This window comes from Haliotis asinina, chromosome 2, assembly GCF_037392515.1.
Source record: "Haliotis asinina isolate JCU_RB_2024 chromosome 2, JCU_Hal_asi_v2, whole genome shotgun sequence".
Classification (NCBI taxonomy): domain Eukaryota; kingdom Metazoa; phylum Mollusca; class Gastropoda; order Lepetellida; family Haliotidae; genus Haliotis; species Haliotis asinina.
The window spans coordinates 77,570,670-77,633,053 of NC_090281.1; the positions used below are offsets into that span (position 1 = coordinate 77,570,670).

The 62,384-nt window shown below is 38.8% G+C and overlaps 1 protein-coding gene across 1 annotated transcript; it reads left to right on the forward strand.

Annotated features, from left to right (window-relative positions):
* Positions 1–28,913: 28,913 nt before the first annotated feature.
* Positions 28,914–59,646, forward strand: LOC137272888 (large neutral amino acids transporter small subunit 1-like). The gene is made up of 10 exons (XM_067805304.1): positions 28,914–29,383; positions 46,998–47,123; positions 54,693–54,792; positions 55,276–55,320; positions 55,835–55,958; positions 56,360–56,463; positions 57,315–57,411; positions 57,630–57,779; positions 58,688–58,865; positions 59,426–59,646. The coding sequence occupies exons 1-10, from the start codon at positions 28,939–28,941 to the stop codon at positions 59,500–59,502; spliced, it is 1,446 nt and encodes a 481-aa protein (XP_067661405.1). The 5' UTR covers positions 28,914–28,938; the 3' UTR covers positions 59,503–59,646.
* The last annotated feature ends 2,738 nt before the right edge of the window (positions 59,647–62,384 follow it).

Below are 62,384 nucleotides of genomic sequence, written 5' to 3' on the forward strand. Positions count from 1 at the left end.
ATTCTACAGTGATATTTTAGGACACGTGGTCTTGGTCGGGGTTTTCCAGGTTGAATTTAGATGTTATTGACTAATAGTAAGAAATACTTGATCGCCCAACCCAGCCTCAAGCTGAACACACATCCGCACCATTTGCCTATACCAATTGTTTTCTATATTGTGAATTGTTTTCTATATTGTGATGCTGTCGTGTCCATGCGTCTATAGGAGGTGATATTTTTTTTTATTTCTGCATCACACCTATTGTCACCTGGACGACAGATATAGGCGGCATATATTTTTACGGTGATGTTAAAGGTAACACTGTCTTCCACTCAGATTTAGATGAATTATTGACTCAAGTACACTCGACCAACGCAATGTTAAATTGCCTCCCTCGTTGTTTCAGTAGTCGCAAAAGTCATTGCTTCAGTTGTTGTTCCGCTCCATCTTGTGGAATTGCTTTGATATTGCTTGAGTCATTGCTTTATTGTCGATTCATCTATTGCCTTAATGTTGGTTAGGTAATTGCTTTGTCATCGATTCAGTCATTGTCTTGTCATCGTTACAGTCATTGCCTTGTCGTCGATTCAGTCATTCCTTTGTCATTGATTCAGTCATTCCCTAGCATCGATTCACTCATTGCCTTATCGTCAATTCAGTCATTCCTTGTCATCAAATTCAGTCATTGTCTTTCTCCAGTCATTGTTTCAATCCTTGATTGATTGAACTAATCTTCAGTCACTCAGTCACTGATGTCACGATTTTTCCAGTCATTGTTATCACTTCCTTCATCGCTCCAGTCATTAACTTTTCATCGGTTGAGTCGTCGCTTCATTCATTCATCCATTTTTAGTCATTGTTTAGTCATTATATAGTTACTGTTTCAGTTCATACTTCAGTGATTTCTTCAGTCACTGTATAGTGTCTTCTCGTCATCATGTTTTAAATTGCGTAAAACATACTCAGTTTCAGGAACGTGGGGGCAGAGTAGTGGCTAAAACGTTCACTCGTCTGAAGATCCGGGTTCGATTCCCCACGTGGGTTCAATATGTGAAGCTCATTTCTAGTGTCAGCCGCCGTGATATTGCTGTAATATTGCCAAGAGCGGCGTAAAACTACACTCTTTCACGCACTTTTAACTTTCCACATTTATTCAAAATATATTTTTTCCTGGGGATTTACTTAATTGCTATAACTTCCTGTAACAGTAATAAATGTGTCTTGTTATTTACACACCGAGCTGTTGTCAGTGTACCTAGTCACATGTCATGGCCACGTGGTATGTGTCTATATCATTGTGATACATGATATATGATTTATCAATAATCATTACAACTCTCAAGCAAAGAATAACATATTCAGTTGCCAAGCGATACGATTTTCCATCTGCATCTCTTGGAATGGTATGCACGTGTTCTTTGTAAGTTACATAACTGACCTAGCGGCGGCGACCTACATCGACTGCCGTGTTACATAAGCAAGGGTTGTACGTTTTTTAAATATGCATGCTCCCTCTGTATCAACGCATACACGTAGCACTGGTTGTCACGATCTGAAAACGTCTCAAGTTGACTCATCGTAACATTCATTTATCACGCCCTAAGACAGAATAAAAGGAAACCTTATTCAAAGCGTAGTTAATGTGCTGGTGAAGTAAGTAAAGGACGCCGATAGTTGAGTCGTGCATTGCTGTGTGTTCATCTTGAACGGCGTGCTATTAACGCTGGTTTTACAAAGCCATTAGGTGAACCGAAGTTAAAAGACAATAAATTATATTCTATGGCAACACCAATATTGTCGACAGATGGCACAACTAGGCTTTCTAAAGCTTTCACTTTGGTTTCTAAGCCCATAAATGCAAACATATTTTTAATTCAATTATTGCCAAATATATTTGTCTCATAGGCCTGTAGTGACGTGTATATGTTTCGGTTGACATTTGCAGATACGCTTTAAGTTATGCCTCGACATTTTAACTCTCGCGTTTTCAGTGAACTTTTAAAGATATGGCTGTAACCCAATTGCGTACATCACTGGGTTGTCTGAGCCAGACTCGATTACTTATAGATCGTAGCGTTTGACATGGATTGCATTGTTCTATATTACCTGCATGCATAAATTAATATGTTTGGCAAAGTCTACGTGATGTTACTTGACAACGTATTAGATTTTACTGGTATCTGGAGAAGTTGTTTTATTTGTTATAAAATTATGCAGTGGAAAGTATGAACTGCTAAATTCCAAAATATATTTAAAGCTTTCCTTGGTTAATTTTCGCATCAGTTTCATATTGTGCGTAATGTGACCTGACATTAAGTCTCCGATTGGGTACGGATCTGAAGTTCTTTTAGGCATATTAAATACCCTGAGTGTCCAAACACGTGGCACTTAGCAGTTGGCCTTGCACAGCACAGCACAGCACAGCACAGCACAGCACAGCACAGCACAGCACAGCACAGCACAGCACAGCAGTAGCATTGTTACTTGCCCTAGAAGCTTAGTTTTAATTGATAGTGTTGTTTAAATATACTCAAGTTATACATTACTGTTACTATGCTTACATAGAATTTCTTTTTTAAAAAAAACACTACAAATAATTAATTAGAAAATTATTTTTAACATAACATGTAACTGAAGTGTGTGCACTTGTGTATGCCTTTGCAATGGTGTGAAATTGGCAAATGTTTGCCAAACAGGTAGAAATTGTAAACTCCTATTCCATTCCATAAATGGGTAAGGTCTATTTTTCATCAATATACTGTTTTTCCTGAGTACATGTGAATGTTATGACTGTGTATTTGAGTAACGTGTCTATATTAAAATTCACTTAATGCAAACTGTAAAATGTTAATCTATTTGTTATATAGAATATTTTCCTAGAATGATATATTTGGATGTCTATTTGATATTTTGTCAAATGTTGCAGGACGCTTTCTTGTGGAATCTAATGTGGACTCCTGAACCGATTACCCTAGAAATAAAATGTCCTCACCTCTACCAACGACGTTGTTGTTTTGAAGAAGAGATGTGGTCACATATGTATTGAGTGAACCTCTGCCTAATGGACGAAATCAATAATTAACCAAAATACCCAAATCATCAAGTGCTGACAAGTACGACCCTTTATCATACAGAAGTATATCACTTACAAACTCAAGCTATCAACTGTATTGTTCTGTGTTGAAATCTACACTTTATAAGTATGTGGATAAAAACGACTTATTTGTAGATGGACAGAACCGTTTTAGGAAATGTAGATCGTTTGTAAAACACCTTTCAACACTTACTTCTATAGTGGAGTCAAGGAAGTCACTCAAGAAATTAATGTTTTTAGCTCTTAAAGATTTTGAAAAGGCGTACGACACCATCGACAGAGGTATACTTTGGATGAGATTATCACAAGCAGGTATATATCGCAGAATCTATGTTGTTTGTCACTCTCTGTATAAAAATGTGAAATCTTGCATAAGGGATTAACGGAAATTTCTCCCAATGCTTTGATGTACAACGTGGCCTAAGACAAGGTTGCCTGCTATTCCCTTTATTGTTTAACATGTATATAAATGACCTAATTGTCACACTGAAAGGACTCGAGGCCGATATTAATATAAATGAAGAGAGAGTGTGAGTTTTGCCCTATGCAGACGACATAGTGCTCCTAGCAGAGAGTGAAGAGGACTTAAACATAATGTTAGACTGTCTCTATAACTGCCGCATTGCATACAAGATGTCTGTGAACCAAGAAAAATTTAAAGTTAGCCATTGCAGAAATGTATCAACGGCAAGCGAAGATAAGCTCTCTTCCTTTGTGGAAGTTTTATTTTGTTTTCTGGCCTGATCTTCCAATGGACAAAGGCACAAGCAAGTAGAAATAAAAACAACTGGATTAAAGGACTTCAAAATAAATTAATGTCACTCAACCTGACGGACTTAAAAAGATGTTTCAAACGACTGTTACATAAAAGAGTGTGTCGCCAGGGTCAGAGAAGCGGTTTGCATCCAGCGTATACAAGCTTGGAAACAGACCCTATCTTGTGCACAGAGTAAAACTGGCAAGAGAAGTAATAAACTAAGTCATTATTGTACTTTCAAAACCGAGTACGCTGCTGAACCCTACACCCCTGAAAGAGTGCCCCGAGGCCACAGACAAGCGCTATCAATGTTTAGGAGCGGTGTAGCCATATTACACGTGGAGGCAGGCCGATATAACAACACACCCCTAGGAGAAAGCGTCTGTTTTAATTGTAAAGATGATGTAGAGGATGAAACACAAAAATGTTACAAAAAATATGTTATCAATGTGTTCCACTTTAAATGCTGGTTTTATAATATGTCTGAGGCTGATCACTCGGCTTTTATTATGTCAAACCAATATATTTTTACCAAAGTATGTCTGTCTGTCTGTACGTGTAGAAAACGGCTTTGTTAACCAACGAACCCAACAACCAACATGCCTGTAGAGGTAAGCGTGTGAGATCTACATCACTTTAGGCTTTCCTTCAATATGCAGGTGGGCTATGATTTGAATATTGTTTGGATCGGCATTAAACTCCACTCGCTTTAACAGTTTGTCCATTCGATACAATATCGAATCGTTATAACGTTCAGTCCCCGAGGTCTTATATACAACATGTAAATTCTTGACAATGTTTTCCTACTCAATATGTGTTTTAATTTTCTAAATAAACCAATAATTTTAGAGAGTTTTTCCCAATATTTCCGATGTGATAAGAGCAACTACCATAGAAGACAAAGTCAATCCCGGGTCTTCTGGGGTCGTAACAGAGCACAGCTGTGGTTAGACCAATTCTAAGCATTTTTCAAACCAAAAACGCAATATTTTCATAAGACTCTAGTTGATCTTCTGCCTCAAACAATGTGGAGGAACGTCTGGAATTTACATAAGACTACAGTTTATTACTCGCCCGTGGAAGATACTGCAGTGTAATATTTATACGGCATTGACGTCATAGGGCTTCAGAGTTAGGACTTCGTAATGATAATGCATCTGTCGCAGTGGAAATGGACCGTGCTTGGCCTAGGAAAACTGGGAGTCCTCACACTGTGCTCGTGAAAGATTTAGTGTCAAACTCGCGTTTGATCCCAAATCGTAAAGTCGTTAAATAAAAATGGTATTACTCTGAAGGTCGTTTAGTATCCTCTATTTATCTTACCCGTGAAGGTCCCGGGGTAGAATAGGCCTTCAGCAACCCATGCTTGTCGTAAGAGGCGACTAGCGGGATCGGGTGGTCAGACTCGCTGACTTGGTTGACACATGTCATCGGTTCCCAATTGCGCAGATCGATGCTCATGTTGTTGATCACTGGATTGTCTGGTCCAGACTCGATTATTTACAGACCGCCGCCATATAGCTGTAATATTGCTGAGTGCGGCGTAAAACTAAACTCACTCACACTATTTATCTGTCACTCCTCTGCCTCAAAAGACGTGAAAGAATACCCGATATTTACATAAGACTATAGTGTATCTGTCACTCCTCTGCCTCAAAAGAGCAAAAATAACATTCGCATTTTACATAACCCAAAAGTCTATCTGTCACTCCTCAGTCTCAAAATAGTGAGCGTGTGAGTATGGTTGAACGCCGTTTTTAGCAATATTCCCGCAGTGTCACGGTGGGGGACACCAGTAATGGGCTTCACACAAACGATTTAACCACCGCATCCTGGCTACTCAAAATAAGTGAAAGAACATCCGATATGTACATGAATCTAATTTATCTGTCACTTCTCTAACGCATCAGGAATTAAAGAACACCCAAAATGTCATAAACTGCAGTCATATGGAGAATAGGGTTTTCAAGACAGATACCTACAAACAATTCGTGTCTACAGTACTTTGAACTAACTGCACACTTGAAGTCTTTATACACAAGGGAATTTGGCATTTTGTATTTATCGGCGTCCTACCGTTGTGTGATTTAAAGTCAAGAGGGAGCAATTGCATAACTATAAGGAAAGGCTTTTTCTCTATTCGGATGATCACGACATTTCGATACAGATTTTTGTATCGTTGTCAAACTGGTGACACGTACAAGATACTGTATCGCTACGTCGCATTATCAGAATAAAAACGTTGTTAATCCATAAAGCTTGTCCTTGTACACTCCCCAACTTCTTAATAATGCCACTCAAAGTGGTTAGTTACATAACTGTTACATATTTTAAGCTATTACCCACGCGGTCAAGTATGGGTAGTTGCATACTAATCTTGTCACACGGGTGTAGAATCGCTTTGACCTGTGACTTGAAATGAGATCCTAACTATTTGATTAGATAACCGGTGACCTCTCAATTACGTCACGATGTGACGGAACTATCTTTCCATTCATAACGAACGCGAACTTATACTCATTTCGGTAATGTAGACAATTGTGAACGTTGCCATGTCGCTGTTTAATTTTGAGTTGAAATGAGTCAATATATCTGTCTAAAAACATAAAAGCAATGTCTCCACCAGCTGAGTGAAGCAACTGCAAACAAGGAGACGCGATGCTACGGATTAGTTTACTGTGGGAGGCTGTTCGAGGCGATAACAAATGACATGCATCGTGACGTAGTGACATTAGAATGTGACGTCATGCTAAACGTATACAACAGAAGAAGATTCTTTCGTAACGTCTTTCTGAAACCGGTTTCGGTTTGAAACCATAAAAATAACAAAAATATTTTGTCAGTTTATGCGTGTAAAACGTAGGTAATAAATAAAAATACCAGACTCGGTCTCATTACATATGAATTATCATGACGGGAAGGTGTCTCGGCAGGAGATATAGCCAGGGCATACAAAAAGTACCGGTTGGTCTCATATACATGTAGATATGTAATTTATAGATAGAGTTTACTAAACGACCTCCCGTGTAATACCAGTTTTATTAAACGAGTGAATGATTTGGTATCAATCTCGAGTGATTTGGTATCTTTCACGAGTTTAATGAAAATGGTATTTCACAGAAGCGAGTTTAGTATTCTGTTTGTAACTTTCAACACATATTGATAGAAACTGCGGCTACAGTGTGAGGATTCCCATGAAGTTTTCATTCCAGTCAAACAACTCTAGTACCACTGCGATGACTTAGCATAACATCACTACCACAGGCTAATTTGCATATCACGTGACCGGACTTTTCTCTTGTTTGCAAACAAATGCACACATTCATTAATATGCTGAGACTGGCATAAGGCAAGCGATTCAACGAGGTTTTCATAATGTTTTACACTGTTACGTAATGTTTTTCTACTACTGCATCAGTAAGGGTTGACTATACATATTTATATTTCAAGCCGACATAAAAAAACCATAGAGGATACTAAACGACCTTCAGTGTAATACCATTTTTATTAAACGAGTTAATGATTAATCAGATTAATTACTTAATCAGACGAGCGAAAGCAAGTTTGATGCTAAATCTTTAACGAGTTTAATAAAAATGGTATTTCAGGGAAGCGAGGTCAGTATTCTGTTTATTACTCGCTAACATAAATTAACAGAAACTGCGACGAAATTGTCTATGGTGTGAGGACTCTCAGCTTTCCGCGAGTCAAGCAAGGTCTAGTAAAACTGCGACAGCGACATTAGCGATGTGACGTCACAACTTTGAACCATTTTGACGTCATACGTCAAGCGGCATTGCACTAGTGTAATATTGCACCCAGATTGTATCACCTATTTCAGCACGGCTCCCTTGGGAGTTGCATTCGTCGCCTTACACGCGCATCCTGCATGTCGTTGGATAGCGGGACCCTGGTGGGTCACTGAGAATTTGTCCCGTAGAAATATTACACCGCAGTATCTTCAACAGGCGAGTAATAAACTGCAGTATCTTCCACGCGCGAGTAATAAGGTCAGTTATGTACTATTTTCAGTGCTTACTGACAAACAGCGTGCCGTCACACGAATATCCCTCCAGTACTGACCGCCAGGTGTTTGCGTAAAGTACTGGAATAACAGTCAAACACCAGTAACGTCAGGAAAATCATGAACACACTTCATTCTGACTGACGTTGTGAAGAACCTTGGGTACAAACACCAACACCTTGAAGTGGATTCTCTGTCTGATTGATCGCCAATGCAATGTATGTAATGTTGGCGTGATGTGTTTATTAACATGAGGCCTATAGTAGAATAGCTTAGCTTTAATCAGTGCCGTTACTGACATCATTGAACAGCCCAATGTAAGCTGGTTCTTTCAGTTATTAATCATATTGTGAAATAGGAACAATCAAAATAAACAACAGGTGGATCTCTGTACGAGGCGACTAATGGACCGGGTGGTCCCATTTGCGTAGATCGATGGTCATGTTGTTGATCAGTGGATTGTCTGGTTCAGACTCTGAGTACACGATGCCATTTAGAAAGTGGTCAAATGCAACATATGTCATATTTGGGATTTCACTTTCTCAGTAAAGTACAAATTCTAGTACTTTTTTGGTTGAGTCTAGAAGTCTGGAAGTCGCGGTGGCTGAGCGGGCTAGGCGGCTAGGCGGCTGACTTTGTGTGCTGGCGATTAGGTGCCTGACTCTGAGGGTGCGGGTTCGAATCCCGGATGGGACTCAACCAAAAAAGTACTAGAATTTGTACTTTACTGAGAAAGTGAAATCCCAAATATGACATATGTTGGTTCAGACTCGATAATATACAGACAGCGCTATGTAACAGAAAGCTCCAGCGTGCAACAAACAAAAGATGAGACACTATGTCGCATGACATGTAACAAAAGTATGGAGCATCATAAAATATTTCATATGTGCTTCCAATATCAACGAACAAACAGTCCATCTATAACATCAACGTTATGTTAATGTCGAGCGCGCTGTTGCATGAATAACATGAAATATGTCATCATGGCGAACCACATATCATCACATATCTGAAGTCCTTATGTAACCCTTTCATCAAACAGATGAAACAGCTACGTTATGAAATGTAACGATTACGTAACATCTAGGTCACAACACATGTACAACCACACGGAATCCCAGCAGTGAAGTATCCACACACGCACACACACTGTTGACACACACTCTCCCCCTACCCCGTCCGCGTTTAGTTCTCACTGTTTGGCATTGCTTTGTAGCGACAATCAACATATGGCTCAAATCATCTGATTCAGCCCTGCATAAAAATAATTCACTTACCTATTTTCACAAAGTTGTGTATCACAATATAACAGGTGTTTACTTATTTTACATAACAAGCATTGTCGCAAATAGCAGATCGCAGCATGCAGGGTGCGGATAAGCCTCAAGGCGTGGCATTTAGGCAAGCTTGCGACTCGATTTCAGGCAATATATACACATGGAAAATAGTATCGCAACACCTGTGAGCTTTAAACCACATACAGCCATTTGTATTCATAGCATATTAGTTATGCTTTATTGTATGGAGCAAGTTACTGGTATGTGGAATGCTGGCGTACTAGTGAGCACTGTTAAAAGAAACAGGTGACAGAGTGGCTTGCATATCTTCGTTTGTCAAGCAGAACGTCAGATATTGTCTGAAAAGGGATGGGTATAGATGCAGTTCATTATTCAAAGAGAACAAAGAAGTGAGAATTGCTTGGTGTCGCTGGGATTTGACGTGACTGTGAAGGGTTCTCTGGTGTGACTAGAGTCAATTCTTTAAAATTTGCTTACGACAGATGGCCGAGCTCTATATAACTTCATATACTCAAAGGAGTATGTTGGAGTGCATGTGCAATTGGGTGTAGCTTCATATGTGGTCAAAAGGATGTTTCTGTATTTGGCGGAGATTGCAACAAATACTGACTCGGTTGCTATATAAACTCCCGTTCAAAACAAAGTGCACACCCATATATTTGGTCACTATACATTTACTTCGTTCTAATTGATACCTATTTTCACGAAAAACATGTCTAAAGAAAACAACTAGCGGGATACATTCTCCGAAACGCAACCTCCACCATTTTGCGCACTTTGCACGAAATTTTACGTAAATCGTGTTTTTTTCACTCTTGCACGTGCAACCAACAAGAAACATGGGTATAAAAGACGTTGTCGTATTGTAACGGAGGCATACGATAAAAAGAACACTAAGAAAATGCCGAGACTAACGCGGGAACAGAGAGAGAGCCATCGGAATGTCGCAGATGGGAGCTTCTGACAGTCATATATTGCCAGGACGTTCGGCTGCACAAGACAGACCATCATCAGACTGTTTAGACGGGTTCAGCAGACAGGCCAGACAGCTGATCGACCGAGACGTGGCCGTCCGAGGGTGACCACACCGCAAGCAGACCGGCACATACGGGTTTTGCATCTTCGGAACCAGATGTTGACTGTGACGTCATCAGCTGCAAAAACATTGGGGCACCGCATCAGCAGGTTCACGGTGATGGGGAGACTTCGCGCAGCTGGCATCCGGCATATCGACCTTTCCGCCGGATGGCCTTGACCTTCCAGCATCGCAGGAACCGGTTACAGTGGACCAGGACGGTACGTCGCTGGCAACGTAGCATCTGGGCTCGTGTACTCTTCAGTGATGAAAGCAAGTTCAATCTGTTTCATTTGGGTGGCCGGTCGAAGGTCTACAGGCGTAGAGGAGAACGTTTGGCGCCAAACTGCATACAACAAGTTCATCCGTTTAGTGGAGGAGGTGTGATGGTTTGGTGAGCCATTTGCAACGACCAGAAGACTCGCCTAGTGACTATTCGACGAAATTTGACAGCGGAGAGATACAGGGATGAGGTGTTGCCGCCTGTGGTATTGCCCTTCGTACAACAGCACCAAGGAACGCACATGACAACGCGCGACCACACACCGCCAGGCTTACCACAGACTTTTTCAACCGCCAAAATGTCGATGTTTTGCCATGGCCATCTCGTTCACCTAACCTCAACCCCATCGAACAGTTATGGGATCACCCCGGGAGGCAACTTCGACGTCGACAACGGCAACCACACAACGTTCAACAACTGGAACAGGCTCTCCATGACGAATGGGCAAGAATTCCTGATTACGTCTTCCATGAGGAGACGTGTCCTGGTGTGTATTGATGCCAATGGGGGTTACACAAGATATTGAGTGTGTTACCTATTGTTAGGACTTCATGTCGTCTGTTTTGGTGAGAATGATCATGACTTTCTCATCATCAGTTTTGAAAAGTGTCGTTTTGACTCCATGCTTGTTTGGCTTAACATCACTGGAACAATTTCGGTTCTAAATGGTTTATTCTTATGTCATTATGTCTGTTTGAAATTGCGCTTCAATACACATTTTCAATTATGTATCAGCGTTGTGTTGTTTGGCTGCTATTTCACGTTTTCTTGCCTGTGTACTTTCTTTTGAACAGGGGTTTACATCGCACTATCGTGTATACACTATTGTCTGAATGGCGAGGAAACGTACCGATGAATTTCACTTTAAACAAATAAAAGTAAATGAAATATAGTGAAATCCTCACTATTTCACCTTGCCAATTTAAACTTTTATCCTAACTTGAATGAAATTCTGAAATTTAAATGTTCCTAATGAGAATTCGCAATCGTAATTTCACTTTATTCGATATATTTCTTTGTTTTAAGTGAAATTCACAGTTTCCACAGCAAACAGACTGTAATATTTATATAGCGAATGTCGATCTCATCTGCTCACAGGCGCTTTGTTTTTCCCTCGATCACTGAATGTCAATGTCAGCGACACATCGCATTTTTCAATCTCAAATTCCTGGGGATCAAACAACTCTTGCAGCCATTTAGGCGCATCACGTTGATGGGGCTTTCCAACGTCTTACGACATACCCATCACAACTGGATGGACTGGGGCACACAGTCACAGTACTTTGTCCAAGGTTACTACGTGGGTTCTTTAATGTGCACAGTTTTGTGTACTGTACACAAGGGGTTGTGACAACACTGAAAGTTGACTCCAAGGTTTTTACACCCGGTCACGGGTAGGCTCGATCTCGGCACCTTAAGGTCGCCAGCCTGCCGCCTTGGATTGCCCACCCCACCCTATCATAGTTGACCCAACTGTGTTGTTTTGGATCGTATTAATGATTGTATGCTGGAATCTTCAAAATGTTTGCTTCAATGACTAGTTGTTCATTTTAGCGTATAACACTACAATATCATTATCTCTTGAGGGCCCATTTACCCAGACAGTTAAATGAATTGAGTTTTTAAGTTGTTGTTGTGCTTAATGGTAACATATTGATGCTATAGCAATACCGGGCGCTGCTATATTTTTTCAATGTGTGTCGTGTGTTCCCCTGGAAAAGGTTTAACAGTCAAATCATTTCTCACTTCCTTCAACCATGTCAACTAATATTGCTGGCAATGAAATCGAGTAATGCCAGAGACATTTGAGACGGGTTCCAGACGTTGAACGCTCACGTTTTAGTGGAATAAAGTTATTGCATTTGGTACAATGTAAGTAATTTTGAATATTGATGTACATGGGTCACTGGACTCGTTGTTCGAGGTTTCAGAGAACGGAATCCATACAAAATACCAATGCCAAAATCATAGACACCTTCATAGACTAGCAAAATCATAGACCACGCGTAAGAAATGATCACCGCAATTCCCCATACAATCACATATAATGCTAGTTGCTGTGTATTCTGTGACATTCATGTGCTGCAGTGACATAGCATCAAACATTAGAACAAATGGTACCAGTTATTCTATTTTTTTCAAATAGGGACATCTCAGTGTAAATACGTTCTTAAATAGCTGAAATAATGCTGAAATATCTACAGCAAGGCTTCCAGTTTCAGTTGAATATCTTATCTGTCAAAAAGAAGGGTTTCCCCTTTGCTTGCTGCAGGATTTCAGAAAAATGTGCTAACAGATCTGATTGTATAATTTATATAAGATTTGACAGCAGGTAAAGAGCGTCACTGACCCTCATATGATGGGTTCAAATAGCATCCATTTTGGCTTAGTATGCGAAAACACGCGTTGGTTGACAGTTCCGCTGACTCAAACACGTTGGTGACATTTCGTAGTTTGTAAAGAGATTATTCAACGAGTCTTCACTTCTTAGCAGTGCTAGTTTGTGTATCAACCACATAGAAGCCCCATCGCCCCACAGCATCATCCGAACTATATATATCTGCAGCCTTTGTCAATCACGTCTGCGCCAGTGAACTGTTTGGAACACCTGTCGCATGCGTCGGTTGTACAGTTCTGAAAATTACCTGAGGCGGTATCGCGTTGATGCCGGTTTTATCACAAAAGTGTCAGTCTGTGAACAGATGATATTCTGTATGCTGTCATATTTCTGACGCATGTGCGTTTCCATGGCAATAACTTTGGCTTCGACTATGTTCCGTTGTCAAGTTTTGCAAAGACTAAAACAGTAGTTCCAAAGTCGTTCGATTATGAAAAAATGTTATCGATCGCTTGGTCGTTTGGTCAGTACGACAAATCTTAGCTTATTTAATTAGCACCAGCAGGCATCATTGGCAGGCATATATATTCACGAAGAGTATTTCAGCATTGTGTAACATACTGATGACTTTGTCGTCGTTTTTACTATATTTGTTGCTTCAGTTTGTTTTCGAGATAATGCATGTGTGTACGGATACGTGCGTGTGTGTACGGATATGTGCGCATGTGTGTGCGAGCGTTCACTCGATGCAGCCCTGTTAATCTACTCTCGAAGTTTCTCTTTTACTTTGTTTTCACCATAACCTCCACAAATCGGGTTAGCTGGTATGAGCAGCTCACTCACCCGTGACAAAAATGCAGACGCTTTAATTGGCTTATTATGATTAACAGAGCATGATGACCTTATAACGATGTGTCTTCGTATCCAGTTGTCCAGGGAGGTATCATGTCACTCTGAAGGTCTGTTTTCATTACGACTTTAAGGCGATGGCACGACGTGTAGGTTACATAAACTCACAACATTCTTACGTAAAGTCTCTGCTATTGGGCATTATGTAAGCATGATCTATAACTATAAATAACGCTGTCTGGAGAAAAAGACAAGGCGACACTGGTGCAGTATAGGAATCAATTAACAACGTTCCAGAGGTCGTTGAAAGTTTGCATTTTAACTGCACATGCAGTCATCGGTGCACTTACCAGTCAAAGGTACATCTCTGAAGCATTCGCTTCAATGTTTCAATTACAATCCATATTTGGTATTTTACTAGCGTTTCAAAAGCATGTGGGGCTGGTTGTCATCAGTTTTGTTGCGTTTCGTTTGTTTAACGCCACCCTCAGTAATATTCCAACTAAAACTCGTGGCTCTGTAAATAATCCAGTCGATAACAGACAATCCAGTGATCGTGAGCAAGAGCATCTATCTACTGGGACACGATAACGTGTGTCAACCAAGCCGGCGAGCCTGACCATCCAATCCTGTGAAATGCATAATTGGTGATGTTTTGTAGCAGTCATTCGTCGAGTGAATCGCTCTACAGACGCACAGCTAATCATTCACTCACAATCGTTTTCTACAAATATATTTTGTCAGCAAAGATTCTCTAAATTCACCCCATGTAACATCAACAGTATTCGTGAAGCCATATTTCCATTTGTAAATTATCAATCTGAAACCGTAGCAGTATAGATGTTAGGATTACAGAATTGTCATGATCGTGAGAATCCTACAAATGAAGATCTGGGCCTAGATTTTCGAAGTTCTCTTAGCGCTAACATAGTAGTAAGTTAATGTTAATGTATGGCACTTACGACTATCTTTGCGCTAAGACAACTTCGAAAATCTAGGCCCAGGGCCCTCATTCTCGAAGCGTTCGTAGCCCTAAGAATTCTTAACTTTGATAGTAGCCAATGTGTTGAGAATGGGCTTAAGAAGTTCGTAGCGCTACGAATGTTTCGATAATAGCCAGCCAGATCATTATGTCATCGAACCTACAGCTGGTGTATAGCGTAGATTCAGATTCGCGCTATACACCGATAGGATGAAATGGGGTTAAAGAGGTTCCTGTGGTTCCTGTGCATGACGTATGCGACGGGATGTTACAGTAGGAGCGCGTATCTCTCAGCTTGTTTTGTTTCATGTTACGCAATTATTTCCCTGTATCTTCCTTCTAATCGTACTTCCTGCTATTTTGGCAACGCAGACATTTATCCTGAGGTAAGCTTGGGCAAGAGTTACGTACCTCCCCTTATACAATTAAATTTGGGTATGCTGTTTTAAATGGCGCTAATGTTGATACCCCCTGGTAACATATTTTTAAATATTAATCTAGTGTGAATTTACTATTAAAAAAAACAATTTATAAAAACATTTGTTAGTATACAGATCTTTTCTTTCATTTGATGAATCAATATATATTTTTTGTCTTTATAGAAAATGTGTCAAAGCCTTCATACTGCCTTGAAAGTTGATTTTCCTGCTTTGTTTCATATCAGTAGTGAAAACATTTATAAAAAAATACCGTGTAATAAAAGTAGACAAATTACTTTTAAGAGAACTTTTATTGACATATTACTTTTTACAGAAGGTGCCCTAAGGGGGCGCCGCTTGTCAAACAAATGCCGTGGTGACTTGCTATTGTTATTACATAATTAGATTTGGGACACATTTTCTACAATTTCTTGACAATTTGATACGTATTTTGTTTCGAACCTCCTGAACGTTGCACATACTCGTAAGAACATTTCGCTCGTATGACAACATTCATGCATGAGTAGCTGCTTGTACTAACCCAGTCCAGCGGGGTTCTGTTGTGCTAGCCAGCTGAGATGTGCCACAGTTAAGCATGAATACCCCACCCCCCCACCCCCACCCCCCAGACACAGTATACTGACTCCGACACGACTAGTCATTGTTTTACTCATTAATGCAGGCAGAGACCATTCTCAGACGCTCTAAGCACAACACGACGGTGTCAGTCCGCGCGCTTATAAATTACCGATATTCGGTCGATATTTCAGTATTGAGGCCCAACTCTCATATTTGTAAGAGTGAGTGGGTGAGTTCGGTTTTATGCAATATTCCAGTAATCTCTCGGTAGGGGACATGTAAAAGGGGTTTCACCTATGTTGGGCATCGAACTGGACACTTCGGAGAGAAAAACGAACGCTTTAACCACCAGGCTATCCCACTATTTCTATTTGTGACTACGGCTCTCCTTCGGTACAGTTGATAGTCAGTCTAAGTAAACTTATCCTCAGTATTTTTCGTTACACTCCACTACTGAGCCTAACAAAATCTTAAGGGAGGTCGCGTCAGGTGACCTTTGAGATTGACCAATCAGAACACAGCTTACCAAATCGCGAAAGTGCACATTCGCACATCCCTTTTGAACTTTTTATCTCGGAAAGGTTCGTACCCGAACTATTCCGAATGCTATTTAGCGTACGATCGCTTCCGGATGATGCACACAACGTACGTACTGCCATGACAAGACTGAGTAAACAGTCGCTGAAAATAGTGTTTTTGACAATATTCAAGGATGTTAATTTGCGGAAATATTAGCTAATGGTAACCATGTCAACAAAAACCCCAAGGCGTATATACTGCAGGTCAAACAACTGTGTTATATGCTCATTTTTGTTTGTGAAGAGATCTGTGTCGGTGACCTGAATATTTTGAAAGTCCCTCCGATCCCTAAATAGTAGTCGTTGTCTGGTTGGTTAAATCTATTTAACCGTCTCGCATTTGATTGGACCGTCATTGGTTGCTCAAAGATTACCTGACGCGACCTTCTACTAGGTTTTGTTAGACTCAGTGGTGGTGTGTAACGAAATACTCTGAGACGAAGTTTACTTAGAATTGACAGTTTCAGTTTTTCATTGATAGCGGACCCGTGAAGATCCGGGCTAAAACCTGTCTTCAGTAACCCATTTTGTTGTAGGAGAAGACTGACGGGATCGGGTGGTCAGACTCGTCAGACTTTTTTGACACATGCCATCGTTTCCCAATTTTGTAGAACGATGCTCATGTTGTTGATCACTGGATTATTTACACAGCACCACATTGATGCAGAGCTTGACTCAACGCCTACTGGGTGGCTGAGGTGACATGCATTGAAGATTTTATGGACGCATCGTTTTGTCCTTATAAGGGACTTAACTCTGACGAGCCTAGCTGATGTTTCAGCGACTGATCCCATTTCGCTGTTCACTGAACAAGCTGTATCACTCGGCTTATAATTTAGTTCAAGATTCCATATTTATCTATAATTTGGTGTTTATATCGATTGTGTTATTAATAACAGAAAGGAATGTAGAATGTAACTTCTTTGATTGGCATACTAGAATTTGAGGAGAAGAACAATGAGGACATTTTATGGATACACAACGTCTTTATTCAGCAGGGGAGACCGAGATCATTTGTAACTCGGGGCAACTGTAACAAGGGTGATAATGCTAAAAGTTTTCGCTCAAGCATAGTGTAGGTGGGTAGAGTTATCCCCCTTTGCTTTCCTGCGGTTCACATTAGGCGTTTGTCAGCTGTTCGTGTATGACCTAACTAAATTTTTCATAAAAGGTGAAAAAACGTTCTTAAATCTTAATGCGGTCAGTGTTGCTCAATATGAAATTAACTTTCCAATTGTAAATGTAATGTAATGGTGAGGATGATATGCATTCTAATTAATTTGATAGATCCATTACATATGGTGAATTTGCACAGAGTTTGCCGTTTTCGTAAAATGTCAATGGTATCAAAACGTTTGCAGCGAGGTCTGAATGTCAAAACACTGAAAAAAGTACTGATATTTGTCGCTCTTGTCTTCGCTGAGTCCCATGTCAGGCTATCTCTGTTACATCCGCCCCATAGGAGATGTGTGGGATGCGATGGTTAATGTGACCAGAACGTAAGTTCCATTGTACAGGCGTACCAATACCTTTCACAATGCAAAAATGACAACTGTCAAAATAACTTGTCAAGTTATAAATGCATGTCAAACATTCCCTATAATCGCCATGTTTAATGTAAATGTGTAGATGTTACACTTAGATTGAGAAATCAGTTATTTCATGAAATGACTAAAAAAGGTCAGCCTTTTGTGTGTCAACCATCAATATATTTCAGTCATTTCATGAAATTTCACTTAATAACTTAATCTACAAAAGTGGATCACAACTGCAATATCACTTAATGTCACTAACAGCGACTGTTGTTCTGCGTGGCCTCAAAGCATGTATATGTGTTTGTTTGATACTTGATGACAGTGTCCAGAGAAGCCACACCTCACAACCCCCTGTCCACCACATAATATAGATGAAATGCAATTTCATGAAATGACTGAAGTATATTGATTGTTGTTTCATAAAATGACGCGAAATGCCTCACCCTCTTGTTCATTTCGCGAAATGACTGAAATGTTTAGTCATTTCATGAATGACGGATTTCACAATCTGACTGTCACATATATATTGTTACAGTGTGATCTAACACAGGAAGATTAGCCTCTATATCTTCCGTTACTGTACGGGGCGGTGAGGAAGTCTTGCGGTTAAAGCGTTCGCTCGTCACGCTGAAGACCTGGGTTTAATTCCCCACATGGCCCACATGGGCACAATTTGTGAAGCCGATTTCTGGTGTCCGTCCCTGCCTTTACATTGCTGGAATGGTGCTGAACGCGGCCTCCAACTATACTCACTCACTTTGAAGATTCAAATTATTTTGATGGATTGTTACTTGGTCACCTTGTGTTTATGTCCTCCTCGTTATAAAAGTCGCTATATAAACCACCGGAGATTACACAGGTGTAAACGCCAGCGCTTACAAGTGGACGTCATCCAAAAAATCCGAAATGAAACTCTTTCGAGTAATAGCTACATATTTTATTTAACTAAATGGTACATTTACATCGTTAGTTGAAATAATTACATGATACAGATAGAATTATTATGTCTTTTATTCGAGGATACCAGTAAATTACTGGTGAAATGTACTGACGCAAGGAAGAAAGACGATAACAATCAGTATACAAGATTAATATAGGACTTGAAACTGACATGTCAGTTCAATGTTACTCTCTCTCCCTCCCTCCCTCATTCATTGAATGAATGGCAAAGATGTATTCCATGTGTGATGCAGAATGCTCTCACGGGATATACAATACCATTCTGATCGCAAACACATGGGTGAAACCACCACCTCTTGTCTGAAAACAGCAGCGACAAACACGACTTCTGCGCTATTTCCGCACAAATGTGCCTTCCGCGCAGAGAATGAGCAGCGCTGCCTTGGTTTGGTATGCTGTGGATCTGGCTTCGTGCCCGCTGGAGAGGCGTAAACAGGCGTAACCTTGGACAATTCGGTCAGCTCATCTGGGAGCTGACGTCACTGGATATGATTGTACTCCTTGAGCTGAAGACCAAATTCTAGAAGTCGAACCCGTGACATATCTCTTAATTCTTACCTATTCGATTCAACACTGGAGCCACACATGTCGTGCAGCGAACTTAGTGCAAGGGGAGCATTCATTTCATTAGTTCGTTTTCATTTTCCCCACTGTCTATTTATTTATTTATTTATTTATTTATTTATTTATTTATTTATTTTTCCATTACATCATCTCGACAACCACAACCTGCAATCAAACAAACCGATTTGTCTGTAATATTCTGGGTAATTTTTGTTAGTTTTTACAAAAATTACAGAGGATTTCAGTTACATTTTTGTGAATGGAGCCCTCCCAGAAGACATACCCTACATTGGTTTGGTATGCTATGTATCTGGCTCAGTGCCAGAGGTGTAAATAGGCTTCAACTTTCGACAATTCGGTCAGCTCAATGACGTCATCGGATAAACATTCTTGGTGAAGTTCCTGTTGCACAACAGCTTCTCTTCTCACCATATGGTGTATAGTTGTTAACGTACTCTTTCACGTAGTGCATGATTACCTGTCATTATCTCACTGCAACAGACCCGTGAAGATCCGGGTTAGAATTGATCTTCAGCAACCCAAGCTTGTCGAAACAGGAGACTAACGGGATCGGGTGGTCAGACTCGCTGACAATATTCCAGCCATATGGAGGTGGTCTGTAAATAATCGTGTCTGGACCACACAGCCAAGAGATCAACATCATGAGCATCGATATACGTAATTGGGATACGATGACATGATTGTGTCAACCCAGTCAGCGAGCCTGACCACCTGATCCTATTAATCACCTCTTACGACAACCATGGGTTGTTGATGACCAATTCTGATCCAGATTTCATGGGTCATTTGTGCCTTAACACAGTCGACACCAGGCGGCGTTTCGTGATTAACGTACTGTTGTTGTTGTTTTTTTCTTAGCGCTCATTTACCTATATCATCCCTCTGCAAAATGTGATAAACATATTTCGACAAAGACAATACTCAATGTGGATGCGTAAATCTCTGACAGCGTCTAGTTGGATACATTATACCTGATTATTGTTGATCACAGGTAGACATACGTGCCGTTGTATTGCAATTTGCCTTCATACCGACCATCCAGATATAGGCCACGCTTGACTGCCGTTGTTGTGAAGATGTGCCTACTGGAGAATGGAATGCGTTGCATACTAAACAATTAAAGGAGTTAGTTATGAATATTCTGAGAGATTATAATGTGCGGAAGACGTGCTTTAGTGGCTTAGAGCCTACTGGCTCCACATAAAAAGGCTTATCCTTGGACAATTCGGTCATACTGGTAACTGACGTCATCGGATAAACCCTCTTAGTTTATTTGCCGCTGAGTAAAGGAAATTTCAGACGACTGATTCCATACGAACTGTTTGATAATGAATGACAACACCCTTTATAAGTTAAGTCAAATAAGATAAAAGACAGGTTTCTGGAAAGAGCTATCAAATTGCTATGGTCCCTGATTCAGAGGACCCGTGAAGAACTGATCTTTAAAAACCAGTGCTTGTCGCAAAAGACGGCTAGCAGTATTAGGAAGCCTGGAAATTTATTGCCTAAATTCAAACACGTTAAAACCTGTAAGCCGTAAAACGACTTAATTGTGTATTTTACGAGGACACAGCGTAGAGGACGTTTCTGGTGAACCACCTCTGCTTCAGAGCAGAGACCATACAATAGATATGATTGGTTTCTGCTTCTAGTCATGACTAAATGGTGCAGAATCGCAAGTTTGACACTGAGAACCATGAACACAGGTTTGACGCTTAATACAATAGGGGGTTGATGTGCTACATCCCGATGTCAAGCTTTCAAGATTACACTCATGGTGAAGAAAAACATTATTGACTAAAGCCTGTTAGTCTCCCCTGGTCTCCATCTTTGACGATATTCACACCGTTTCGGGATGCTATGGTTGCCGTTTTTGGATGCTAGCTGTATATGACTGTCGTTTTGTACGCTCGGCGACCGATCTCGGGCGCTGTTGTAGCTCACATACGAGGGTTTTGGTTTTATTTTCATTTCAAACGATTAATTTTCCGTTGCAGATCGTTTTTTCGGTTTTAGAAAATATTGGGAGTTTTGGAAGTTTATTTTCCTCTTTTGTTGATTTTTGTTGTTTTGGTGTATATGAGTTCAGTTTTGATTATTTATTCACCGTTTGCATGGCAGACCTATTAGTGTATTGTCCAAACACAATCAGCTCACAATCACGGCTTTCCGCTCTGGCACAGATGTTGAAGTCAAAACAGCAGTTATATATTCACATTCCTATTACTTACTTAATTGACAACACCTGTCGGCTCGAAACGAAGAACGCTTCTGTCACGTACCATCATTGTGAAATCAATTTAGGGATCCAACATGTGTCGCTCCTGGCTAGATGATTGACTAATGTTTATGTACTGATTAACTTTGGCGTCATGTCTTAATGAGAGCGGTGGACGTGGGGTAGCTGTAGTGTCTCGCAACCATAAGAACCTGACAGAATTATAGCTCTGTTTTAATATATTAAATTTTGACATTATTTATAGACTGGTCATTTGTTGTTCCTGACGGGAGGTGCGATGAAATAATGTTTTATAAAGAGAACATCAGCTGAATACCTGCGCAAAACCAGTCTTACACCTCACCTTCCAATAAATGACAACCATGGTGTCGAGTTTCAAATACAACGTGAAGATACGGCCAATAAATGACAACCATGGTGTCGAATTTTAAATACAACGTGAAGATGCGGTCAATAAATGGCCACCATGGTGTCGAATTTCAAATACAACGTGAAGATACGGCCAATAAATGACAACCATGGTATCGAATTTCAAATACAACGTGAAGATACGGCCAATAAATGACAACCATGGTGTTGAATTTCAAATACAACGTGAAGATACGGCCAATAAATGACAACCATGGTGTTGAATTTCAAATACAACGTGAAGATACGGCCAATAAATGACAACCATGGTATCGAATTTCAAATACAACGTGAAGATACGGCCAATAAATGACAACCATGGTGTTGAATTTCAAATACAACGTGAAGATGCGGCCAATAAATGACAACCATGGTGTCGAATTTCATATACAACGTGAAGATACGGCCAAAAAATGTCAAACATGGTGTCGAATTTCAAATACAACGTGAAGATGCAGCAAATAAATGACAACCATGGTGTCGAATTTCAAACACACCGTGAAGATACGGCCAATAAATGACAACCATGGTGTCGAAACACACCGTGAAGATGTGAGCTAGAACTGGAATACTGATCTTATCAGCACCCCATGCTTGACGTAAGAGGTGACTAACGGGAACGGATGGGCAGGCTCGTTGACATGGATGACACGTTATGTATATCAATTGCGTATAACGACGCTCATAAATAGTTATAATGTCAAATACAGGATCGTCTGGTTAAGACTCTTATTCACGGTCCGCTGTCATACAGTTGAAACATTGCTGAGCATCAAACAAACAATTAATGAATTACCAGTCCTTTGAGCTTTATATCATATAGTTGAGTGCGGCGTAAAACTAAAGTCACTCACACTTTCACACAGGAGTCGGCAGTCGAGAGGTTATCACGGTTTGGTCGCCCAAATCTCCAGCCACTTTCATGCTGCTTTGTACCAATACGGTAGCGGCATCACGGGGTGGGACACCAGAAATGTGCTTCACATATCGCACACACATTGGGAATCGAACCCGGATCTTCGGTGTGACGAGCAAAAGCTCTAACCACTAGGCTACCCCACACAGGGCTACCGTTTGGAGTAAAACGTTATTGGAATATGACTGCGCCACGATATGCTTATAAAGCATTCAGTTATGACGACAGGGTTGTGGCCGTACTAACGTCAGCTTCTGCAAGTTTCATATCATTACAAGCAATTCAGATCCAGTCGTAATGTAGTTGACCGAAAATCTTAAGTATGCACTGTTGGCAATAATAATTAAGCTTTTACAGTTTCTCCAACAGTTTAGTATACTATATTTTTCGGGTTTTTATACAACGATGGCCTCGTCAACCTGTGAAAAATTTACTGGACAAAGAAAGTGTCAACGGGGAACGATCATGCACTGACACTGTGACCTTTCTCTCTTATCACGGATGTACTATTTGACAAGCAGGAGAAGCTGTGAAGGTCATATGTAAGCGTGTTTCTAATTGCAATTAACAACATCCGGACTATCCGTGCAAGCTTCACGTGTTATACACTGTAACTGGGAACTGCAGTGCCGTGAGAGATATATATGCCGGTATATGTGTCCACGAATTGGCATTTAGACATTAAGATGTAGTGAGTGCAGAACGTATGCTACTTGGAGAGGAAGTAAATCACACGCGTCGTGAGGAAAGGAGGTAAACGAGAAAAGAAAGTAGATAACTAAGGTGTTGAGGAAAAGAGGTAAACGAGAAAAGGAATATCTTTTGTAGATAACACAGCCAGCGAGGAAAGGAGTGACTGAATTAGTATGGGTATACGCCGCTTTTAGCAATATTCCAGCAATATCACGACGGGCACACCAGAAATGGGCTTCACACGTTTTACCCATTTTTTAAATCGAGGCTGGGTGTTCGGCACAAGACGCGAACGTTTTTAAGGCTACCCGGCAGCCCGGGAGAGGAAAGATCGATGTGAAACAACACTGAGGGAAGGAGAAAAAGAAAAAGACCCAAAGCCGCTGTTACGTTTGTCAAGATTTTCTTAGTATCCAATTTATTATCAAAATAAGAACATTCAAAACTGTAACGCTTGAAGTATCCATTGCGAACATTAAAAAATATTTGATGTGACATAACTGGGTCATTGCGCGTGACGAACATTTAACTACACATAACACGCCGCTCGACTGGGTTCGTGAATTTGAATGAATAGCTAGTGTGCATTTTTCTGAGAGAGGTAAAGAGATAGGAAGATTTTTAAAGATACTTCATTGTTCGTAATGGATAAATGTACAAAATGTTTAGGTGTGTTCCAGGTATCTACGAGTCACATATTTTTTATTTGCGATGAATAAATCATTTTAATTATATCAACAGAGCAAACATTATAGACATATATTGCAAATGCGCGGGGTGCCTGAGAGCACATTCTGAAAACATGACAATTGCAAATGACCAATGCATGCTTCCTAACAAAACACCTGTTACTTATAGCTTGGTAGTTGGTGCGCTATTACCGTGAGGTTACAGCGTCAAGTATTTCAAATTCCTCACGCAGTGTTTTCTTTAACAGAGCTTACATTATACGGTACAAGAAAAGTTACTTTTGTCATTCGTCAGCATTTGAAGGAAAAGAAGGAAACAGCTCATCACTTTCGTTGTTCAAATTATAGGCGACTGTGTTTGCGAACCGAATCGCAACCCCTGCCGTTGACATCCTGGCCATCGAAAGGCGAAACAGGTGCATATTGCATCAGCATTCAGGGAGCAGTCATTGTATGAGTTTGTCCAGCACGTCTGTTTCCGATTGCATCAGCCAGGTGGCACCAGACTGGACTGGAGAGCATACAACTAATTAATGTTAAATAGTGAAAACCAAACTGTTAAATGTTGAATTTTTGGGTTGCATTCAGTGTATGAAACAAAAGATTGTACACATTCATTAAAGAGAAACATTTTTCTGACTCTAAGACAACCATGTGCATGGTTGCTTACCTTTTAACAACTCACTACAGTACTTGACAATATAAACTGTGAAATGCTGATTCATGGGCCTATTTTAGTCTCTCGTGGACCTACCCCCCCCCCTCTCATTTACTAATACTCTGTCTGTATGTCCCCTCTCCCTTCTCTCTCTCTCAGTCTCATGGACCTGTTTTCTATCCCTCATGGCACATTTTAATGGATCTATTCACTTTATATTCACTTTATCATGGGCGTCAATTCTCTCATGGATCGATTTCCCCTTTCTCGTTGACTTGGTTTCTGTCATTGACCGATTTTCTCTCTTTCATGGACCTTTTCTCTACCTCATGGACCTATTTGCTCCCCCTCTCTCTCTCTCTCGTGGACCATTTTTCTCATTACTCATGCCCGTAGATTCCTATTTGGATATTACATTTATAGAACCTTTAGCGCATTAGTTACTAACATGTAAGGCTTTACAGATACTATCCGTAGCCCGAGTGTTGGTATAAAGGTATTCTCCTCGACATTAATAATTATATATACACACTATCATTTAGGGAGTGGCCAAATGCGTGGTCTTTGCATGTTCTTACATGGGGTAGCCTAAATGTTACCACCCATTTTCATGTTTTGGGCATGTAGCAATGTATATAAATGTGTGACAAACAACCTTGAGGTTCAAGGCTTTCAGCCAGCCATGCTTATCTTAAAAGGATACGAAAGATATCAGACCAGGTTCGCTGACTTGGTAGATGCATGTCATCGTGCCTATAATGAGTGAATGACTTGTACAGAGACAAACACACAAATCTTTCCGGGAGAGAAATCTCAGACATGCTAAGCGCAGACAGAGGACATTGCGTGGGTGACTATCTGAGTGTGGTTTTACGCCGCTTTTAGCAATAGGCAAGCAATATCAGGGTGGGTAACACAAGAAATGGGCTTCACACATTGTACCCATGTAGGAACTCAAACCCAGGTGACCTGCGAACGCTTTAACCACTAAGTCAGCTCACCGTCCCGTTTATCACAAGAACAGTCTATACTGTAGATATGGGAATAGTGGATGACGTCCATGGTCATTGATTATTATGCTAACCGCGCGGATCTGGCCCATTGTTCCAGATGTACAACTGAAATATGTATCACTGGCAATACGATACAAAATCTATTTAGAACATGTACTGTTACATAATGTAACACGTGGTGCATAAACCGCAAACAATGGTCTCGACGTGGTATACCATGGTACTCTTGACATACATACATACATACATACATACATACATACATACATACATACATACATATACAACTCACTACTTAGTATATAGTATTGTTTTAAAAGGCAGGACGTAACACACGTTATGTCGCATGTAGGGGCAAATCCTGTATTACGTTGTGTGTTTGTAAGGAAATAACAGTCGTGTGATAACAACTGGCGCTGGGCCTCCGCTCCGGCGGTTATTTCGAACACTGAAGGAGACATCATGTCGCAAGACCTGTTGACCAGTCCAGTCTGTGTACAAGCTACGGAGATAAATATGTTTAAACTGAATAATATCCATTTCATTATTTAGGATTGAAATACCTTGTATTGCCACGACTGATCGTAACATACCGAGTTACTGAAACCTCCGCCTTCCACTCCTACTCGGGTTTACTAGAGATTGTGAACCATGTAAACCCTCGTAGTCGTGGTTTCTCCCACACATAATTACGGCATGGTATCTCAGTGCGCTAGCACTATAAACCTGCTCAAGTCTAAGCTAGTACAAGCAACCACACATACACACGAATGCACGTCGTCATATGAGCGAAATATTCTCAAGTAAGACGTTATATACCCCATGTCAAATCACCTTAGGGCAAAGATACATAACACTAGTACAACTAATGATGTGTATACCCGTGACATCAGTGACATAAGTGTTACGTATTTGAATAACAGTGATATAGACAACAGCACTGGCGGTGCAGTAAATACTAGGTTTACACACATAACACTAAATGTATGACATGTCACATCACGTGGTATCAACATATATAAACACATACAACTCTAATGGTATTACATATGTTACGTAGACACATAAAACAGTAATTGTAAATCTTGTTGTGTAAACAAATCATACGATTACGGTATAACATAATATGTTAACGCATCATATGGGTTAATATGTAAGACGAGGTGTATTTGGGTTTAACGCAGCACCTGAATATTTGGCTCATAAGAGGACGTCAATGTGCCAATGTGTGTGTGTGGCTGCGTGTACAAGCTTAGACTTAAACAGGTTTCTATAGCGCGAGCCCACTGAGATACCATGTCACAGTTAAGCATGAATTCCCCCCCCTCCCTCCCCCCAGACGCATTATACTGACACCGAGCCGACCAGTCATTGTTGTATCCAATAATGCCGAGCGCGAGGCGGGGGAACAACACGTGCCAGAGTTCAATGTCTTTTGGGTTTTCGTGGCCAGGGATTGAACCCGCGTACTTGCGATCTCTGGGCGGACGCTTTAACCACTACGTAGCGGAGGTCTTAAATATATAAACACTAATAATAACACCAGCTGCATAACATATGTTACGTCAGCACCCGTCTTTGCGATAGAGCACATGACATACTCAACCATTATCCACTGAACGTGACTCGTCCCACTCGCTCGTGCACAGTACGTGACCACGCGACAAGAGCAGTGATACTGGACACTATCTGACGCTGATATCCAGTCACCAGGGGAATGGTTGATGTGCTTATTTCTGACACCATACATCTAATATGAGATAGTAGGGCAATGGGAATAGGTCGTGACACACATTGCTTGTGTCTGCAGATACCCAACAAGAACAAATTTTAAACAATGATATCGACATTGGGAATCAAAGATTCTGATGAGGCAGTCTTGTGGTTAAAGCGTTCGCTCGTCACTCTGAAGATCTGGGTTCGATTCGATAGAATGTGTGAAGCCTATTTCAGGTGCATGGTCCCCGCCGTGGTATTGCTGGAATACTGCACAAAGCGGTGTAAAAATACACTCACTCAAGACCTCGCACGGTTAAGACCGTTTGTTACCCAACCATACTTTCGTGCACACACGTGCTGCTGTGTGGGTTAAATTGCTAATCTGGCGCGAAGGCGATTCCGTTTCGCACTCGGAGAGTGAGTTCTAATCCCGAAAGACTCATATCCTCAAAAGTACAAGAACATGCACTTTACTGAGAAAATGTGAAACAAGAATGTAAATTCCCAGTCATAACATATTTTACGTTAAAAACAAATGCCTTGCCGATTACATTAAACAGCTAAAATGGCATATCTTTACATCACAGATGCGATTTAATAACACGATACACTAATGATCCATACCCACGCAATATGTTTGTACATGTCTCTCTGCCACTATTGGGTATTCTGTTTTTTTCAGTAGGTTACATTAATGCCTTTAGAAAATATCAAGCTGCAACAAAAAGTGTTGAATCCTTATAAACATGTCTTGATATGACAGGTCACACACACAAAGAGAAAAAAATCATATTTCAGACTATTGCATCATCGGCTAGCAGCCCATTCATAATGAAGCTGGTAGGCGTGTTCTTAACAACCACCAAAATAACCGCTCCCTAATTGTAAACAAGGGACGCTACTCTGTTGGTTTGTTGTGATAGAGCTTCAAGGCGGGAATGCTGGTCGGGCGTAAAACAATAAGAGCTAATCAGTGGTTGACCTACGTGACTTGACACACCATTACAGATCAGCTGTTACTCAAACAGCAAGCATACCAGCGAACCGCCTTGGGAAGCGTAAGGCTTGGACAGGAGACCAGTCAACGGCCCCTTGTTGGTTATGTACAACAGCAAACCACGTGGCGCAGTACATGAAAGTCACTGGCTAATGCAGTTGTAGAAGCATACGGAATTAGACGTGCGGCCTAATCAAGCACCACAGAAAGGAAACTTGGACTTATACCTGTATATTTCTTCTCATTCACATAAAGTATCTTGAAGATGGGTTCGGGAAAAGGCGAGCCTCCGGTGGAGAAGGTGGAACTTAAAAAAACAATCACCCTATTCCAAGGGGTTGCGATTATCGTGGGTATTATTATTGGCTCCGGAATTTTTGTGTCACCTGTTGGGATTTTGATGCACACAAAATCAGTGGGGTTGTCTTTGGTAATGTGGTCTATCTGCGGCATTTACAATACCCTCTGTGCTGTGTGTTATGCGGAGCTTGGGGCAGCGATGCCACAATCTGGCGGAGAATATGTTTACATCAAAAGAGCGTTCGGGGATTATCCAGCTTTTGTGTGTCTATGGATTAACTTTATGTTGATATGCCCTGTTGGTATCGCTGCACTGAGTCTGATATGCAGTTTGTATATTCTACAACCGATATTCCCTGATTGCGATGTACCAGAGCTTCCTCAGAGACTGTTTGCTGTGTGTATTGTATGTAAGTATATTATATCATATGCATCAATGTATACGTCAGTGATTTGAAGCAATCATAAACATCTATCTCAAATTCTGTACAGAAATCTAGAAAAGTGAATTTGTGAATTATTGTAATCCCATTTCTGAACTTCTGTTTTAATGTGGTGTTTCAGTGCATGTCCTTATAATTTCATTCAGAAAGAGTGGTGGTGTAGCCTAGTAGTTAACGTGTTTGCTTGTCACTCCAAATGGCCTGTGTTCGATTCCCCACATGGGTACAATGTGTGAAACCCATTTCTGGAGTTCTCCAGCTGTGATTGTTGGAATATTACTGCCTCACTTGAGTGTAACATATTCTTTTAATTTATTTTCTCTGGTCTGGAGAGAGAGAGAGAGAGAGAGAGAGAGAGAGAGAGAGAGAGAGAGAGAGAGAGAGAGAGAGAGAGAGAGAGAGAGAGAGAGAGAGAGAGAGAGAGAGAGAGAGAGAGAGAGAGAGAGAGAGAGAGAGAGAGAGAGAGAGAGAGAGAGAGAGAGAGAGAGAGAGAGAGAGAGAGTTTACAATTAGCACTTTAACCACTATGCCACTTCAGTGCACACTGACACACATCACACTTCTCCTGGGCTCCTTATGAATTTTATCATAATTTTTATTATATATATTATATTTTATTATTATATGAGATTACTTAATCTCCAGGTCTCTGTGTTACTGCACTTTGACTCACCCTGCTCTGATTAAGCCCTCAGCATAGCCAATTTTCCAATACTTCTTACTATTATTCTGTTGTATGTGTAGACTCTAGTTTTATTAGCTGAATTCATTATGCCAACCATTTTTTCTGATAAAAGTAGCTTTGGACTCATTGGTAACATTTCAGGCAAAAAATTAGAATTTTTCCACATGTTGTCTGTTTCATGCCATATAAATGTTGTTCATGATAATTTACTCTAGGTTGAAATGGTCGATTGTTCAGCTGAAAATATTGAAATGTCAACATGAAAATTGCTGCGTGTGTAACCTTGTCCCTTTGTAAGAAAATAATGGTCTCGCTGATGTAACTCACGAGTCTGTGAGTAGTTGTTCTTATGTATGGATTATGATATCCCATATGTCCTATAGTACAGTGTTCGGAATTTACTCTAGTATTGTATCAGTTTTTCTGGTCAACTCACTGGTAATGTGATCTAGTGGGAAATTTTGAAAGGTTTCTTTCCATGCTCTGTCCAGGCAAAGAGACATCTTAGTCACAAGACTAGTTTACCGATCCAGTTTGTGTATGAGTTATGGAAACAAATATCCTTGTTAAAGTAAGACTGCCTTGATTACAATAAATAATTGAAAAAAATCCCACAATTCAACTTAAAATTTGCCATGGATCAACATACTTTGTATTTAGCAATGTTGTTTTATAAGTTCATCAAATGTATGTCTACAAAGGTAACCAAAATCATTTGTGCATAACTTTGATCTATGCAGAATTTAAAAAAATATATTTTTTGTATTAAGATACAGTCAGACCTCGTTTATCCGAAGACTTTGTTTTTTTTAATTGTTCGGATATACGAATCATTCGGATGTCTGAATCAGGACTTAGGCGGTCAACTGCATGTGTATATCATAACATAACATTACATAAATTACATTGGCTTGAAGAAGTCTTTGATGGATGACTGTTTTCGGGCAGCAGAGTTATTATTTGCTGCTTGATTTTTCAATAAGAGTTCCAGATTTGTGAAGTCGCCAGCATTTTCAAAGTGTTAAATCAGATTTTCGATGTGAGATCTCACCTGGAGTGATGTCAATGTTTGCCGTATGATTCCTGCATCCATGGGTTGGATGTGTGCGGTTGTGTTCGGCGACAGGAAATGGACAGCAACATTAGTAAGTTTAAGATTCTTGCAGTTGTGACTTGCCGCATTGTCAAGAAGCAATATCACCCGCCTTCCACGTGATCCCATGTGTCAGTCAAAAACAAGCAATCACGAAAGAGATCTGCTGTCATCTGTGTAACTGACTGACGATTCGACTCAGTGTCAAACTTAAATTGTTTCTTCTCTAATTAACCTACACACTCAGTGATAAGTACATGTCTTCAATAAACAATAAATTAACTAGCTGGACACACAATGAATTGACAAGCGGTAGACATGATAGACTTCGTGTTTTGATATCTCGCCGACAACAAAGGTATAAACCGTTAATAAGCACTAAACATTTGACATCTTGCCGATGTCAGCTTTGGTGTTTGGATATATGCAAGGCAAATTTGTACACATTTTTAGGTTTCGTTAGCAAAATTGACCATTCGGATACGAAACCGAACATTCGGATATACGAGGTAAATTGTCACTGGAAAAGTTTGGGGTTTTTTTTTGTGAAGAATGTTCGGAAACTGAGGTATTCAGATATCTGAAGTTCGGATATACAAGGTGTGACTGTAATTACTTTTGAATCACCAAGTCTGCATTAAAACTTTCTGTCAATAACAGCCATACTTATCCAAAATCAATTTTTTTAACTACACTCATACTGTACAATTCCTTGTGATTGTGATGTCACATGCATTGTGACATCATGGCAAACTTACGACATCATATGGTCGATATTATAGCTTCATCTGTCGGTTCACCAGATGAAGGGATCTTAAATGACCCTGAAACATTGTATATCAAAGATTCAAAGAAGATTTATCCATAAAAGATCTTGGTCACCCATAGCAACTTCTCAATGTTGTTAAAAGAAAACACCCGTACTGTTTAAAGAGCAGAGTGTTTGTGGCCGAGAGTGATCTGGAGCCCTGATAATTTTCTTTCTCCCGTTCTACCAGTACAGAGAAATTTTGATTGTTGTGATACTCTGATTGTTCAATGCACAGCTGGGTTACCTGTTAATCTCAGATTGAGTTTAAGTAGGAACCATATGTGCAGCCTTGAAAACAGTATCGCACAGCATAATTCTGTTCTACCAGCTAGTAAAATGTTTCAACAAAATTTAGCGCTGAATAAGAACAGGCATTGAAAGCATGTAGCACGTCAGCTTTGTAAGCTTTCAACCCTAAACATGCTGAAGCAAATTTTTGAAAGTTTGATTTTATACTGCATGTCACTTTTATTGTAGTTATGACAACTGCATAGATTGATGCTCATGATGTTGGTCATTGGATTGTCTGTCCAAGACTTGTTTATTTAAGTCCATAGCATAAGGCTGGAAGTATATTTTAATTTTCAGAATAAATTTATTGAACTTGACAAAGAAGTACAGTTACAGTTCTATATCAGTATGTCCATGCAAATGGCTCATGCATCCCAAGGCCATGTGTTTTCTATTCCTATGTAATACTTGTTTATCATGTATCTCTGGGATATTCCTTCCTTTGAAAAAAAAAATGCTGATAAGAGAGAGCAAAGTGAAGGTCATAGCACATATTGTGAACCTTCGGAGCATTCAGTTCATTGATATATGCCAAAGTGAAAGCATCACCAGTTTCAAAAGAATCTGTCATGAATGTATGTCAACCAGACATTTCAGTTTCTTATGATTGCCTTTCTCTTTGTAACATACATATTTTTGTCATGCTCAGTGATCTTATACTAGTACTTCACATTGTTATAGGTTTTGTCACCATCCAAAGAACTGATTAATTGCAAACATCTTTTTCAGCTTCTACAAGATCTTTGTTTAAAAATAAGATCATCAGCTAGGGTGAATGATGAAATGCTAAAGTATACAGTGTTCATTTGTAAACAGCTCCCACTCACAAAGATCTGGGTTAGAATTGATCTTCAGAAACCAATGCTTGTAAGAGGCAACTAACCAGATTAGGTGGTCATGCTCGCTGACTTGATTGACACACGTCATTGTATCCCAGTTGCATAGATCAAAGTTCATGCTAAGATCACTGGATTGTCTGGTCTAGACTTGATTATTTACAGACAGCTACCATATGTGAGTATGGTGTAAACCTAAATGTACCCACTCACATTAAAAATAAGAAAGGTGAGCTTCTGTACCTTCATTTCCTGTAGACAGAAAAATCCTTAGGCGAGAGCAGGGGTTCAAATTTATTTAAAAGCCACTTGCCACAGGGCATGTGACTGTAGGAAAGTTACTAGTCCTGACTAATTTTCCACTTAGCCTGATTTTTATGACATAATCATAATACATAATCATGTAGTGGAATTGTGAAAGAATAAATCAACATGGTCATTGTTCAGCAGACCATTTATTGAGAAGCAATAAATAACAAAGAAAGACACGGATTGACTTCGGCCACGATATTGCAATTTTCTTGCATCAACTGCTGTAAAATCTCACTCAGATTTATCTGCAGCGATTTTAAAATCACATCCAGCTCACCTGTATGATTAGAAATAATATAGTTTTTAAATCTGTTTTATTGGGAAATCCTTTGTCGTTATTTGCCTTCTACCAGTAAACCTAACTTCTGGTATGGAATTTTAAACATCATTACACAGGGCTGTACAAAACAATCTGTGCTGCAAGGGGTATGGAAAACTCGGAACCTCACAGTACTGCGTTGTTTATGCACTGTGCGATGCTGTACAGAGTTCGCGTTCAGAAGTTGTGTTCTGCAACATTATGCCTCCCAAAAAGCATCTGGTAATGAAACCATCTCATTTAATACTAAAATTTTTAAAGACTACAAATGAAAACAAAGAAACAACCGAAATCATTGACCTTGATCAAAACCAAGAAAAGAAACACCATTGGTGATGTTAGTAAAGCTAGAGTGACATATATTTCTATAATTGTCAATTCAGTTTCATGTTGTGTAATTCATTGCAATTCATGATTGGTTGACTTAAGTTGATTAAATACGTAACAATGTCTTATTTGTCATTTATTCCTTTTCTTCTGAATGACCATGAACAGTTAAATCCCATAAGATATGAAAAAATCTCATGTTTTGGTCCTATCTTATCTCCCATCTTTTTTGAGCCAGGTTTATCACAAGAGAGATGTCCCTAATTTATTATCATTGTGAAATTTAATAGCTACATTTTGAGCAGAGATGAAATGAAATCCAAGTTTATTTGCAGTTTAAAACCGTAAGCAGAAATTATCTAGTAGCCCATGGACAAGATACATTATCTGATTGCCTGAAAAGAACACTGACTTGTCCTGGGCATGGGGTGATGGGAGTTTTGAGAGAAACAGACTTGTTGTATGTTGTGATTTATTATGATATTGTCCCTGAGAGTGAAGGTCCTCCATGTTATGAAACAGCAGTACAGTTTGTTCTAAACTGCCAGAGATGACAAATAGAGCTGTAAACATGCCATGCTATACTTGGGAGAGGCCATCATTTTAAAAAAACATTTTTTCAGGACTCAGTTTTTTCATTTGTTTCAGTTGTTTGCACTTAAATGTAGAACTAAAGAACTTTAATTAAACAAGTTGTTATCTTCCAGTGTTCATGAATAGCGTCTGACCCTGTGACAAATCTGGCAGATTCACCAGTGGTCAGATAGAAATCACCAACCCGTCAGCCCCAGTGTCTTGACTGAATATTTCACAGTGTCTTAGTGTGAAGTTGTTATTTGCGACATGTGACCCATGTTTTAATCTGGATATTTTACCCTTGCAGTAATTGGGAAAGAGAACTTTGACAATGGATTTCAGGATTATTAGCCATTTTCTGAAATAAAATTTTCCAATACCCATTTTTTTTCAGATTTGGGTATTTTCGATGTCAGTAATATAAAAAGGTGTTAAAAAAGATAACTATAGCCAATTGTTTGTATTTAAGGCATTAACATGGAATTTAATAAAAACCCCGATGGTTTAAGTTACTTTCTATTGTGATTTGTAGTTGTACAGTGATCAAACTGAAATACAAACTTGTCAGCAGTGTTCACAATGGCATTTCAAAGTGACAGGACATTGGGTCATGTAAGTTTCAGATGTCTGGTCTGACCCACTGAAAATTCACAGGACCCACAAAATAAAGTTAAACAAACATTTCAGATTTGACATTTCTTATAATTGGCTTTGAAATTATTAGAGTTGTGACGATTAATCGATACACAAGTTATCACGATTCAAGAGCTGCACGATACGATACATCGATACGATTGTCGTGTATCGACAAGTTATCACGATTCAAGAGCTGCACGATGCGATACATCGATACGATTGTCGTGTATCGATTCAACACGATACTTACATACTTGGCAGTCTACGAAAACACTGTCTCCCCATCTACTTAGATTTTCATGGAAAATGTTGCTATGGACATACTCCGACTGAGATAATTTTCACAAATTTATTTTGTTATCTGTGCAAAAAAGCCAGTTGTGCCAATGTTGATCCCTGCTGTTCCATTTTTTGGGAAAACGCTACTTTACTGACACATGCTAAACATTTTTGATAAAATGTCTTTCATGATGACATGTTTTATTTTTCTTGGGAGAAGAATACCTTCCCTGAAATGATAACTTAACAGCACATTATTTCCAGTACTTTTATTTTTCTGTATACAAGGACAAAATATTGTGATATGTATCGTATCGTATGTATTGGACTACCAGTATCGTGATACGTATCGTATCGTGGCATGGGCTCATCGTCACAACTCTAAAAATTATTAACATTATATAACAAACATAAGATTTCTAAACAGTAAACAAGTGTTACACTCCACCACTGAGTCTAACAAAACCTAGTAGAAGGTCGCGTCAGGTAACCTTTGAGCGACCAATGACCGTCCAATCAAACACGAGGCGGTTAAGCAGATTTAACCAACCAGAGAACGGCTACTATTTAGGGATCGGAGGGACTTTAAAAATATTCAGGTCACTGACACAGATCTCTCCACAAACAAAAATCTGCATGTAACACAGTTATTTGACCTGCAGTATATACACCTTGGGGTTTTTGTTGACAAAGTTACCATTAGCTAATATTTCTGCAAAATAACATCCTTGATAATTGCCAAAAACACTATTTTCAGTTCAAATGGTATTTGCAAATGTGCACTTTCGCGATTTGGTAAGCTGTGTTCTGATTGGTCAATCTCAAATGTTACCTGACACAACCTCCCCTAAGGTTTTGTTAGACACAGTAGTGGAGTGTAACGAAAAGTACTGATGATAGTTTACTTAGACTGTCAGACCGCTTTTCATGAATTGTCAGTATAAAAGTCATTTCAAACAGGTTCTGATAACTGTTTGAAATCAATAATGTCGTGTTGATAAAACGGAAGCAGGTGATATTATCTTGATGGATTACTTGATAATGTTCATTTGCTGTCACATGTCTTAGCCATTTTAGACTTCTGGGCATTTATCTTTGCCTTACAATAAGTGCAATTTAGTCTCATTTCATCAGTTTATTGAGAGATAACCATGGAAACTTACTTTTTACGTGCATCATGAGTTTTTTTCTAGAAAATCCTTTGTTGTCATGTTTCTTTGCTGGTGCTTGAGTGACATCGGTAAGCAAATCTGTTAATATTCTTTTGATAGCAACCTCTGATTAAAAGCTGTTTTGAATAAGTTCATTGATAAATACTTTAGCAATGACAGAATTTTCAAAAGATCGGTTTTGAACGGTGGAAAATGCTGAAATCTTTCTATGAGATGATGTTTTAGAAGCTGAAATTACTAATGTACACACAATTTCTGTGAGACCACCGCTATTGATAAACAATGTATTTGTAGACTTTCTAACAAGACGAGTGATTTCATTCGATGATATTTTCAGAAGAACTAATCAGAATGACTGTTACAAACATAAAGAGCAGGTTTGAAATGCTAGTTTATGTTTTATATGTTAAAAATTGTAATAGATGTTGTTGAAACTATTGATTGTTATGCTTACTATTGAACAGATGCAGGTTTGAAATAGGCATTTTATCTATATTTTTTTATATATTACAAACCGCTACTATTAAAAAGTATTGATTGTTATGTTTCCTATTGAACATGTTGACAATGCTACTAGTGTTTTTTATTCAAGTCAGTTTAATATTATTTTAAGGCAAACAGTCATACTGTATCATTATATAACTGTTGACTTCATCATTGCCCAATTACTAATCAGTTAGAAACTGAAATAAAAGGTTGACAAATTTATCTTTTTGATATCTTTTTCAACGGAAGACAGAATTTTCGTGCTGTTCCTTGCTTAAAAAAAGAAGTCAGTGAAGCATGGTAAACTGTCACCTCAAACCTAGATATATAAGAAAACAAGGCCAGTTTTGAGGATTTTATGTCCTCAAACAACCTACGATGGATACTGAAATATTCATCTCACAGATTGATTAATCCTGCCAGTGAAATAGAAAAATGGTATAGAGATAGTGCTGAAACTAAAGTCACTGTCATTATGCACTAGTTATCCTTGCGTGGCAGGATATTGTCTAGACAGAACAGGAAAGAGTTAACAGTTGGCAAAGTTAATTATAGCTGAAGTCTTGGACTGACGTTCAGTCCCAGAAATATGCAGAACAGCAAAAGAAATGCAACTCTGGCATTAAACATTAGCACTTACTTTTATGAGATTTCATTTCGAAATTTGTGTTTCTTTTGCTGTTCAGTATATATTACCTATTGCTATTTTAATGTATGCCTGCAAAATAAAAAAAAAATCCAAATGGAGAACAATGCTTAATTTCAAAGAATGGCTTAGTCTGGACTTGCCAATTTCTTCCAAACTTGAATTAGGTTCCTTTTCAGTTTCTTCTGTATGTTTTGAGACATAAAATGCCGAACAATGGACTGGAACAAAGCACTGGTGAGCGGGTCTTTTCAGGAGATAACCGTATGCTCAATAACTTTTTGTCTGTAACTATAAATGACAGCACAGTTGCTGAATTGTTTTCTACTTGTACGATTGCATTACTTGACCCCCAAATCTTATTGAAAACTACTCAAATACCTCAAAATCATTTGAATTTACATAGCCCCAGATAAGCTGCGAATTTGTGTAAAATACGCTATTGAAAAGTTGAAACACACAAGCAAAATATATGCCAGCGTATGAAAAATACACTGAATATTCTTGTATGCTCTGACAAAATAACAATGTGTATTTACTCAGTACATCAAAATCATGTTGCATATTACACCAATTCAAGCCAGTCGAACGTAAAGCTGTTGCATCTCTACATAATCACAATTAAAAAATTCCTGAATAATTCTAAAGGCAACAGAAATGTGCAATTCTAAAGACAAATGATAGATTGCCAGTCGTCATTTGTTAACCCTTCACTGATTGACCCATCTGTAAATAACAACCAATCAAAGAGTGGCTTTCTGTTGACAAATTGGAAATGGTGAGCAAGTGTATTAAATGTCCACATCTTAAAGTAAAATATCTAGTTTTTAGAATTTGTGCCTTTATCATGAATTTGTAATCATTTTAAGTCATGATATGACTAAATACTGTCGCTGTGACTATGAACTTATCTCCCCCAATCACTCACTCATTATCTTTGTGTGCTGTGAGAAATAATATGTGCCTGTATCTGCATCCATTTTGGTGTAATACAAGATATCAGGATGGCTATTTGATGATATATCAGCCATGTCTTCACTCTATCAGCTATCAGTTACTTTTTTTCAAAATCTTGTTCCCATCATGTTGTTTCACTTCCACACCGCTAATAGCTAATGTTACAAGTTCATTTAAAATATCACTGGCAATTGATTCTGATTACGAAACTCAGTACTTGCCTATTAATTCAACTAGCAGTCCTCTAATGAAGTTTTTTTGTTTTTTTCTGTTTGCAAGTTGTTTAAAAACTTGGTGATGAAGGACAGTAAAAGCAACTGGTATATCAAAGCAATAAGAAACAAACGTAGCATATATCTCTAAAATAAGATTTCAAATTAGCACAATACAATGTAAATAATTCTGAGGATCGCCAACAACTGAAGGTTGATCACCATAGGGACCAGGGGAACTTGCAGTACTTAGACTACCTTCATGGACCCTAGCTGGATTTATACCTTATCAGCCATTTGTGATTGCATTGATAATAAAACAACAAATATTCTATGGTTAAAAAGGTGTCTAAAACTAAGCTGACTTTGAGAGTTTAGGGACTACACATGGGTAAAGCTGTATTACCTATAACTTGGCATTTTTGGGTGGATTTTGTCTTATTTTATTTTTGAATTGAAAAATGTCGCATAGGTTATTCCAGAATTTTTAAAAGATGGTGGGTATCTAAAAGTATAGAAACCCACTTGAAATTGGAAATACCCACTTAGTTTCAGAAGTGTGGGTATCATACCCACATTGACGAAAGCTTATCTGGAGTTCTGAGTTTAGTTATCATGTTCTGATTTATTTTCATTTTCGATGTGATCAGACCATATACGTCATGATTCATATTCGATATGATCAGACCGTATACTTTCATGATTCATATTCGATGTGATCAGACCGTATACCTTCATGAATTCTGTGTGTGGATATTTTTAAAGGATACTTGGAACTACTCTCTTGTTCACCTTAGTAAGATTCTCCCAACAGAACATATTCAAGCTTCAAAATGACCTGACTTGTGACACTTTGCCAGGGCCCCTTATATCTCTATCATTAGGTTGCCAAAAAGTGGCATTGTTCACAATGTATTGCTTTTTTTGCTTTACACCATTACAGGAAGTATTTAAATGTTTTAGCTTGAGTTATTACATGTATTATTCATGAATAATTATTTGTATTCTTTACTATATTTCTCATAAAACATACCATGTTCACTTAATAGTGCTTGGTTGCTGCCCATGTATTCATGGTGTTTTCATTTCGCAATGTATTGATCAACTTATTTTTAACATGTTCACTGACTTAATGAAGAAGTATTGTGAAATGATGAATACTGGAATGACTGAAACTGAATACTGAGCACAAAGTGTTTAGATATTCCACATAAGTTATCAGCAACAGGTGAATCGGAATATTTCAGCCTGAGGTAATGTTACACAAAACAGGCTTAGACTGCCGTAAGTGTGAGTTTAGTTCAGACTCCTGTGTGTAATACGACTAACGCCTCATTCAGCAGTATTCCAGCTATATCGCAAAGGTCTGTGAATTATCAAGTCTGCACCAGACAAACTGGTGACTGAGATCATGAACATCGATCTGTACAATTGGGATATGTTGACATATGTCAAGCAAGACAGCGAGTCTGACCATCTGATCCTGATAGGTGCTATCACTAGCAAATTCTGACCCGGATGTCCATGGGGTTAAGGTAATAAGACTTAAATGCTAAGATTGCTTTGTACAACTTCTCCAAGCATGGTATGTCAATACTGAGTAATTAATTAATGATATATGCTAATATTATATTCATTTGCACTATGAGATGTTTTTTAAATTACGCAGTTCTACTAATTATAGAGTTACCATGGTTTATTTAAGTTAGGATTGAGTAAGGGTGACGCTTAAACCAATGAAGTAGTTGTCTAACAAGCTGTCTGAAATAGCATCACATATCTCTACAGATACATGCTAGTAGCAGGACAACTAGGTCTCACTTATTGAAACACACAAGTTCATCATCATCATCATCATCATCATCGTCATCAAATAAGCACTAATATAGCACAAGAATAACCGCTCTGAAGCGCTTTGAGAGGATGCGTGCCACATGCATCAGCAATGTCCACTCTGACTAGGTGTATGTCTTTCAGAAAAGGTGGGTCTTGAGATTGGTTTTGAAAATGTCCAAGTTATTTATAAGTCAGAATTTGCTTCTCTGCATGAGTACACCTTTGAAACTTATCTGCTTGAAATGTGTGCTTAAAATAACATAAAGTCTCGCTCAATCAATCGCACGCTTGCCCACCTAATCACTCTTGATGGTTCTACACCAGCCTGTAGTGTTAACAGTTAAGTGAGGAGAGTGGTTGTCATTATCGTAAGAGTTGACCTTTACAGCCCCTGTACAACACTGGCAGACGGAATATAGATAACATGACACCTGCCCACACTGCAGACGACTTATCTAACCACAGGTAATCTACTCACCTGGCTAGTTTGGACAGCGCCAGGTGTTTGGCATGGCTTGCTGTCTTGTTTAAGATGTAGGCAAACAGAAGTGATAGTCTGAACCTCCATTTAAACTTATTGATAGGAAACACTTGTTGATACTACGCTATTGTCTGACATCCCTTGAGTGCGTGAGTTTACGCATACGCTGCACCCAACAATATTCCAGTTATATGAAGTCAGTCTGCAAGTAATGGAGTCTGAACCAGACAATCCAGTGATCAATGGCATGAGCATCATCAATGTGTTGGGATACAATGACACGTGTCAACCAAATCAGCATGCATGACCACCTGTTCCCAAGCCTTGCCTTTTATGACGATCACAGGTTACTGAAGATCAATTTTAATCCGTATTTTTTCAGGGGTCCACTTGTTAATGAGGACAAGGAGGTTGTAATTAACGTGAAATCAAATCATGCTAGTTTTGGTAATTTTTGCAGTTTGGAGGCCTAATCCACAAAGCAACATCATTCGTTAGGCTGTGAGAAATTATGTTTGGCAGTTTTAAACAATAAGTGTTCAGAATCCACAAACTTTCCGTATCATGCGACCTGTTGTAACTCTATTAATGGTAGGAAACTTTATGGAATCCAACTTCTTTATGATGGTGCTAAGTTTTGGAATAGATCGAGCAAAAACCTTACATCAAAATGTAATAACAAGTTATCACACAGCAGTTATGGCAATTTTCTGCTTATCCGCGGATTTCCATCGATTTTACAGATTTCAAATTATGCCCCCTTCAACCTCCCATTCATTGACAGAATATTAGGTTTCTGCTGAGAATAGAGGTTCCTGTTGCCATACCTGATAAAGTATCAAACACTCCTTGGAGTTACAGTAGGTTGTAATGTTACAAAACAATTGTGTATTCTGGACCCTGGTTTTAAATCAGTATGTCATGGCATATTTAAGCAGGCAAACATAATTTGTCTAATGATGGTGAAACATTGCATCACAATATTTTCCCTTCAGTACAACATGTAATACAAATAGACATGCAATATGAGATAATCCCAGGACAAATTTATACAGAATTTCCGATCGGAATACTTCCGAAGACAGGATAATTTTGGCTTCCTGTTACATTTTATGGACTTCAGTTCTTGGACTTTGGCAGTCAGTATTGTTATTCTGACACCATATTTTACAAGTTAATTTCCATGAAGGGTTATCTCAGAATTTAACTAAAGTGCCCCTTCCTGGATAAATTGGAAAGAAAATCCATTAATTTAGAACTATATTAACATTGCACTCTGGATGTTCAACATGTTTGGTGAAATATTGTGAATCCTGTACTGATAAAAAGTCATATTTTCTGTCATTCCTTGATCGATGATAAGTGACATATGAGAAATACAAAGTTGTATGATAACAGTCGATAACATCATGAATGGGGAATACATATTTTGATTGTTGATGAAGTTGCTGATTATCTTCCCTGAGAAGCTGGAGGTAAATCTGCCCTTAATTTAAACTGCGCCCTTGCGCCATTGGTGCATGATAGTTAAAAATGACACAGTATTCCTTGACACATTGGGTCTGACTGGTGCGCTATAAAAATAATTTGACTCTATCAAACATGTGAAAACATACTTCTCCAAACTGTCTTATATTTACAACATATTTTCACAATTCCAGGTGATAAATCAGCATTCATAATCCCCGCTGTTCCATACACAATTTCCTCAGATCTAATGCGGTGCCTAAATCAATGCATGGAGCTTATAATACGTACCTTACTCAAGGCATGCTGTTTCGTTATACACTAGGGGCGGTGAGGTAGCCTAGTGGTTAAAGCGTTCGCTTGTCACTCCGAAGACACTGGTTCGATTCCCCACAAGGGTACAATGTGTAAGGCCCATTTTGTGGTGTCCCCCGCCGTGATATCGTGTGCAGTTATCGAAATGAAATGTAGCTGAAAAGTCATTTGTTGTTTTTCGAAACAAAAAAAGAACAAATCCTGATAGAGAAAATGCCAAACTGTTGCGAGGTCCAGCAATGACAGTTCTAATTTAATAACTGAGATGAAGCTACAAAGCCAATGATACGCTGACTGATGTTAAAAATGAGAAGAAAACATCAACCCGTTCATTCCAGATGAAATGGCAAGGTTTGTATCAGTGGGTTTCCGGTAATGAGTGTAAAAACAAAATGACTCATGCACTTTGTCTGCAAAATGGAAAGGATAATATTTTCACTGATGGAACTGATAATTTCTGTACTTCCACGCTCAAGAGACAAGCTGATAGTGCTGACCATAAACTTGCTCTCCAAGCTGAATGGTTGAAGGGACAAATGAAAATGGCAGTGAAAAGTATGATTCATGGTAAGGATAGGCAGCAATTCAATTTAAATTATCACATTAATTGATACAACTGAACAGCTTTTTGCATGACAAATTCATTAAAATTGCAGAGTGAAATGAGGTCTAATAGTGTCTTTGCAATTATCGATTTTCAAAACTGTTTTCATGATAAAAAGATTATCTTGTTACTGATATTTATTAACAACATGAGAAACTTACTTAAAGTGACTTAGTGTTGTATTATAAATTGATTTATATTTTCTAAGAGTGGCCATGTTTGGAAATTCAGAGTTACCTTTCCTTAAAGAATGTATTTTCCCTTGGGAATATATTTTCATCATCCCTTCATGTTAGTGCTTAAACAAAGCCAAGTCGTGAGCATGGCATTGAGAGGTGTACGAGTAACGAGGCTCACTGGAACCTCACTAGTAACAGCGTTAGACCATCAAACATATGGCCTTGCAGATTTGCCAACGGTAATTATTTCTCAACACCTCTGTATGTTGTTGAACTCTTCGAAAAACCTGTAAAAGATGAGGAACCTAAATATTAAGCAGATATTTGAAGAACAATCAGTATCTGACCAGTTTAATATCACTAGGGTGACCTCAGACACAATATTAGACCCGTGAAGGTCCTGGGATAGAATAGCCTTCAGCAACCCATTCTTGCCATAAAAGACGACTATGCTTGTCATAAGAGGCAACTAACAGGATCGGGTGGTCAGGCTCGCTGACTTGGTTTGACATATGTCACTGGTACCCAATTGCGTAGATCCATGCTCATGTTGTTGATCACAGGATTGTGTGGTTTAGACTAGATTATTTACAGACCACCACCATACAGCTGGAATATTGCTGAGTGTGGCGTAAAACTAAACTCACTCATTCACTCACTCACTTAGATACATTAAGTCATTTGGAAGAAATGCAATTTATGCTACATGAACAAACTAGGTAATAGATTCAGGGATGTTCTTTATACTTGTTCATGAGTTTACTGTCAGACTATGTCATATCGTGAATGGATGTTTGATATACATGATTCTAATCCATATTCATAACAAAGAGTTTGAGTGACAGTTTATTGAATGTGTTGTACATGTGTTGATGTTCACTGGCTGTTACAGCAGTCTAGTCTGGCATGTTGACAGCCAGTTCTCATACCTACAAGGCCATGTGGGGATGGTAGGGAAGCAAACTGTGCTGATCTAGTAAGGTGGGGGGTCAATTGGATAGCCTTGTGGTCAAATCATTTACTCGTCATGCTAAAATCCTAGGTTTTATTCCCCGAAGGTGTAGATGTGTGAAGCCCTTGCTAGTGTTCCCAACGTCATGATACTACTGGAACCTACTGACATGAATTGAAGTGAATCAAGTCATCAACGTGGTCAGGCTTACTTCTTCAGGATGCAGCCCTCTATTGCGTGTGTTTGCCGTGTGACGCACAAATTATCTCAAGTATCCAGTGACTTTAGAAGCTTGCGTCATTGTTGACGCAATGTAACTGGGCCCTTAGGTCAGACAGTCTTAACCAAATGTTTCCCAGTTAACTGCTCAGTGCTGATTAAATACCTTACCTGCCATTATGTGTCATTATTAAACAGTCACAGTTGATGTCTCGATGAAAGTTCAAACTGACGTTGACTCCCCCCAAACTTGTCCATGTCCTGATGACTCCTAACTTCTTATACCTAGAGCATGCTCTGTACTGCCAGTCTAACTGAGTCATTAACTGAATCAAGTCGTCAACATTGTCGGACTTACACACTGACTTTGTGTGCTGGCGATGAGGTGACTGACTCTGAGTTTGCGGGTTCAAATTCCGGATGGGACTCAACCCCCCAAAACACAAAAAAGTACTAGAATTTGTACTTTACTAAGAATGTGAAATCCCAAATATGACATATGTTGCATTTGACCACTTTCTAAATGGCATCGTGTAATCATAGCTTTCGGTCATGGGAGCCGTGCCAATTTACACTTATCAGAGGAGTACACAAAGTACGCAGTCTAGACTACCAACTGTCCGACTATCGTTTTCGTGGAAGTCACGGTGGCTGAGCAGTCTAGGCAGCTGACTTTGTGTGCTGGCGATTAGGTGCCTGACCCTGAGGGTGCGGGTTTGAATCGTGGATGTGACTCAACCCCTCAAAAAGTATTAGAATTTGTACTCATCAGGTGATGCTATCGTCATTGGATTCATCTATAGCATCAACTGTCAGTTCACCTGACGAAGGGGTCTGAAATGATCCCGAAATGTTGTTTTTCAAAGAATGAAAAAAGAAGATTTAGAAGATCTTGGTTAGTTGAATTTGTTCAATGCATCCTGTTTGTCCTAGACAACAACAAGGGGTGTACATTATCCACTTCTGAAAAGCCACAGCACAAAACTCATTTAGCTTACATTTGCCTTTAATAGAGACTCTAAAGGTCTCATATTTGTCTTTCTGTTTTATAGTTTTTATATGTTTAGAGACATTTGAACTTAGATACATTTTGTGGAATTTGTCTCTGATGATGGTGAAATAGGGGATTAAGTCTATCCACTTCTCCACAAACACTGCTCAGCAGAATTGATTAAGCTATCATTGGGACCCTAAAGGTGTGCATTTCATAGTTGCAAAATATGTTTATTGAACTTGTTTAGTAGGGAACGCCACCTACAGCAGCAGGGGCATCCATGGAACACAATTTTGTGTTTATCTTTATTTTTATTTTTTAAAGCTTAAAGTACAGTTCTAACCTGAAAAAAAGCAAACCGAAAAAACATAAAACGCCAACATCTACCAATGAGTGAGTGAGTTTAGTTTTATACCAATGACAAGCAGAATCTTGACTGTGGTTGTTGTGTTAGTGAGAAGTTGTACTTCCTTTGACTTGGTTTCATCAGCTGAGCAAATAAATATGCATGCTACATCATGCCATAACGACATGTACACATGCACCTGAGATGTCACACTCATTTACCTGCCACCTACTCCCACCTTGAGTGATCCTTGCTCACTTATGCGAGGTGCTAACATTACAGTTGTATGAACCATATTTCTTGCTATGACCTCACTCACACTATTCATATTCAGTGATGATAGGGACCCAGTGATTAACATTGTATAATTATACTTGTACTGCTAATTAATCAGTGAGATGCATGTGTGTATGCTTACAGCTGAATGATTTGACCAACAGGTGACTTGGATCTGGGGTATATTTGGTTAAATGCATGTGCATGTTGAGACTAATAAAATAAGTACCTAAAGTTTAAGTTGAACGATTTTAAAATTTCCTCTGTTCTCCAGGTTTGCTGATCGGCATCAACATTCGCAATGTCAAATGGGCGACACGGGTTCAGGTCGTCATCACCACCTGCAAACTGGTGGCACTTGGCATTATCATCGTCATTGGATTCATCTACTTTGGGAAAGGTGAGTGACGTCATCCATGTCTCGACCCCCTGATGATCAGGTTAGAATTGGTCTTCAGTAACCCATGCATGAAAGAGGCGACTAACAGGATTGGGTGGTCAGACTCGCTGATTCTATTTCCTCATGTCATTTTATCCTAACTGCATAGATCGATGTTCAGGCTGTTGATCACTGTTCTGTCTACTTCATATTCAATTATCTACAGACCATTGCCATATAGCTGGAATATTGCTGAGTGGACTGTTAAGCAACGATCAGTCGTCCATTTTTGGGGACAGAATGACTTCAGTCCAGTTGTGTTAGAACTGTGTGATGACTACTGACCTTTCATTATAAAGAACCATGTTCTCCACTGCTAGTGCAAGACTAGAGAACTTCAATTAGGACCAGTAACAATTTCCTCATCAACTACCACTCTGGTTCGATGGCAGATATGTTGCAGGTATATTTTTCAAACAATATTTTTCGAAAGATTCCTAAAATTTTTAATTTATATCTTTATATTTTCATACATTCTAAGGAATTGGGAAATTTTACCGTAATGTGTTGCAGATTATTGGCAAATATTGTCCTCTGAGCAGACCTAGATAGATAAATCTTTACAGTGGTGATTAAGTGGAAAAAAGCATACTGACTAACATTTACTACCTCTTTGGATGTAGAAATCTGGTATTTTTACGTGGCTAGATTTATCGGGTTTCTTTTTCTCTCGTCAATAAATTATATTTTGGGTCAAGTTAACATGGTTCACCATCTGTGTAATATACAGTTTCACTTTGAGTTCGGTTGCTACTTGTTATATTAAATATTAGGGAACAGCTGACATTTTAATGGCAGTGTATATAAATCTGGTATTAAAATAGTGTCTAGTGAATTCTCTCAAGGGCAAGGAAAGTTAAATAGTTGCTGGAAGGGATGACTACTGAGGGGAAACAACAAAAGTCTATTGCAACATACTTTTAGAGAGCAATAGTCAATTACGAGGTGATAGTGTGATAGTGATAGTCAAAATCATAGTATGACGTGGCACTCTTATCTGTTGAATATATGTCCTCTATATTCAACACGAACCACCATCAGGTGATATTACTGAATTATGTGGTCCAGACTTGATGATTTACAAATGTCTGTAATGACACAGAAATATTGCTTAATGCTGTTACAAGCAACAAATAGACAGACAGACAGACATAAGAGCTTGCTTGTGTATCAAAATAATATATTGATATTCTAATATCCTTCCTGTTGACCTAACTGTATACTGTTTGATGTTTCTAGATATGAAGACACGAGGTATACTCACTAGTTCTACTAACACGTTTCTTCTACTGACAGTGTGTGGTTGCTTCAGCTGGAGCACTTTATTTTTTATGTGCTTGATCTTGTGTTACTCAACTGTCAGCTTCAGTTCGCGATAGCAGAAAGCCAAAATGTGTTTGTTAGCTGGTTATCTCCTGTGGCATGCGTTAAAATTTCAGTTTTTCACTATTTTCTTTGTAGGTTTGTTGCCACCGTAAATGTGCTTGCGTGATTCACAAAACTGGAATATGCCTGCGACATGCATGCTTCACAATGTCCTCACTCTTTAAGCTGACACGATGTAACGAAACTGAAATAGGTTTCAAAGCAGTGTCAGTTCCATCCTCGATATCCCGAGGGTATACATTCCGATAAGTACCCACTATGCATCTATGGGTCGGCAAGATAATTTCATTACCTCCCTTTGCTAGCTCTGCATTATCACAGTAGCCAGTCAGCTAGCCCGCCGTTATAATTGAGCTTGCCAGTGTCAACATAGGTAGCGGTTGCAACTGCGAAGGTTAGCTCACAGTGCAGCTCAGATTTTAGGGAAATCATGCAACAAACTGACAGCTCCAAAACTTTAAAACAGCATATACAAGAACTCCTTCCACCTCTTCCAAAGAACCTCTGCATGGTTTGTGTTTAATTGCTTAGATATTTTGAAAAATGAAAGTGAGTTGTGATTGGTTAGCTCAACTTCCCAGCATAGACACCTGATTGGATAAAAAGATAGCCAAGGGAGGTAATAAATTTATCGGGCAGAGCCGCAGACACGTCTAGGGTATAGTGGAGACTTATTGGAATGTATACCCTGGAGATATTGAGAATGTGTTAGTTCACACTCCATACTTATTTGCAATGTGCAAAAAATACTGGACAAAAATAGTTAGGGATATATGTAAATTTTGAAATTATGAATCATGATCTATCCACTCATTGACACACTGATAAAATATCAATCATCTCTAATATCCCTAACTTATTTTGTCCAGTATAGTTTCCAAATTTTTATAGCCAGTCATTCTAGTTATATTTCAAAGTTACCAGTCTACAAAATAATGATCTACCCGAAATTTAAATTGAGAATCTAAGCAAAAGATTACAAAAAGGTAAAAAACCGTTAAAAACAAGTGAGAAAACACACGTCTGAAATGTTTTGTTTATGCTCAAATAAGTCATCATTAAGCTGCTAATACAATGAACATTTTTATCAGACCATAATCTTGCATGATTAAAAAGTGTATAATAACGTAACAAGTCAGTGCGAGTTTTATATTTTCGAAACAACCCAGTGAAAATTGACTAACCAGTTTAGCCAGTGACTCTGGAGATTTTCTGTCTCAAATGCATTTTTGCGAGCCAAGGCCTATCAGGCCTGTGGCTGTTTTGCACTGTTTTGCCGTGTTTGGGATTTTGCCTTTTTTTCTTTTTCGTTAAGCACTTTGCACATTGTTCTCAGCAGCTTCAGCTGAATTTGGTATGTCTCATTTGATCTTTTACGTTCAGCTAGACACTGGCCCATCAAAAGTTTAATATTACAGTGACTTGAATGGTATCCTTGAAAATATTGCTGCAGTGTGAGATCATTTTTGCTTCGTTCAATCAAGAGTGTGTTACATATTGACCTTGAACATTCATCATGATCACATTAATTGTAACATTGTACTACATGACCAGTTTGCATACAACTGTTTAAAGCATTAGAGAAGTGTACATTCACAAAAAAGTTAAGCAAAAGTAATAGACATGAATGCTTCAAGATTGATTTTGACACATTTTGTTGTTTTTTATCACTGCACTGATGTAATTTTTTTAAGCCTAGTTCAACTGCCTTGATCTTTGGGTCCTGCATTTGTTTATGAAATCCGACACAGATTCACATTAACCAGAGATGGCTTATTGCTGAAAATACAGCTTCATGTCACTTAACTTTGGGCACATAGTCCAACAGTCCTCATGGTATTATCATTGAAGGTGAGCTATGGGACCAGGACACTATCCATCACAAACTATTATTCGAATTTCATAGCTAAGGATGCATTGACTCTGTAGAAAGAGTTTTATTTTTGTGATATGTTGTTTCAGCTCTCTGGAAAGTATATATGCAAGAATTATGCTTGTGTGACATTACGTCTGTCTTTGGTCATATAATTTTGCACGTAGAGGTCTAGAATCTTAAATTCTTACCTGATCTTGTAAATTTTGTGATTTAACTGCTGATATGAACACACCTAGAAAAACACACACTGCTCCATGTTTCTGTACTGTGTGCTCAGTCTAAAGAAAGCACCAGCTAATATCTGTACATGGTACATATACACGTATAGACTGGATTTGTATCCTTTTGTATAAATATTAAGCCATCAGGGATTAGGAAAGGCAGGGGCCATGTGCCATGTGCCATTTTGCACGTTAGAATAGAAAATGTAGAATTTTTAAGTTTACTATTGATATTGCCCATTCTAAATCAGAAAAGGCTAATAATCCTGACAGTGGACCATTGTCAAAATTTTCTTTCCCAATCCCTGTACCATAGACATGGCAAGTAGCTTTCCCTACATATGCTTGCACAAATAAAAGGGACATAACTCAGTTATGCTTGAAACAAGTTCATTGCAACTTAAACATTTTGGTAGAAACTTTCTGTGGACAATGACAACATATTTCTGTTAGAAAAGGCCTTCAGCAAGGTTCAAAGGGCTACAAACGTTTCGAGAATAGCTAGCCAGGATACCAGACAAGATTGTGATCTAGTTGACAGCAATGTAGTCCCTGGTCATTGTCACGAGACATCAACACACTCAAAACATGTCAGCTAAATTATTGTGATTATTTCACTAAATATACCCCTGTGAAGGTCCTGGGGTAGAATATACCTGCAGCAACCCATGCTTGCCATAAAAAGCGACTATGCTTGTCGTAAGAGGCAACTAACAGGATCGGGTGGTCAGACTCGCTAACTTGGTTGACACATGTCATCGGTTCCCAATTGTGCAGATCGATGCTCATGGTGTTGGTCACTGGATTGTCTGGTCCAGACTTGATTTTTTACAAACGCCGCCATATAGCTGGAATATTGCTGAGTGCGGCGTAAAACTAAACTCTCACTCACTCACTCACTCAATATACCTGTGTTCGTGGTAGGTTTTGGATGAGTGTGTGCAGAGATAAAATTATAAATGTGTAGTCCAAGTCTTTTGCACATGAAACATTAATTACAATCCTGAGTCATTTAAAAATTTGTTTGTTTTTATATGTTTGCTGTTTTAAGGTACTTGAGCACATCAGAATCTATACATGCAAAACACACATGCAAGGTATGGCTTGAGTAGTTTTGCATGAAAAATGCATGTTTCAGCATTAATGTGAACATTGAAATACTGAACAATACATCAAGTGTATTCATAGCTCAGTAATGATGACATGTATCAAATTCACCTCATTACAGGATTCGTTGCATGACTAATACCCAATCCATTCTCAATGTATCTGATGTCAGGCATTGCCTAATTGGAAGGTATATGGTCTTTTCTGTAGTAGGGTTAGAAGCTTACCGTATATTACCGTGGACAAGCCGACCCCATAACTTGACATCTAAAATCAGTATCAAAATGGTATGTGTTGTGCTTACTTCTTGAACGTGCTTGTGCCAACAACAAAACAACAGCCACTTTCGTATGGCTTCTGTGGCATTAGAAAACAACAGGAAGCAAATTACCGTATGTGAAGTCACAGGAAACAGCTGATCGGATTGGTACATGTCATTATAACTTTGTTTATTATTATTATTGTGTGTAAATAGGTATGTATGAAACTTAATAATCACTAAGAGCAAAATATTTTGAAATAGTGGAAACTGTATTCTTTGATATGTATTTTATTGATCAATTGAACACTTGTAACAAAGTGGCTGTAATCATCAGGCAGGTGTACTGCTAACCTGCAAGATCGTCCGGACAGGGCACTGATGACCTTAAAAATACCTTTGTGAAATTGTGTCTCATAGATAAGCCAATCCCTTCTACAGACTCCTTATTCTTTTCAAAATTGGCTTATCTACGGTAATATATGGTAAGCAATTGTGAAATATAAAACTCATGCATATATATTGTTTCAGATATATTTCACAGTGCCAACTGAAGTATTAATAATATCGTCATAAGTATTAAAAAGCATTGTACCAGGCTAATGTTTTGCTTGGCTGGTTTGTTTAAAGGCCACATCCAACCAAACGATCAAACAGAATTAAAACACAGTTATCATTTACTCATGATATATAAAATGCATTGCTGATTAAGAAATAACAAATAAACAATATTATAAGGGTATAATCGCAAATCAAAAGTGCAATATTTTGTACTTGGGTTTACCTCCCTCGAAATGAAGCAGCCATGATATCGAGCCCAGGCAGAGCCGGTGGGTGTGCACTCAAGTGTAACGCAGCTTTCTCATTTGCCCCTGGTTTATTTGCTGATATGCATAGGCGGCTCTTTGTTTAGGGCTTATAAGCCCAGTAGGTGTTAATTGCATGAGGTAAGTGATTGAAGTTGTGTATTGCATATTGTCATTAGCAAACACACAGGCAGACATATCAGTGTCAATAAACCAGACATTGAGTTTTCTCAGTGACAGAGTCTGCTTATCACAATCAACATGTTTTTAGTATGTAACGAGAAGATTATTTACTCGTTTGTGTAACACAACCAAGATATGCTCACGACTTCATACTTCAGGCAGGCATACTGATTCAAACTCGGCAAACCTATTCATTGCATATCCGTTATGAGAGCAGCACAACATAGCTGTTGAAACCTAGTTTTTCCCACAGTGCTGGGGGAAAATTAGTGAATTGTTTGAACTGTGATTTCACAGGCTTTTTTGCATTACATTTTATTTTTCAACTTTATATGTTGAATTGGCATTTTTGATAATTTGTTTCGGTAAGTGCATTCCGAAAGGTATCAGAATCTGCAAAGTGGTGTTTTATGCATAAACTTGACAAACCCGAAAATAACATCGTGGTTACTTAATAAAATGCTACAGAATCACTTGCAGTTACATAACTGGGAATGAGCTCATAGTTGAGAAATACTCCAGCTTATGCTTCATAACAATAACTATTGTTGATTCACTTCAACATCTGGCACCACATTAGACATGGGATAAAGAATAATTCAGTCATGCAGTTATATTTGGATTACTGCAGATAATGTAATAAAGTGTTTAATTACTCATTTTCAACATCATTTTAACTTTTTAATTCTGACTGATTTTCAGTATGGAATTATTGATTTCACTTGTAGGTTTGTTGCATGTAGATATATTTATTGCAAAACTATCAAAATAAGATACTATAGATAAAGATATCTCTGCTGAACAGTTGTTTCAAGAAAGCAAACAAATTACATTGTATATTTCGCGTTCATAGAATAGATACAATACTGATTCTAGACATGTTTATTGACTGAATAATTATTTAACTTCATATACGCAGTTTGCTGGACTAAGGGAGATAACTCTTGTCTGTGTCTCTGAACTTAGTGTTTGTCTATTATGTGAATCTCATGCTACATAGTTACAAGGTGCCATATTGAAGCACGCATTGTTATAGAAAATCTTTTGTAAACTTTTTAATGGATATTCCCCACTGAACATGTTTTGTATATAATATTGTGTAGCTTAAAGCATCTGCTGCTTGCTGTTCAATGAAGCAAATATTATTCAGAAGTTTATGCTTGCTGTATCTGATGCTCAAATTTCTCTCAACTTAATCCATGTCGGAAAGGTAAATTATTGGTTATTTCATACCTTACACAGATAAATACACAATCAAGCTTGGACCACACAGTTGATAGATAGTAAAATATGGTAACTCTTAAAGCATTAAAATTCAAAACATTGTTGTCTTAACCCAGTTGCACAGATTAATGCTCAAGATTTCAGTTAATGGGTTATTATTTCACCAGCATATGGGATTATTATACAGAATGTCATCATATGGCAGGAATCGTGTTCTGGAGCAGACGCTCTCATACTGAGTACATTTTAATTGGTGAGCTCGGGTAAGGAGAGATTGAGAAGAGAGTCATTTGCAAGAAAGGGATGAGTTGATGATGATAGTTACGGATGCATAGTAGAAGTAAAGGATGTTCTTCAAGAGATAGAGGTTTCCAATATAATGGTTTGATAACTGTGTACCTGTTGGATGTTGTGAAGCGCTGTGTCAAACATGTGGAGCTGTTTATGTAATGTCGACTGATGTTGCAGGTGAGATTGACAGCTTCAAGAATTCGTTCGAGGACAGCGACTACAGCGCTGGAGCCATCGCACTCTCCTTCTACTCCGGCTTCTGGGCCTATAGTGGGTGGTATGTGTCTTCATCTACTTCAGCAACCAAGCTAATAGTTGTCCATTGAAGATAGCCTTGGTATCATCTATGTATCAGTGCTTAGTTACAATCTCCTGGTGTTCGGGATGTGCACATTAAATGAAACACCGAGTACACATAGGGTTGGTCTACATTAACGCTTATATGCAGCACATGCATTTGTTTCATTGTTCCAACTACTGCACTTACCCCATTGTAATAAAAACCAGTAAAATCGACTTGAATCTATGACTGTGTGTGAAGAAATCTTTATCCTGAGCTGGATAAAATTCTGAGATTTGAATGTTCAATTGGCAAGGTAAAATTATGAGGATCTGTAATCCTAATTGTCCTGTATTTGATTTACTGTTTGTTTAAAGTGAAATTCATCGGTATTTTTTCACCACAAACAGACTATAGTAAGTCCATCATAAAACCTAAGGTTGCTTTTACTTGACTGACATGCCTGGTTTCCATCTGCAGGAGTTACCTGAATTTCTTGACTGAAGAACTTGTGAACCCAAATCGGTAAGTCTTAGCACTGTCTTGAAAGTTTGTTATGTTACATTTTCTTGCATGAATTGTGGAAGCACAGTTGCTGTAATGAAGATGGTCAACTGGAACAGATGATGGGTTGGTGATTGTTCAAATTAAGTATGAACATTGAGGAGACCTTGTCTACACAAGTGTTAAAAATTTTGGAGGCCTTCAGCTTAGAATAATTTTCGGAATTATCCGAAATAATTTTTCATACAGGTAGAAATATGGTAAAAGATTATATCAGTCACATTTCTGTATGTATGATAGCAGGAACATTGAAAAACGTTGAAATTGTCCAATTCATTAAGGATTGGTGAGATTGCCTAATGGTTAAAACGTCCGCTTGTCACTCTAAAGACCCTGGCTACAATACCCCATATGGGTTCAATGTGTGAAGCCCTTTTCTGGTGTCACCTTCAGTGATATTGCTGGAATATTTCTATAAGCAGCGTAAAATCTTTTTCGCTCCCTCCAATTTCCATACATGCGTTATTCTCCTTAGCAACCTACCTCGAGCCATAATGATCTCCATGATAGTGGTCATCTCTATCTACCTGGTCACAAACATTGCGTACCTGGCTGTCCTCTCCCCGGCTCAGATGCTCAAGTCAACTGCTGTGGCTGTGGTAAGTTTGTCAGTTAATGCTTGGTGGAGTCTAGCCTAGAGGTTAAAGGGGTCGTGCCTGAGACGCATACATACTGATACAAATTATGATGCCCTTTTCTGGTGTAGCCTGCCATGAAATTGATGGAATAGTGTTTGGAACCTAACCAACCAATCAACCAACCAATCAACCAACCAATCAGTATTTCAACAGTGAACTTGAAATGATGGCATAGGACATGTATGTTTCAGTTCTCTTTTTTTTTTCTCTTTGTGTTTGCAGTTTGCTGTATGATTAATATTTCTGGTTATTGCTGTCTTGGAGAGTGAAATATACATACAAAGACTTTGATCATGGCTTTTTGTTTCTGTACTGAAGTAGTATGATAGTGAAGCAAGTGCTTATCTTAATCATGTTTTCAGACATTTGCCGGTCACACAATGGGTGTGATGTCATGGCTGATGCCCATCCTGATTGCTGTCTCAGTGATGGGAACCATGAACGGAACTGCACTGTCAATGTCAAGGTCAGAACCATCTTCCGCCTAATGTAACCCTACACTCCCAGCAGGTTGCCCTATCCTTTAGTCATAATCTCTCCAATTCAAGTGAGAAGAAGTGAGTGATGTGGCAGAGTGCAGGGAAAATCTCCAAATCATGATGATAACCTTCCACCATTCTCATGTTAGTAATTTGGGAGGTGGGTGAGCCTAGTGGTTAAAGCGTTTGCTCGTCCTGACAAAGACCTAGGTTCGATTCCCCACATGGCTACGTTGTGTAAAGCCCATTTCTGGCATCCCCAACATTATCAAGACTCCAGCTAGCTTTCTACTTTACTTTGCTTTTTGGGGCCCAATGTGATGTTTGAACTCAAAGACCTGTGAAGGTCTGGGGTAGAATAGGCCTTCAACAACCCATGCTTGACTCTGCTTGTTTTAAGAGGCAACTAAAGGGATCAGGTGGTCAGGCTTGCTGACATTATTGGTTCCCATTGGTTGCGCAGGTCGATGCTCATGCTTTTGATCACTGGATCACTGGTCCAGAGTCAATTATTTACAGACCATCGCCATATAGCTGGAACATTGCCGAGTGTGGTGTAAAACTAAACTCATTCACTTGACCTCAAATGCGCTTCTACATGTACACATAACAGTAAACATTATGCTTAAGATATCTTCAGACCTTGGTCACAGTATTACTAACCTTAGTCTTAGAATGTTAAATAATGCAAAACATCCCACAGTCTTCAGTCGTCCCAGAACTAATTCAGAATGGCTGATTTTTACCTCTCAGGTTCATCAGATCTCGCGCTTACATAGTGAGATGGCTCCCTGAATCAACTTGTCTCTCTTACTCAGACTTGTCTTCACTGTTGCAGACTGTTCTTCATCGGAGCTCAGAACAACCATATGCCCAACTTCATGGGCATGATTCAGTACAAGTACCTCACCCCGGCCTCATCACTGTTTGTCATTGTAAGTGTTGACTGGTTTCCCTATCGTTGTTGTCGTCGTCATCATCATCATCACAGTTTATCATTGTGAAACAAACTTTGACTTCACAACCTATTTGAGGGGGACTGAAAATAGTTGTTGATCATGACATGACTGATGACTACAGAGTAAATACAATTTTGTCCGCCATTTTGATGAGTCCTTTGTGATGTCTTCTAATTCATATTCTTTTCTTGCAGCTGGCTCTAGTTGTGTGTTTCCAGTCATCCAATGATATTTGGTACCTGATCGAGATGGAGGGCTTCGGATTTGCCACTGTGCTCACAGTGGTGTTTGCTGGACAGGCCTATCTCAGATACAAGGAACCGGACATGAAGAGACCCATCAAGGTCAGTTGGATTTTATCAGCAAGGTCTTGATAGTGGTCATGAGTGTGTCTGTAATGTTAGGTACTACAACTAATCTAGCAGAAGTTGAATCACAATAATTGTATAACACATCAGTACAAGAGATTCAACTAGTCTTTAGTCTAGTCTGATAAGAGGCAAAATACCTGAAATTAAGTGAATAGATTAAGAAACATCAATGATGACACCAAGTCTTGATGAAAAGGTAACGACACCCTCACCTAACTGATGCCTCTAACAGTCAGTCATGAAGTAGTTGTTAGATATTTTGTACAAACATGTTAGTGTATTGGATGAAAGGCTTTTTAGTTTGTTTTTTAAGAAATTCTATGAGGCTTCTACACATCAGTTGTCGATGAACACAGCTTTCCATTGAGGGAATTTGTAAACAAGTAATCAAGTCATGAAACATGTACAGTGATGGAAATATATTTACATATGTATAAGACTCTTCAGTGCCTCATTTATCTTTTTACTTACATATCAAGTTGCTGTGCCCTGATATGACAGAAATGCTGTCCAAAGTTGTTACGGCAAATCCACTTATGATTTCTGCCCCTTCTGCCTTCATCTTATGACAAACTGGATGAAGTGGTCATGCTTGCTGATTTGGTTGATATATCTCATTGTCATCCAAATAGAATACTGGAAAGAAAGTCATGATGATATTGACTTACTTATGATGCGATAGAATTTAATGAAATTTAAAGTGACATTTTCCTATGACTATGTTTGAGTGACTTTTGCTGTGATTTTCTTTCCAAATAACGCAGAATTATGGTCATGATGTTTAGGGAGTCTTTGAGTAAGTTATTATGTTGAAACAGTTTTAAAATTGCATCAATGTATGTAGAGATCGCTGCTCTAATGCTGTGTTCTCTGATCTTCAGGTTCATGTTGCACTCCCAATAAGCCTGTGCATCATCAGCTTTGCCATCGTTGTACTCACATTCTACCAGAAACCATCTGAAAGCGTGATGGCCCTGGGCCTCATCCTTCTTGGCTCTGTCCTCTATATCATTGGCAACAGATGGCAGAACAAACCAAGAGATCTGCAGACCAAGATCAGTGAGTTATGCTGCAGATGTACTAAGGTCCTCCATCTGTATGGGTTTCCTTGATCAGATTTATGCTCAACAACCTACCCTTGTCATTGCAAGAAAACTTATGCATTGCATGGTCAAACTAAGTGACATATTTGATTGGAATTGTTTGATTCAGATTGCCATATATTAGACCGAAGATCTTGTTTATGTGTAGTGCTCAAAGTCACAGTCACAGAGTGTCATGGAGCAAAGCCATGCTTAATTTTTTGCCAGCAAACACCACACCCCATCCGTGTAACAACCTCTTAACCAAGGTATCATTCAATCATTTCAAGTCTGAAGACATAGGACCTGCTGGTTCAGTTCTAGCTGTAGGTAACCGAGTCAAATCAGCAATTTGGCACGCTGTCCTAAGCGGATTATTTCTCCAGTCATAACAAGTGATGATCCAGACAGCTTCCACTTTATTTAATTTGTATCAACTTCGTTCCTTTAGTTTTTGCGAAGGATTCGTACAGCCATTTGTCAAGCAATGTGACTTGTATCTAAATATTTCATGTAAACAATTGCTGTTTGTTTCAGATTCTATCAACTCCTTCTTTCAAAAACTGTTCTTGGTCATACCACCAGACAACCCTGATGATGTGGACTGGGAGTAACCTCCCCTTCTGTAGACCTACATTGGGAGTAACCTCCCTTTTCATGAGACTTGAGAGTAACCTCCCCTGCTGTGAAAGTGGATTGGGACCATATTGCGGCCACAGGCAAGAAGCATAAGGTGTATCCTTGCTTTCTGCAGAAGAAAGATCACTATTTGACATGTAAAGCATTCAATTATGTTGTTTAATGTGTACATTTTGCATGAGTTCCCATATTTTAATGTTTCCATTTTATGTAAAAGGTAATAGAAATATACAGCAAACTATCTTCTGTTACTGACCAAATGGTCACCAAGTGCTCATAACAGTTAATTCTGGTACAAAGCTTTTTTTCTTCAAAAACCAAGAGAATACTTCTTATGATCCTCAGATAATCATTTTCAAGGGCATTACAATGTATGGAGTGATAGAACCCCACACAGCATATCCACTGCCCTTTTTGAGACTAGTGTTTGATTTGTTTGGGGGCATTCTATCAGGATTTCAAAACATCCGTCAGGCATTCTGCCCAAACCTGCACCTAGTGTCAGCAAATATACCCAAATTGAAATGATCCCCATGACTGTTGGATGGTTTAGTCAAGGAGACTAGTGTAACAAGACCAATACAGAAGAAGTCTAATTTTACATTATTGAATTTAGAACATTGTCAAAGTATTTTGAACTGAAGACTTTTGACCAGCAGACAGCCCAAGGGTAGTTTGCATCTGAGATAATAACCTGCTCAGCTGTCCTAGAATAGACGGTGTGAATTATGGATCTTCCCGAAATAAGTTATGACCAACTGTCTTGTTTTTAATGTTCTCACTGTTGTTTTCTGTGCCTTAACTGATTTAAAAGCATTTCAAGCATGCTTTCATTGCATCACAACTGTGGTAATAGGTTGAGTGTTGTTGGAACTGTTATACTGAGTGTGTGAGACACCTGTGAGAGAGTCTGTGGTTACCATACTTCACTTACATCATACATATATCCGTAGGCAGTTTATATGCTTCAAGTAATATTAACCGTTCTTTTATTGCAATCATGCTCTTGTTCTTTTATGTTGTATTTATTCATCTTTTTAGCTGTTATCACCATATTTGTATTTCTGCTTAACTTTTAACATGTTTGAATACTATCTGTTGATTTAGATAGATTTTGATGTCACTTCATAGATGCATCGATAGTATTATGGACTGAAATGGTTTTGGTGTTGTAACTTGAAGTAAGCTTACAGTACCTGTACAACCAGTGACATCACTTGTGTGTGGTTTTGTTGGGGTTGAGTATAAATAATGAGCGGGGGGTTTGGAAGAGTGGGGCATACCTCTGCCAGCTTACAGCATCAGTTACATTTGCCTAGTGTAACCTGGTTTGCTGACTGTTTCGTCTGTGTGAGATTTTTGATTGTTTCCATGACATGACTTTTACCATTATACAAAATACTGTTGCCACGTTTGCAACCCAGCTGTACCAGGAACTGTTTGTAGACCGCTTCTTAAACAGTGGCAGTGTGGTAGCCTAGTGGTTAAAGTGTTCGTTCATCACGCCAAAGACTCAGGTTCGATTCTGCACATGGATACAATGTCTGAAACCCATTTCTGGTGTGAACTGCCGTGATGTTGCTGAAATCTTGCTAAAAGCGGTGTAAAACCATACTGAGTCCCTGTCTCCATTCTCGAACATAGGCTTATAACGAAGACCAATTTGTGATAGTGGATTTTTGTATTTGTAGAAAATCACATCGTTACAACTTGTGACAAAGATGTGTTTTCACTCATATCACTGTCTCATACTGCTGCAGTCCTGCCATGTTTAATGTTTTATGTTGATTAAACAAGTGCTTGATGGGCATTTAGAAGTTGTAAGGAAACATAACAACGTAAAGTATGTAATTACAATGTCTTTATTCTTTACAACATGTTTTGGGCCACTTCTTGACCCTTCATCAGGTGAATGAAAGAAATAGCCCAAAAATGCCATGTTGTAAATAATAAAGAAGTTGTATATCCATACCATATATGGTTATGCTGATTACTCAGGGTTAGTACAGAAATGCCAATCTCTACAGTTTTATTGTAGTCTCTACGAAATTCTATTACATTTTGAAGAATGTTCATTAAAATTCAGATATATAAACAAAAACATAGAAGTTCATTGATTAAATAAATTTTTGGACTGCACTTACCTTCTACTCATCAAATTTAGTGGTAGATTTGATCAGGAAACATTGCAAGTAAGAAGTAATTTTAGCCATATTGTTGATCAGAAATCTGAAACTGATTTCAGTACCTTTGAGATTTGGCCCACTTCTCATGTACCATCAGAAAATGATGATTCTATCAGAATGATTTAAAACCACATGACCATTCCTTCCGTTCTTTTTTACGAAACCGGTACGAAAAATTGAAGGTTTACTATTGATTAGTGTCATCGTCTTTCTCAGAATCCATCATGATTTTAAGGATTGACCAGTACTTGACTGCAGACAACTACTCATTCTAATCCTTGAAACTACCATTTGCAACTCTTTGGGGCTGGCATCTGTGTTCGTACCTTCATTAAGAGAATTGTCACCTTGAATAGGAAATTAGTCTTAGATTGATACTTAATACAGAGGTGACACTGGAATTCACTTGGAGAGTTGTGTCCCATGTGAATTGACGTCTGCTGGTTTAAATCCTAGATTCACCTTTATTCAACCTCTTGTTTTGCCAAAACCATAGTCATACTCTTGGTATCGCCACCATCAAGTATATGAATGTGAAAAAGTTGCATTAAACCAGGTATACACTCTTCTTCACGCACCTACTCATTCAGATGCCTGCCAAAACTAACCAATGCATTATGTGTTCAGTCACATGTTCCATGAAAACTGTCCATGTATTTGCATATTGTATG

What these genes read in the sequence shown, in the direction of transcription:
- LOC137272888 (XM_067805304.1), top strand. Translation starts at nt 28,939, where the DNA reads ATGGGTTCGGGAAAAGGCGAGCCTCCGGTGGAGAAGGTGGAACTTAAA. An exon ending in TTCTGGGCCTATAGTGGGTG is followed by an intron (nt 54,793 to 55,275) that starts GTATGTGTCTTC and finishes TTCCATCTGCAG; the next exon opens with GAGTTACCTGAATTTCTTGA. An exon ending in AGATCTGCAGACCAAGATCA is followed by an intron (nt 58,866 to 59,425) that starts GTGAGTTATGCT and finishes TGTTTGTTTCAG; the next exon opens with ATTCTATCAACTCCTTCTTT.